General features: G+C 43.0%; 6 protein-coding genes and 1 pseudogene across 6 annotated transcripts; all 7 read right to left on the reverse strand.

Annotated features, from left to right (window-relative positions):
* Nucleotides 1-4,885: 4,885 nt before the first annotated feature.
* On the reverse strand, nucleotides 4,886-29,137 carry LOC118372121 (protocadherin beta-16-like). The gene is made up of 4 exons (XM_052487013.1): nucleotides 26,753-29,137; nucleotides 23,693-23,940; nucleotides 7,774-9,257; nucleotides 4,886-4,917 (listed from the first exon to the last, which is right to left on the reverse strand). Exons 1-4 carry the CDS (start codon nucleotides 29,135-29,137, stop codon nucleotides 4,886-4,888), a joined length of 4,149 nt encoding a protein of 1,382 aa, XP_052342973.1.
* Nucleotides 29,138-32,432: 3,295 nt separating this feature from the next.
* Nucleotides 32,433-35,634, reverse strand: LOC118372119 (protocadherin beta-15-like). The gene has a single exon (XM_052488229.1). The coding sequence runs from the start codon at nucleotides 35,546-35,548 to the stop codon at nucleotides 33,092-33,094; it is 2,457 nt and encodes an 818-aa protein (XP_052344189.1). The 5' UTR covers nucleotides 35,549-35,634; the 3' UTR covers nucleotides 32,433-33,091.
* A 7,670-nt stretch (nucleotides 35,635-43,304) lies between these two features.
* On the reverse strand, nucleotides 43,305-45,868 carry LOC127913767 (protocadherin gamma-A11-like). The gene has a single exon (XM_052487014.1). The coding sequence runs from the start codon at nucleotides 45,717-45,719 to the stop codon at nucleotides 43,305-43,307; it is 2,415 nt and encodes an 804-aa protein (XP_052342974.1). The 5' UTR covers nucleotides 45,720-45,868.
* A 4,562-nt stretch (nucleotides 45,869-50,430) lies between these two features.
* Nucleotides 50,431-52,965, reverse strand: LOC118372118 (protocadherin gamma-A11-like). The gene has a single exon (XM_052487015.1). It carries the CDS (start codon nucleotides 52,840-52,842, stop codon nucleotides 50,431-50,433), a length of 2,412 nt encoding a protein of 803 aa, XP_052342975.1. The 5' UTR covers nucleotides 52,843-52,965.
* A 2,795-nt stretch (nucleotides 52,966-55,760) lies between these two features.
* Nucleotides 55,761-58,492, reverse strand: LOC127913986 (protocadherin beta-16-like). Its single transcript, XM_052488230.1, has one exon. The coding sequence runs from the start codon at nucleotides 58,378-58,380 to the stop codon at nucleotides 55,945-55,947; it is 2,436 nt and encodes an 811-aa protein (XP_052344190.1). The 5' UTR covers nucleotides 58,381-58,492; the 3' UTR covers nucleotides 55,761-55,944.
* Nucleotides 58,493-58,506: 14 nt separating this feature from the next.
* LOC127913768 (protocadherin beta-15-like) overlaps nucleotides 58,507-72,089 on the reverse strand; it is a 23,258-nt pseudogene continuing 9,675 nt past the window's right edge.
* LOC118382394 (protocadherin beta-15-like) lies at nucleotides 60,245-65,887 on the reverse strand. Its single transcript, XM_052486938.1, has 3 exons — nucleotides 63,342-65,887; nucleotides 60,324-60,890; nucleotides 60,245-60,250 (listed from the first exon to the last, which is right to left on the reverse strand). Exons 1-3 carry the CDS (start codon nucleotides 65,739-65,741, stop codon nucleotides 60,245-60,247), a joined length of 2,973 nt encoding a protein of 990 aa, XP_052342898.1. The 5' UTR covers nucleotides 65,742-65,887.

Genomic DNA, 72,089 nt, shown 5'->3' on the forward strand with positions numbered 1-72,089 from the left:
CAATAGAGTATGTATTCATTATAGTGGAGATCAATAGAGCATGTATTCATTATAGTGGAGATCAATAGAGTATGTATTCATTATAGTGGAGATCAATAGAGCATGTATTCATTATAGTGGAGATCAATAGATAATGTATTCATTATAGTGGAGATCAATAGATAATGTATTCATTATAGTGGAGATCAATAGAGTATGTATTCATTATAGTGGAGATCAATAGAGTATGTATTCATTATAGTGGAGATCAATAGAGTATGTATTCATTATAGTGGAGATCAATGGAGCATGTATTCATTATAGTGGAGATCAATAGATAATGTATTCATTATAGTGGAGATCAATAGAGTATGTATTCATTATAGTGGAGATCAATAGAGTATGTATTCATTATAGTGGAGATCAATATGTATTCATTATATGGAGTATTCATTATAGTGGAGATCAATAGAGCATGTATTCATTATAGTGGAGATCAATAGAGTATGTATTCATTATAGTGGAGATCAATAGATAATGTATTCATTATAGTGGAGATCAATAGAGTATGTATTCATTATAGTGGAGATCAATAGAGTATGTATTCATTATAGTGGAGATCAATAGAGCATGTATTCATTATAGTGGAGATCAATGGAGCATGTATTCATTATAGTGGAGATCAATAGATAATGTATTCATTATAGTGGAGATCAATAGAGTATGTATTCATTATAGTGGAGATCAATTGAGTATGTATTCATTATAGTGGAGCTCAATAGAGTATGTATTCATTATAGTGGAGATCAATAGATAATGTATTCATTATAGTGGAGATCAATAGAGTATGTATTCATTATAGTGGAGATCAATAGAGTATGTATTCATTATAGTGGAGATCAATAGAGTATGTATTCATTATAGTGGAGCTCAATAGAGTATGTATTCATTATAGTGGAGCTCAATAGAGTATGTATTCATTATAGTGGAGATCAATAGATAATGTATTCATTATAGTGGAGATCAATAGAGTATGTATTCATTATAGTGGAGATCAATAGAGTATGTATTCATTATAGTGGAGATCAATAGAGCATGTATTCATTATAGTGGAGATCAATGGAGCATGTATTCATTATAGTGGAGATCAATAGATAATGTATTCATTATAGTGGAGATCAATAGAGTATGTATTCATTATAGTGGAGATCAATAGAGTATGTATTCATTATAGTGGAGCTCAATAGAGTATGTATTCATTATAGTGGAGATCAATAGATAATGTATTCATTATAGTGGAGATCAATAGAGTATGTATTCATTATAGTGGAGATCAATAGAGTATGTATTCATTATAGTGGAGATCAATAGAGTATGTATTCATTATAGTGGAGATCAATAGAGTATGTATTCATTATAGTGGAGCTCAATAGAGTATGTATTCATTATAGTGGAGATCAATAGATAATGTATTCATTATAGTGGAGATCAATAGAGTATGTATTCATTATAGTGGAGATCAATAGAGTATGTATTCATTATAGTGGAGATCAATAGAGTATGTATTCATTATAGTGGAGATCAATAGATAATGTATTCATTATAGTGGAGATCAATAGAGTATGTATTCATTATAGTGGAGATCAATAGAGTATGTATTCATTATAGTGGAGCTCAATAGAGTATGTATTCATTATAGTGGAGATCAATAGATAATGTATTCATTATAGTGGAGATCAATAGAGTATGTATTCATTATAGTGGAGATCAATAGAGTATATATTCATTATAGTGGAGATCAATAGAGTATGTATTCATTATAGTGGAGATCAATAGAGTATGTATTCATTATAGTGGAGCTCAATAGAGTATGTATTCATTATAGTGGAGATCAATAGATAATGTATTCATTATAGTGGAGATCAATAGAGTATGTATTCATTATAGTGGAGATCAATAGAGTATGTATTCATTATAGTGGAGATCAATAGAGTATGTATTCATTATAGTGGAGATCAATAGAGTATGTATTCATTATAGTGGAGATCAATGGAGCATGTATTCATTATAGGTGAAGTTGTCATGATACACTACAACACAAACTCAAATTTGAACATTAAATTAAAATAGCCACGGAGTTACTCTAGAGTCCTGATAGAGTTGGATTAAAATAGCCAGAGTTACTCTAGAGTCCTGATAGAGTTGGATTAAAATAGCCAGAGTTACTCTAGAGTCCTGATACAGTTGGATTAAAATAGCCAGAGTTACTCTAGAGTCCTGATACAGTTGGATTAAAATAGCCAGAGTTACTCTAGAGTTCTGATACAGTTGCCCGTCGATATAAAGTTTATCCAAAACCATGGAGACTCGTTGATTCAGGCAATGCTTTTTCTTCATGATGGGATACAGTGTTTTTCTCCTGTCATTGATCTCGTGGGGAAGTGATCATTCATTCCAAAATCAGTATTTCTGAGTTCTCTGTTCCTTCTCTTCGTCATTTCCTTTTGCTTAAATTGATCAAAACATGCAATAATATCCCGGGGCCTATTTCCAGAGGCCTTACTTATTCTATGGACTCTGGAGAAAGTGGCATTACGCACAACATCAGTGGGCAGTTTCAGTTGAGTTGACATAAAGTCTCGGACTGTGTCCTCACAGCCTCTGCTGTTGTCATTCTCCAGTATCCCTGAGAATATTAGATTGTTCCCACATTGATCGACACTGTACATCATACAAGGTTTCTTGTTCTCCCTTTGCACCACCTCCACCTTTCCATGAATAGAGTCTACAGTGCCTTTCAGCTCCGCGTTCTCTTTCCTTAGATCATCAATCTGACGTTGGCTGAATTGTAGACGGGCACATAATGCATTGACGTCCTCTCGTAATATATCCAATACATCAAGTTTGGCAAGCCTTTCATTGATGGATTTTAACAAGTCAAGTCATATCAGTAAACCTCTCCCCACTCGCCTCACGCGCCCTCTTGCTTGGGGATGGTTTGGTTCCATCGTTGATACCTATTGGCCAACGTGGTTTTGGTTTGTTTTGGTTGGTTGTCCTTAACAATGCTTGAATCCTCTGAAACCAGTGACATGTTTCTTTGAGTTTGTAAGTATCTCTCGTCAATGAATCGATCAAGCTCTTCAATGGATTCTGAATCATCAAGCGTATTTGCAAGCAGCGTAAAACAAAAATAACAAAACAACAGATGTCTATTTCCGGACCTGTACAGGCCGTCGGTAGATACACGCAAGAAAAAAATGATGATGTACTCACTCGCGGTTGGAGGAAGTGCTAGTGTTAAAGACAATAAGAGAAACCGTTGTTTGGTTGAGTTGTAGGCAGGAGTTGTTTGTGCTGCTCACACGCCAGATGACTGCAGACAGACAGGAGAGCTTGGTTTGGGTGTACTCAGGAGTAGGGTTGATTTGAGCATTCTGACCTTATAACTGCAGTCAAGCACCCAAGCTAATGATGCACATGTACAACTACAGTGTATAACAAAATATTGCCACGTTTGAAATCCATAACACACAAAAATGTGCCAATGTAGTGTACACATCACACACACACACACACACACACACACACACACACACACACACACACACACACACACACACACACACACACACACACACACACACACACACACACACACACACACACACACACACACACACACACACACACACACACATATGTGTGGTCCAGGCAAAAACCACATGTTACGTAGTAGGCACAAACCACATGTTACGTAGTAGGCACAAACCACATGTTACGTAGTAGGCACAAACCACATGTTACGTAGTAGGCACAAACCACATGTTTCAGTTGGTGGCCCCAGATCAGGAGGCAGTGGTATAAATATTAATGCCAGATGAAAGTAGGTCTAGAAGTGCATTGCACACACTGAAATTATAACACTGGTTTTAAGACCAGCACAGGGGCTGTTAATTGGAACTCTACTTTCTTTATTTTGTAATACAAAGCTACTTTCAAAAGATAGAGTTTGCATTGATGCATACTTTCTTTGGAGATTTACAAAGCAAGATACAAAATAGTTGCTGTCTGGAAGGGGGACCAATGGAGAGAAAACAATGCATTGGGAAAGAGAGAAAGAGAGAGAGGGAAAGAGGGAGTGGGTTAGAAAGAGAGAGCAGGAAAGAGAGAGAGAGACAGAGAGAGAGAGACATGGAGAGAGAGAGAGAGACAAAGAGAGAGAGAGAGAGAGAGAGAGACAGAGAGAGACAGAGGAAGCGAGAGTGAGACAGAGACGGAGAGATAGATGGCCTTAAATTGTCCCAGTGACTCTGTCGATAGAGTATTGTCTACTTGTGAGTTTATGAGACACAGTAACTGACACCTACTGCCTTAGTTACTGTTGTTGTTCCTGGTCCAGTGAAGATCATTGTGTGTGTGCTTTGCAAACAACATTTAGAAAAGTAAACATTTCTTACCTGTTATCCATGTAGAGGAGGTGAATTCAGAGGGAGAGGGATGGCGGAGAGAAAGACAATAAAAAAGAGAGGGAAAAAAACAGATTGTTAGGAAGACATTTCAATGCTTGTTTGATATGGTACACAAAAATTGGACCAGATGAATTGCACAGCAGTTTCATGGGGAATAATTCTGGTAAATTCTGTCTCCATAACAGAGCATCTGTGGTGGTGGATTAGTGAGGAGGCAACAACAGAGTACTGATAAGTACTGACCATTCCAACAATGCAGTGGGGGCTTTTTTTCACAAGTACAATTTGTCAGTACAGTGTGAGCACATTCCTCTACTCCTGATCAATGCAAAATATCAGGACTATTCAGACTAAACCAGAGCATGCAGGAAATCAAAAGTAAGTAAACAGAAGACATTTGAAATGTACCACACAACTCAACACAATGCAAACACTTAGGCCCAGGAGTGTTTCCTGATCACATGACCTGAACAGGAAAAGATTGGGCACTAGTTAAATCCACGTAACACACTGTGTTTCACAGAGGCTGGGCAATGGCTACAGGACAGCAGAGCAGACATAATGCTGTTGATTATTCCTATGTTGCTTCCTCCTATGACTGAAATGTGGAATATTACTGAGCCTGCAGCCATAACATGAGCACACATGGGTTCACATGGAAATCTAACCAATAAGACAAGCTCTCCACTCCTCTCTGTGCTGAGGACTCGCACGCACACACACACACTAACCACTGCATAACAGTTTAACCACTGTACTGAGAATAGCCAGATCACTGGCTCTATCCAAGGCCTTCATGTGAACACATAGTCCAAGCACTGACGAGGATGCAGCAACGCAGCAACACAGCAACACTGAACCTCTGACCTTTTCCTGTAACAACGTTTTCCCTGATCTTACCTTTTCAATGACAGGTAATATGATAGGTAATGAGTTGTAACATAACCACGGTATGTTCGACATAACCACTGTAGGCGCGACCTAACCACTGTAGGCGCGACCTAACCACTGTAGGCGAGACCTAACCACTGTAGGCGCGACCTAACCACCGCAGAGTACGACCCTGCCTCACACAGGAAGCGGCGCAGGTCCTAATCCAGGCACTTGTCATCTCCCGTCTTGATTACTGCAACTCGCTGTTGGCTGGGCTCCCTGCCTGTGCCATTAAACCCCTACAACTCATCCAGAACGCCGCAGCCCGTCTGGTGTTCAACCTTCCCAAGTTCTCTCACGTCACCCCGCTCCTCCGCTCTCTCCACTGGCTTCCAGTTGAAGCTCGCATCCGCTACAAGACCATGGTGCTCGCCTACGGAGCTGTGAGGGGAACGGCACCTCAGTACCTCCAGGCTCTGATCAGGCCCTACACCCAAACAAGGGCACTGCGTTCATCCACCTCTGGCCTGCTCGCCTCCCTACCACTGAGGAAGTACAGTTCCCGCTCAGCCCAGTCAAAACTGTTCGCTGCTCTGACCCCCAATGGTGGAACAAACTCCCTCACGACGCCAGGACAGCGGAGTCAATCACCACCTTCCGGAGACACCTGAAACCCCACCTCTTCAAGGAATACCTAGGATAGGGTAAGTAAGGGTAAGTAATCCTTCTCACCCCCCTTCTCCCCCCAACAAGATTTAGATGCAAGTGGCTGTTCCACTGGTTGTCATAAGGTGTATGCACCAATTTGTAAGTCGCTCTGGATAAGAGCGTCTGCTAAATGACTTAAATGTAAATGTAAATGTAGACGCGACATAACCACTGTAGGCGCGACCTAACCACTGTAGGCGAGACCTAACCACTGTAGGCGCGACCTAACCACTGTATGTGTGACATAACCACTGTAGACGCAACATAACCACTGTAGTCACGACCTAACCACTGTAGGTGCGACCTAACCACTGTAGGCACGATATAACCACTGTATGTGTTACATAACCACTGTAGACGCGACATAACCACTGTAGGCACGATATAACCACTGTAGACGCGACATAACCACTGTAGGCACGATATAACCACTGTAGACGCGACATAACCACTGTAGGCGCGACCTAACCACTGTATGTGTGACATAACCACTGTAGACGCGACATAACCACTGTAGGCGCGACCTAACCACTGTAGGCGCGACATAACCATTGTAGGTTGTAGGTGTGACATAAACACCGTATGTGTGACATAACCACTGTAGGTTGTAGGTGTGACATAACCACTGTATGTGCGACATAACCACTGTAGGTTGTAGGTGTGACATAACCACCGTATGTGTGACATAATCACTGTAGGTTGTAGGTGTGACATAATCACTGTAGGTGTGACATAACCACCGTATGTGTGACATAATCACTGTAGGTTGTAGGTGTGACATAATCACTGTAGGTGTGACATAACCACCGTATATGTGACATAATCACTGTAGGTTGTAGGTGTGACATAATCACTGTAGGTGCGACATAACCACCGTATATGTGACATAATCACTGTAGGTGTGACATAACCACCGTATGTGTGACATAATCACTGTAGGTTGTAGGTGTGACATAATCACTGTAGGTGTGACATAACCACCGTATATGTGACATAATCACTGTAGGTGTGACATAACCACCGTATATGTGACATAATCACTGTAGGTTGTAGGTGTGACATAATCACTGTAGGTGCGACATAACCACCGTATATGTGACATAATCACTGTAGGTTGTAGGTGTGACATAATCACTGTAGGTGTGACATAATCACTGTAGGTTGTTGGTGTGACATAATCACTGTAGGTGTGACATAATCACTGTAGGTGTGACATAATCACTGTAGGTTGTTGGTGTGACATAATCACTGTAGGTTGTTGGTGTGACATAATCACTGTAGGTTGTTGGTGTGGCATAATCACTGTAGGTTGTAGGTGTGACATAATCACTGTAGGTTGTTGGTGTGACATAATCACTGTAGGTTGTTGGTGTGACATAATCACTGTAGGTTTTTGGTGTGACATAATCACTGTAGGTTGTTGGTGTGACATAATCACTGTAGGTGTGACATAATCACTGTAGGTTGTTGGTGTGACATAATCACTGTAGGTGTGACATAATCACTGTAGGTTGTTGGTGTGGCATAATCACTGTAGGTTGTTGGTGTGACATAATCACTGTAGGTTGTTGGTGTGACATAATCACTGTAGGTTGTTGGTGTGGCATAATCACTGTAGGTTGTTGGTGTGACATAATCACTGTAGGTTGTTGGTGTGACATAATCACTGTAGGTTGTTGGTGTGGCATAATCACTGTAGGTTGTTGGTGTGACATAATCACTGTAGTTGTGACATAATCACTGTAGGTTGTTGGTGTGGCATAATCACTGTAGGTTGTTGGTGTGACATAATCACTGTAGGTTGTTGGTGTGACATAATCACTGTAGGTTGTTGGTGTGGCATAATCACTGTAGGTTGTTGGTGTGACATAATCACTGTAGGTTGTTGGTGTGGCATAATCACTGTAGATTGTTGGTGTGGCATAATCACTGTAGGTTGTAGGTGTGGCATAATCACTGTAGGTTGTTGGTGTGGCATAATCACTGTAGGTTGTTGGTGTGGCATAATCACTGTAGGTTGTTGGTGTGGCATAATCACTGTAGGTTGTTGGTGTAAAATGATCACTGTAGGTTGTTGGTGTGGTATAATCACTGTAGATTGTTGGTGTGGCATAATCACTGTAGGTTGTTGGTGTAACATAATCACTGTAGGTTGTTGGTGTGACATAATCACTGTAGGTTGTTGGTGTGGCATAATCACTGTAGGTTGTTGGTGTGGCATAATCACTGTAGGTTGTTGGTGTGGCATAATCACTGTAGGTTGTTGGTGTGGCATAATCACTGTAGGTTGTTGGTGTGACATAATCACTGTAGGTTGTTGGTGTGACATAATCACTGTAGGTTGTTGGTGTGACATAATCACTGTAGGTTGTTGGTGTGACATAATCACTGTAGGTTGTTGGTGTGACATAATCACTGTAGGTTGTTGGTGTGACATAATCACTGTAGGTTGTTGGTGTGACATAATCACTGTAGGTTGTTGGTGTGACATAATCACTGTAGGTTGTTGGTGTGACATAATCACTGTAGGTTGTTGGTGTGACATAATCACTGTAGGTTGTTGGTGTGACATAATCACTGTAGGTTGTTGGTGTGACATAATCACTGTAGGTTGTTGGTGTGACATAATCACTGTAGGTTGTTGGTGTGACATAATCACTGTAGGTTGTTGGTGTGACATAATCCCTGTAGGTTGTTGGTGTGACATAATCACTGTAGGTTGTTGGTGTAACATAATCACTGTAGGTTGTTGGTGTGGCATAATCCCTGTAGGTTGTTGGTGTGACATAATCACTGTAGGTTGTTGGTGTGACATAATCACTGTAGGTTGTTGGTGTAACATAATCACTGTAGGTTGTTGGTGTGACATAATCACTGTAGGTTGTTGGTGTAACATAATCACTGTAGGTTGTTGGTGTGACATAATCACTGTAGGTTGTTGGTGTGACATAATCACTGTAGGTTGTTGGTGTAACATAATCACTGTAGGTTGTTGGTGTAACATAATCACTGTAGGTTGTTGGTGTGACATAATCACTGTAGGTTGTTGGTGTAACATAATCACTGTAGGTTGTTGGTGTGGCATAATCCCTGTAGGTTGTTGGTGTGACATAATCACTGTAGGTTGTTGGTGTGACATAATCACTGTAGGTTGTTGGTGTAACATAATCACTGTAGGTTGTTGGTGTAACATAATCACTGTAGGTTGTTGGTGTAACATAATCCCTGTAGGTGTGACATAACCAATGTATATGTGAAATAACCAATGTAGGTGTAACATAATCCCTGTAGGTGTGACATAACGGGAGGTGCGACACAACCACTGTAGGTTCAAAATAACCAGTGTAGGAGTGACATAATCCCTGTAGGTGTAACATAATCCCTGTAGGTGTGACATAATCCCTGTAGGTGTGACATAACCACTGTAGGTGTGACATAATCCCTGTAGGTGTGACATAACCACTGTAGGTGTGACATAACCAATGTATATGTGAAATAACCAATGTAGGTGTAACATAATCCCTGTAGGTGTGACATAACGGGAGGTGCGACACAACCACTGTAGGTTCAAAATAACCAGTGTAGGAGTGACATAACCACTGTAGGAGTGACATAACCACTGTAGGTTGTAGGTGTGACATCAATGTAGGTGTGAAATAACCCCCGTAGGTTGCAGGCATGACAACCCCGGTAGGATGTAGGTGTGACCTAACCACCCTAGGTGTTTCATAATCACAGTAGGTGTGATATAACCACTATAGGTATTTCATAATCACTGTAGGTGTGACATAACCACTGTAAGGTATTTCATAATCACAGTAGGTGTGACATAACCACTGTAGGTATTTCATAATCACAGTAGGTGTGACATAACCACTGTAGGTGTGACATAACCACAGTAGGTGTGGCCTAATCCCTGTAGGTGTGACATAATCACAGTAGGTGTGACATAACCACTGTAGGTGTGACATAACCACTGTAGGTGTGGCCTAATCCCTGTAGGTGTTTCATAATCACAGTAAGTGCGATTCAACCACTGTAGGTGTTTCATAATTACTGTAGGTGTGACATAACCACCCTAGGTGTTTCATAATCACCGTAGGTATGACATAACCACTGTAGGTGTGACATAACCACCCTAGGTGTTTCTTAATTACCGTAGGTATGACATAACCACTGTAGGTGTGACATAACCACTGTAGGTGTGATATAACCACTGTAGGTGTGACATAACCACTGTAGGTATGACATAACCACCCTAGGTGTTTCATAATCACCGTAGGTATGACATAACCACTGTAGGTGTGACATAATCACAGTAGGTGTGACATAACCACTGTAGGTATGACATAAACACCCTAGGTGTTTCATAATCACCGTAGGTATGACATAACCACTGTAGGTGTGACATAACCACAGTAGGTGTGACATAATCACAGTAGGTGTGACATAACCACTGTAGGTGTGACATAACCACTGTAGGTGTGACATAACCACTGTAGGTGTGACATAACCACTGTAGGTGTGACATAACCACTGTAGGTGTGACATAACCACTGTAGGTGAATTTTAACCACGGTAGGTTGTAGGTGTAACAGGATTAAATTAGCAAAATATTTTGAAAATGGAGAGGAAACACTGGACACTGCTGCTCATGCTCCCAGATGATTTTATTTATAAGAATGTTTCGACCTTAGGATGCCTGATGAAGAACTAAGGGTCGAAGTGTTGTCACAAATAAATATCACCTGGGAGCATGAGCAGCAGTGTACAGCGTTTTCCTTTCTGTTTTCCATGAGTTTACTTTCAACTTCAGCAGCTGAGAAAAGTACCTGGATGTGTGTAAATTATTCAGCTTTTGTACAAAAAAATATATAGGTAATCAAATTGTTCAACTGAAGATCAACACAGAAGGGAAAGACTGTCAGAGTGTGAGTTAAAAGAGCAATCTTAATTGTGCTAGCTAGCTAAATTCGAAATTGTCAGCTAGCTTACTGGCTGGCTCCAACTGTTTACTGGTGGTAACCATAGCAACATGGCCACTGCGGCAAAGCAAGCAACACCCCCGTTTTCTAAATTTCCAGCAGAAATAAATTCAGAAAAGAAAAGAATCCATTTTAAACACAGAATGCTGAGGGAGAACCCGAAAAATGTGTTTGCCGACTGCTTACACAACAGGACTGTTACAAACCTATTATTTTACACAGACCACACTACTGCCTGGTATGCAGCTGGAAACAGGCATTTCAGCTATACAACAAAGAAAGGCATCTGCAAGGGAAGGCAAATATACATTTGATGACAGCGAAAAGGACCAGGAAAACAGGTTTCTGACGGTAACCGAGTACGAGAACAGCACTGTCATGCACCAGGACAGCACACCAACCTCACCTCAGGTACTCCAACAGCAGGAGCACAAACACAGATCCACCAACAGGTCTATACTAGCCCCCCTCCCCCTGCCCGTCTACAACCACCAGAGCCAAGACCACACCACCATCAGCCTGCTGAGAGACAGGCTGGCTCTGTTAGAGGTATGAGTTACTGAGCTAAAATAGCAGCCCCCCGCTACACCCCCTTCAGCCCAGACTCAGAGCTTCTACAGGACCCAGCTAAAGAACTTGTCCAGGAGCTGAGAGAGAGCCTTACCACAGCGCTTGAGGAGGTAAAGGCCACAATTAAATTTTTGTTTAAATTTTACCTTTAGTTAACCAGGCAAGTCAGTTAAGAACACATTCTTATTTTCAATGACGGCCTGGGAACAGTGGGTAAACTGCCTGTTCAGGGGCAGAACGACATATTTGTATCTTCCGGTTACTAGTCCAACGCTCTAACCACTAGGCTACGCTGCCGCCCCAATGAGGAGAGAGCCTTACCACAGCGCTTGAGGAGGTAAAGGCCACCATGAGGAGAGAGCCTTACCACAGCGCTTGAGGAGGTAAAGGCCACCATGAGGAGAGAGCCTTACCACAGCGCTTGAGGAGGTAAAGGCCACCATGAGGAGAGAGCCTTACCACAGCGCTTGAGGAGGTAAAGGACACCATGAGGAGAGAGCCTTACCACAGCTCTTGAGGAGGTAAAGGCCACCATGAGGAGAGAGCCTTACCACAGCTCTTGAGGAGGTAAAGGCCACAATGAGGAGAGAGCCTTACCACAGCTCTTGAGGAGGTAAAGGCCACCATGAGGAGAGAGCCTTACCACAGCGCTTGAGGAGGTAAAGGCCACAATGAGGAGGTAAAGAGGACCACAGCTTGAGGAGGTAAAGGCCACAGAGCTTGAAGAGGTAAAGGCCACCATGAGGAGAGAGCCTTACCACAGCGCTTGAAGAGGTAAAGGCCACCATGAAGAGAGCCTTACCACAGCGCTTGAGGAGGTAAAGGCCACAATGAGGAGAGAGCCTTACCACAGCGCTTGAGGAGGTAAAGGCCACAATGAGGAGAGAGCCTTACCACAGCGCTTGAGGAGGTAAAGGCCACAATGAGGAGAGAGCCTTACCACAGCGCTTGAGGAGGTAAAGGCCACCATGAGGAGAGAGCCTTACCACAGCGCTTGAGGAGGTAAAGGCCACAATGAGGAGAGAGCCTTACCACAGCGCTTGAAGAGGTAAAGGCCACCATGAGGAGAGAGCCTTACCACAGCGCTTGAAGAGGTAAAGGCCACCATGAGGAGAGATCCTTACCACAGCGCTTGAGGAGGTAAAGGCCACAATGAGGAGAGAGACTTACCACAGCGCTTGAGGAGGTAAAGGCCACAATGAGGAGAGAGCCTTACCACAGCGCTTGAGGAGGTAAAGGCCACAATGAGGAGAGAGCCTTACCACCGCGCTTGAAGAGGTAAAGGCCACAATGAGGAGAGAGCCTTACCACAGCGCTTGAAGAGGTAAAGGCCACAATGAGGAGAGAGCCTTGAGGAGGTAAAGGCCACAATGAGGAGAGACCACCAGCGCTTGAGGAGGTAAAGGCCACAATGAAAGGCCACAATGAGGAGGTAAAGGCCACAATGAGGAGAACCTTACCACAGCGCTTGAGGAGGTAAAGGCCACAATGAGGAGAGAGCCTTACCACAGCTCTTGAGGAGGTAAAGGCCACCATGAGGAGAGAGCCTTACCACAGCGCAATGAAGAGGTAAAGGCCACAATGAGGGAGAGAGCCTTACCACAGCGCTTGAGGAGGTAAAGGCCACAATGAGGAGAGAGCCTTACCACCGCGCTTGAAGTGGTAAAGGCCACAATGAGGAGAGAACCTTACCACCGCGCTTGAAGAGGTAAAGGCCACCATGATGAGAGAGCCTTACCACAGCGCTTGAGGAGGTAAAGGCCACAATGAGGAGAGAGTTTTACCACAGCTCTTGAGGAGGTAAAGGCCACCATGAGGAGAGAGCCTTACCACAGCGCTTGAGGAGGTAAAGGCCACCATGAGGAGAGAGCCTTACCACAGCGCTTGAGGAGGAAAAGGCCACAATGAGGAGAGAGCCTTACCACAGCGCTTGAGGAGGTAAAGGCCACAATGAGGAGAGAGCCTTACCACAGCTCTTGAGGAGGTAAAGGCCACCATGAGGAGAGAGCCTTACCACAGCGCTTGAAGAGGTAAAGGCCACCATGAGGAGAGAGCCTTACCACAGCGCTTGAAGAGGTAAAGGCCACAATGAGGAGAGAGCCTTACCACAGCTTGAGGAGGTAAAGGCCACAATGAGGAGAGAGCCTTACCACAGGAGGTAAAGGCCACAATGAGGAGAGAGCCTGAGGAGGTACCATGAGGAGAGCACTTGAAGAGGTAAAGGCCACAATGAGGAGAGAGCCTTACCACAGCGCTTGAAGAGGTAAAGGCCACCATGAGGAGAGAGCCTTACCACAGCGCTTGAGGAGGTAAAGGCCACAATGAGGAGAGAGCCACAGCGCTTGAGGAGGTAAAGGCCACCACAGAGAGAGCCTTACCACAGCGCTTGAGGAGGTAAAGGCCACAATGAGGAGAGAGCCTTACCACAGCGCTTGAGCCAATAATGAGAGGTAAAGGCCACAATGAGGAGAGAGCCTTACCAGAGCCTTACCACAGCGCTTGAGGAGGTAAAGGCCACAATGAGGAGAGAGCCTTACCCACTTGAGGAGGTAAAGGCAATGAGGAGAGAGCCTTTGAAGAGGTAAAGGCCACAATGAGGAGAGAGCCTTACCACAGCGCTTGAAGAGGTAAAGGCCACCATGAGGAGAGAGCCTTACCACAGCGCTTGAGGAGGTAAAGGCCACAATGAGGAGAGAGCCTTACCACAGCGCTTGAAGAGGTAAAGGCCACAATGAGGAGAGAGCCTTACCACAGCGCTTGAGGAGGTAAAGGCCACAATGAGGAGAGAGCCTTACCACAGCGCTTGAGGAGGTAAAGGCCACAATGAGGAGAGAGCCTTACCACAGCGCTTGAGGAGGTAAAGGCCACAATGAGGAGAGAGCCTTACCACAGCGCTTGAGGAGGTAAAGGCCACAATGAGGAGAGAGCCTTACCACCGCGCTTGAAGAGGTAAAGGCCACAATGAGGAGAGAACCTTACCACAGCTCTTGAGGAGGTAAAGGCCACCATGAGGAGAGAGCCTTACCACAGCGCTTGAGGAGGTAAAGGCCACAATGAGGAGAGAGTTTTACCACAGCTCTTGAGGAGGTAAAGGCCACCATGAGGAGAGAGCCTTACCACGGCGCTTGAGGAGGTAAAGGCCAACATGATGAGAGAGCCTTACCACAGCGCTTGAGGAGGTAAAGGCCACCATGAGGAGAGAGCCTTACCACAGCGCTTGATGAGGTAAAGGCCACCATGAGGAGAGAGCCTTACCACAGCGCTTGAGGAGGTAAAGGCCACCATGAGGAGAGAGCCTTACCACAGCGCTTAATGAGGTAAAGGCCACAATGAGGAGAGAGCCTTACCACAGTGCTTAATGAGGTAAAGGCCACAATGAGGAGAGAGCCTTACCACAGCGCTTGATGAGGTAAAGGCCACCATGAGGAGAGAGCCTTACCACAGCGCTTGAATAGGTAAAGGCCACCATGAGGAGAGAGCCTTACCACAGCGCTTAATGAGGTAAAGGCCACAACGAGGAGAGAGCCTTACAACAGCGCTTAATGAGGTAAAGGCCACAATGAGGAGAGAGCCTTACCACAGTGCTTAATGAGGTAAAGGCCACAATGAGGAGAGAGCCTTACCACAGCGCTTGATGAGGTAAAGGCCACCATGAGGAGAGAGCCTTACCACAGAGCTTGAATAGGTAAAGGCCACCATGAGGAGAGAGCCTTACCACAGCGCTTAATGAGGTAAAGGCCACAACGAGGAGAGAGCCTTACAACAGCGCTTAATGAGGTAAAGGCCACAACGAGGAGAGAGCCTTACAACAGCGCTTAATGAGGTAAAGGCCACAATGAGGAGAGAGCCTTACAACAGCGCTTGAGGAGGTAAAGGCCACAATGAGGAGAGAGCCCTACAACAGCTAGGAAGAAGGAAAAGAAAAGATAACTCATGTTTACTGTTATCCTGTTTCTCACTCTCAACAACTTAGTAGTTACTATAGTACTGACTGTGCTGTTTCTCACTCTGAACAACTTTGTAGTTACTATAGTACTGACTGTGCTGTTTCTCACTCTGAACAACTTTGTAGTTACTATAGTACTGACTGTGCTGTTTCTCACTCTGAACAACTTAGTAGTTACTATAGTACTGACTGTGCTGTTTCTCACTCTGAACAACTTTGTAGTTACTATAGTACTGACTGTGCTGTTTCTCACTCTGAACAACTTTGTAGTTACTATAGTACTGACTGTGCTGTTTCTCACTCTGAACAACTTTGTAGTTACTATAGTACTGACTGTGTTGTTTCTCACTCTGAACAACTTTGTAGTTACTATAGTACTGACTGTGCTGTTTCTCACTCTGAACAACTTTGTAGTTACTATAGTACTGACTGTGCTGTTTCTCACTCTGAACAACTTAGTAGTTACTATAGTACTGACTGTGCTGTTTCTCACTCTGAACAACTTTGTAGTTACTATAGTACTGACTGTGCTGTTTCTCACTCTGAACAACTTTGTAGTTACTATAGTACTGACTGTGCTGTTTCTCACTCTGAACAACTTTGTAGTTACTATAGTACTGACTGTGCTGTTTCTCACTCTGAACAACTTAGTAGTTACTATAGTACTGACTGTGCTGTTTCTCACTCTGAACAACTTAGTAGTTACTATAGTACTGACTGTGCTGTTTCTCACTCTGAACAACTTAGTAGTTACTATAGTACTGACTGAGCTGTTTCTCACTCTGAACAACTTTGTAGTTACTATAGTACTGACTGTGCTGTTTCTCACTCTGAACAACTTTGTAGTTACTATAGTACTGACTGTGCTGTTTCTCACTCTGAACAACTTTGTAGTTACTATAGTACTGACTGTGCTGTTTCTCACTCTGAACAACTTTGTAGTTACTATAGTACTGACTGTGCTGTTTCTCACTCTGAACAACTTTGTAGTTACTATAGTACTGACTGTGCTGTTTCTCACTCTGAACAACTTAGTAGTTACTATAGTACTGACTGTGCTGTTTCTCACTCTGAACAACTTTGTAGTTACTGTATTTCTGACTGTTATCCTGTTTATCTCACTCTGAACAGCTTAGTAGTACAGATGCACAATTGAAAGCAAGTACGGCAACTGCACCGCCCGAAACCGCAAGGCTCTCCAGAGGGTGGTGCGGTCTGCCCAACGCATTACCGGGGGCAAACTACCCGCCCTCCAGGATACCTACAGCACCCGATATCACAGGAAGGCCAAAAATATCATCATGAACATCAACCCCCCGAGCCACTGCTTGTTCACCCATCTATCATCCAGAAGGCGAGGTCAGTGCAGGGGCATCAAAGCAGGGACCGAGAGACTGAAAAACAGTTTCTATCTCAAAGCCATCAGACTGTTAACTTAAACAGTCATCACTAGCATATTAGAGGCTGCTTGCTGCATATAGGCATAGACTAGAAATCACTGGCCACTTAAAGGAATGGAACACCAGTCAATTTAATAATGTTTACAAATCTTGCATTACTCATCTCATATGTATATACTGTATTCTATACCATATCTTAGTCCATTCCGCTCTGACATTACTCGTCCAAATGTATATAGTCTTAATTCATTCCAACTTAGATTTGTGTGTATTGGGTATATATTGTGAAATTTGCTAGATATTACTTGTTAGATATTACTGCGCTGTCGGAGCTAGGAGCACAAGCATTTTGCAACCCCCACAATAACATCTGCTAATCACGTGTATGTGACCAATAACATTTGATTAGTACTGTATTTCTGACTGCTATTCTTTCTTTTTGCAACATGAAATCACTATCAGTTAGCATGTGGAACGTTCAGGACCTAAACTCATCAACCTTTGGATTGAAGAGTTTGGCACTGGAGTTCAACAAAAATTCTACAAGATGTTGACGTCATCATTCTGCAGGAGACATGGTGTAAAGTAGACATTGTCATTCACTGTCCCACAGGCTATAGAAAGGTAATTGTGCCATCACAGCTCAATAGAGGCAGAGCCTCTGGAGGACTGATCATTTGGTACAAATCCCAACTACAACGTCTAATTGATCCCCTCAAAATTGGGAAATATCACAATTGGATAAAACTGAAAAAATGACTTGTACTGACAGAAAACTGTGTGTTCCTTTGCGCAATATATATATATTAGTGGTAGTGGTTAGTGCCTAGTGGTTAGTGTGTTGGGCCAGTAACCAGCTGGTAGCCTAGTGGTTAGTGTGTTGGGCCAGTAACCAGCTGGTAGCCTAGTGGTTAGTGTGTTGGGCCAGAAACCAGCTGGTAGCCTAGTGGTTAGTGTGTTGGGCCAGTAACCAGCTGGTAGCCTAGTGGTTAGTGTGTTGGGCCAGTAACCAGCTGGTAGCCTAGTGGTTAGTGTGTTGGGCCAGTAACCAGCTGGTAGCCTAGTGGTTAGTGTGTTGGGCCAGTAACCAGCTGGAAGCCTAGTGGTTAGTGTGTTGGGCCAGTAACCAGCTGGTAGCCTAGTGGTTAGTGTGTTGGGCCAGTAACCAGCTGGTAGCCTAGTGGTTAGTGTGTTGGGCCAGTAACCAGCTGGTAGCCTAGTGGTTAGTGTGTTGGGCCAGTAACCAGCTGGTAGCCTAGTGGTTAGTGTGTTGGGCCAGTAACCAGCTGGTAGCCTAGTGGTTAGTGTGTTGGGCCAGTAACCAGCTGGAAGCCTAGTGGTTAGTGTGTTGGGCCAGTAACCAGCTGGTAGCCTAGTGGTTAGTGTGTTGGGCCAGTAACCAGCTGGTAGCCTAGTGGTTAGTGTGTTGGGCCAGTAACCAGCTGGTAGCCTAGTGGTTAGTGTGTTGGGCCAGTAACCAGCTGGTAGCCTAGTGGTTAGTGTGTTGGGCCAGTAACCAGCTGGTAGCCTAGTGGTTAGTGTGTTGGGCCAGTAACCAGCTGGTAGCCTAGTGGTTAGTGTGTTGGGCCAGTAACCAGCTGGTAGCCTAGTGGTTAGTGTGTTGGGCCAGTAACCAGCTGGTTAGTGGTTAGTGTGTTGGGCCAGTAACCAGCTGGTAGCCTAGTGGTTAGTGTGTTGGGCCAGTAACCAGCTGGTAGCCTAGTGGTTAGTGTGTTGGGCCAGTAACCAGCTGGTAGCCTAGTGGTTAGTGTGTTGGGCCAGTAACCAGCTGGTAGCCTAGTGGTTAGTGTGTTGGGCCAGTAACCAAAAGGTTGCTGGATCAAATCCTCAAGCTGACAAGGTACAAATCTGTTGGTCTGCCCCTGAACAAGGCAGTTAACCCATGGTTCCCAGGTAGGCCATCATTGTAAATGCAAATTTGTTTTATTTATTCAAAAAAGCTTTAAAAAGGACAATCAAAATCCATTCGACTCCCGAAGTGCTGACCAGGAGCTCAATAAGAATGTTCAGGCCCTCAAATTTGATCCTGAGTGTAGGTTATGTCCCTGACATCTGGAATCAAGGACTCATAACCCCAGAGGCATGTGTGTGAACAGTAGGTGGTGAACAGTAGTGGTGAAGGTTTTCTGTAGTATTAGAAATGAAAGAGTTCTAAACGTCCTTAATAAGCAATGTCTTGAGTAAAAGCCAAATTAGATTCATACCAAAACATTGCACGACCGATCATATTTACACCCTACACACCCTGATAAAACAAACATGTCCACCAAAATAATACCAAAATGTATGCTTGCATTATCGACTTCCAAAAATATTTGGATTCTATTTGGCATAAGCGACTGTTCAACAAAGTTATTGAAAGTGGTGTAGGGGGTAAAACAAATGACATAATTAAATCAATGTGTACAGGCAACACGTGCAGCATAAAAATTGGCAAGAAAATAACAGAATTCTTTAACCAACCAGGGGTGGGGCCTTCGCCAGGGTTGCTGTCTGAGCCCTGCACTCCTCAATATTTACATCAATGAATTGGCTACTGTTCTAGAGAAATCCTCAGCCCCTGGTATTAGTCTCCACAATTCAGAGGTTAAATGCCTGCTCTTCGCAGATGACCTGTGCCTGCTGTCACCCACAGCACATGGCCTACAGCAAAGCCTGGACCTGCTGGAGCAGTACTGCCAGACCTGGGCCCTGGCAGTAAACCCCCAAAATACTAAAATAATGATTTTCCAGAGAAGATGCAGATCTCAGGGAATTAGACCAAAGTTCTCAAATGGTACAAAATACAATGCCTTCAGAGAGTATTCATACCCTTAGACTTTTTCCACATTTTGTTAGGTTACAGACTTGTTTTTCCCCTCATCAATCTACACACGATACCCCATAATGACAAAGCAAAAACAGGTTAAGAAATTTGAGCAAATTCCTAAAATAAAAAAAGACTGAAATCTCACATTTACATAAGTATTCAGACCTTTTACTCAGTACTTTGTTGAAGCTCCTTTGGCAGTGATTACACCCTCGAGTCTTCTTGGATATGACACTACAAGCTTGGCACTCCTGTATTTGGGGAGCCCCAGTCTGAGGTCCTGAGCACTCTGGAGCAGGTTTTCATCAAGGATGTCTCTGTACTTTGCTCCGTTCAGTATTGCCTCGATCCTGACTAGTCTCCCAGTCCCTGTCACTGAAAAACATCCCCACAGCATGATGCTGCTACCACCAAACTTCACCGAAGGGATGTTGCCAGCTGTCCTCCAGATGTGATGTTTGGCATTCAAGCCAAAGAGTTCGATCTTGGTTTCATCAGACTAGAGAATCTTGTTTCTCTTGGTCTGTGAGTCTTTATGTGCCTTTTGACAAACTCAAAGCGGGGTGTCACGTGCCTTTTACTGAGGAGTGGCTTCCGACTGGCCACTCTACCATAAAGGCCTGCTTGGTGGAGTGCTGCAGAGATGGTTATCCATCTGGAAGGTTCTCCCATCTCCACAGAGGAAATCCTGGAGCTCTGTCAGTGTCACCATTAGATTCTTGGTCACCTCCCTGAGCAAAGCCCTTCTCCCCCGATTGCTCAGTTTGGCCGGATGGCCAGCTCTTAGGAAGAGACTTGGTGGTTCCAAACTCCTTCCATTTAAGAATGATGGAGGCCACTGTATTCTTAAGGATTATCAATTATGTAGAAATGTTTTGGTACCCTTCCCCAGATCTGTGCCTCGACACAATCCTGTCTCGGAGCTCTATGGACAATTCCTTCGACCTCGTTGCTTGGTTTTTGCTCCGACTTGCACTGTCAACTGTGGGACCTTATATAGAAAGGTGTGTGCCTTTCCAAATCATGTCCAATCAATTAAATTTACCACATGGGAGACTCCAGTCATCTCAAGGATGATCAATGGGAACAGGATGCACCTGAGCTCAACTTCGTGTCTCAAAGCATAGGGTATGAATACTTATGTAAATAAGGTATTTGTTTTTTTTGTTTTTAACACATTTGCAAAAATGACTAAAAACCTGTTTCCACTCTGTCATTATGGGGTATTGTGTGTGGATTGCTGAGGATTATGTTTTATTTCATCAATTTTCAAACAAGGCTGTAACTTAACAAAATGTGGAAAAAGACAAGGGGTCTGAATACTTTCCCGCCATTAAAAAAACAACAAATTAATATACTAACAACAATGTGGCTAAAATAAATTGTATGTGTTATTGAACAAATTGAACTTGATGGCGGCGAGGTGTGGGGTCCACTTACAGAACAAGATTTCATCCAATGGGACAAACACCTCATTGAAACCCTGCATGTAGAGTTCTGTAAGATTCTCCTACATGTCCAGAGGAAAACTACAAGCAATGCATGCAGGGCAGAATTAGGCTAATATTCACTAATAATAAAGGCTACAAAAATAGCAAATAAGTTTTGGAAACATCTAAAATACAGTGACCCCCTCTCATAACATTACCAAGTCCTGCAATGCCAAGAACTGAGCAAAGAAAAGAGTCCCCTCATCCAGCTGGTCCTGGGGCTGAGTTCACAAACCTGTTCTACTAACACACTGAAGCCTCAGGACCAGAACATCCAATCAATCAGAATGAACCGAACTACAACGCAGTCAAAACAAAACGTATTACTTATTGGAAAACAAGCACAAAGCCAAAGGCAGTGCTGTCTGGCCCTAAATGGACAGTACACTGTGGAAAAGTATTTGACCACGGTTAGTGATGAAAACCTTAGAAAAACCTTGACAAAGTACAGGTTCAGTGAGCACAGCCTTCCCATTGAGAAGGGTAGACACATGAAAACCTGGCTCCCTGTAGAGGAAAGGCTGTGCAACCACTGCACCACAGCATAACCTGAGACGGAGCTGCATTTCCTGACAACATGTAAAAAAAACTAAAAAACAATTAGTGTCATTTTCCCAAATTTGAAACCCTTATTCAAGGTTTCAAAGACCTCTCTGATGAGAATAGGTTACCCGTCCTGTTGGGGGAGGACACAGAGAGCTGTGGGTTGGCAGCGCACTACATTGCTGCCTGCCATAAGTTGAGGGACAGTGTCTGACAGACCAACCAACCTGCATGTTTCTTCTAAGCCATTGTTATTGTCCATTGTATGGTTATTTTGACCCTTGATTATTGTTGTTACTATTGTCCCGTTGACTATATTGATAATTATTATTTAAATTATGTTAATATTGTACATCTCCAAAGTATTCTTTGGCAATATTTACATTGTTACGTCACACCAATAAAGCAAATTGAATTGAGAGAGAGAGAGAGAGAGAGAGAGAGAGAGAGAGAGAGAGAGAGAGACACAACACCAGGTTAACTCCTCAGAAATCTGAATCAATAACATAAAAATAATACAAGTTGACTTATGAGATACTGACGAGACACATTAGATGTGGACTATGTTGGACAAACAGCACGAATGTCTGAGGCTATTGACTAACTTTTCATCATTTTAAATGATCAATGAGTAATTGACCCACGCCATGTGCTTTGCAATAGTTGATACTTAATTAGATACATCATCAGAAGTTCATTGCCCAAGGCTCACCTTGAGACTAGCTGTGTCTTGCACGTGGGACTGTGTCTTTCTGATAGGCCATGCTGTTTTCCTCAACGTGTCTGTGTCTATGGAACACCCAAAACGTAAGTGTCCCTTCCACGAGCCAGTGGTCAGAAAACAGTTGAAACTGTCATCTTTAAGGAGAGTCCCACGCCTGTGGGGAAAACAGGGAGGCTGGACACGAAGTACATGAACCCACGTCTACACATCTTGAAGTACACGACTGCACTGATCATAAGGAGTAGGAGAGAAGACATGGTCACCAGGGCAATTATCAAATAAAGCATGAAGTTACAGCTTGCCTGTGAGGGAATTAATCTGTGAATTCAAAGAGCTTGTTCAAAACAGGCCAAAACTACATTGACTGTTGCAGTGGCTGAGAGGAACTCAAGCCCGTTGTCCCTTGCCATGATCACATGGGTTTGTTTAGGCTAGTCCTGCTCTTCAAAACAGCCTCACAGTCCTGATTTCTCCACTGTGTATGCCAATAGTGAAGGGGTTGGGCTGCGGTGCTTAGGAGAGCCACACGTTATGGCCGGAGTCGGCGTCCACAGCAACCACTTTGGTAACCAGGTAACTTTTAGGTGCCTCCAGCAGCAGCAGGTCCTCTGTGATGAAGCCAGATGATTGGACAGGTTACAGAACAACGGGTATGTTGTCATTATGGTCACCGATGAACACCCTTCACAGTGCAGGTACTGGAGAGAGGAAGGGTACCATCGTCTTGAGCTGTGACTCCCACCTTTTAGTGACTGGCCTGCTGGTAATCAAAGGGGCGCGAAGTGAATAGCTCTCCGGTCTGCATTAATAGAGAAGGAAAAGGGTGTTTCTGGGTTTATGCCCTATGATGAAGAGTATAATATTTTAGCATTGGATCCCGTGTTTAGATCCTCGGCTCTCATCCTTATCACTAATGTGCCTCTACGTTGGTTTTCCCAAACTTTAGCAGTGTACTCGCTCTGAGGAAAAGTATGGGGATTGTCATTCACGTCGTCCACTATGATGGATATTCATTTTCTACTGGACAGTGAGGGAGAATCAGAGTCACCGACTGTCACCGTGATGTTATAGTGTGGGTTCATCTCTCTGTCCAATATACCCTCAGTCACCAACAAAGTATTTCTTAACCTCTGATATCAATTTAAAAAGGAATACTGTCTGAGATGGCACACTTGACCCGGCCGCCATTTCCAGTGTCCAGGTCATGCATGTTTAGCAAAGCAACCATGGTACCAGGTTGAGAATCCTCGGCCACCATAGCGGAGGCAGATTTCACAGCTATCACAGGCTCAATGTCATTCACATCAATCACTTCAATTATGAGTTTACAGGGTGACGCCTGACCCCCGCCATCTTTAGCTTGGACATCTACCTCAGGCGCACTCGCCTCCTCATAGTCCACTTGACCCACTACCCTCACCTCACCGCGGGGACATTGTCATTGGTATCCAGAACATGGATGTGAATAGACACGGTGCCTGACCTGGCAGAATTACCCCCGACAACACCACTGATGGTCAGAGTTATTCTGCCTGGGTCTCCTGGTCCAAGGCTTTTTTCAGAACCAGTTCTGGGTTATGGTATTTCATTAATTGGGGTGATCATTTTTAGGGCAAAATGATTAGTGTGGCTCAGTTTATAACCACGAACTGAGTTGGTTCCCAAATCAGGGTCATGCACACTCTCTAGAGGGAAGCGTCTATCCCAGCACCGTTGACTCGACCAGGTCAAGACCAATTTCCCCAGGAGCAAAAGCAGGGCTGTTGTCCTTCATATCCTGAATATCTAAAACAAGACTGTACAGTGTACACTTTGAGAGGATCCTCCAGCAGCAATTGATACTGTAGAACGCATACATTCTCTTGTACGCACAACCCCTCTCTATTTATTTGCTCGCTGACCTACAGAGAGCTGAAACCAGAGTCAAGAGTCACAGAGCTGCAGAGTGCCCTCCGCCACGATGCGGGCTCGACGTGCCCCAAGTTCAGGCAATTTCTTCCTCAGATCTTTTGCCACATTCCCAATGACTGAACAGCGCACATCTCCAAGCAACGGTACAAAGAGAAAGATATTCACCCGAAACTGCATCCCTTAACTTTGTTTTAAGTATTGTTGTTCTATGGTACATCCTTTGTTGACATAAAAAAAAATAAGTATATATATATTCACACACAGTGGGGAGAACAAGTATTTGATATTTTGATGCAAAATAATTACAAAAAAAAATATCATACAATGTGATTTTCTGGATTCTTGTTTTAGATTCCATCTCTCACAGTTGAAGTGTACCTATGATAAAACATTACAGACCTCTACATGCTTTGTAAGTAGGAAAACCTGCAAAATCGACAGTGTATCAAATACTTGTTCTCCCCACTGTATATATATATATATATATATATATATATATATATATATATATATACATACACAGTACCAGTCAAAGGTTTGGACACACCTACTCATTCAAGGGTTTTTCTTTATTTTTACTATTTTCTACATTGTAGAATAACAGTGAAGACATTAAAACTATGAAATAACACATCCGGAATCATGTAGTAACCCAAAAAAACGTAACAAAATCAAATATATTTTAAATTCTAGATTTCTTCAAAGTAGCCACCCTTTGCCTTGATGACAGCTTTGCAAACTCATGGCATTCTCTTAATCAGTTTCAACTGGAATGCTTTTTCAAGTCTTGAAGGAGTTCACACATATGCTGAGCACTTGTTGGCTGTCTTTCCATCACTCTGCGGTCCAACTCATCACAAACCATCTCAATTGGTTTGAGGTCGGGTGAATGCAAAGGCCAGGTCATCTGATGCAGCATTCCATCACTCCCCTTCTTGGTCAAATAGCCCTTACACAGCCGGAAGGTGTGTTGGGTCACTGTCCTGTTGAAAAACAAATGATAGTCCCACTAAGCGCAAACCAGAGGGGATGGCGTATCTCTGCAGAATTCTGTGGTAGCCATGCTGGTTAAGTGTGCCTTAAATTCTAAATAAATCACTGAGTGTCATCAGCATAGCACCCCCTAACCATCACACCTCCTCCTCCATGCTTCACGATGGGAACCACACATGCAGAGATTTACATTTACATTTAACATTACATTTAAGTCATTTAGCAGACGCTCTTATCCAGAGCGACTTACAAATTGGTGCATTCACCTTATGACATCCAGAGATCATCCGTTCACCTACTCTGCGTCTCACAAAGACACGGAGGTTGGAACCAACTATATCAAATTTGGACCCATCAGACCAAAGAGCAGATTTCCACCTGTCTAATGTCCATTGCTCGTGTTTCTTGGCCCAAGCAAGTCTCTTCTTATTATGAAGCTGGTTGAGAGAATGCAAAGAGTGTGCAAAGATGTCATCAAGGCAAATATTGGCTACTTTAAAGAATCTAAAATAAATTTTGATTTGTTGAACACTTTTTTGGTTACTACATGATTCCATATGTGTTCTTTCATAAGACATCCTCATGATCTTTGGAGTCCCGGCTTTCGTTGTGAATTAACATATACCGTGTTTATTTAATTTATGCTTCACAGCGCTAACCGGAATGAAGGTAGCAGCAACCTTGAAATGAGCTCATACGCTTGGCCTGCTCTTATACATCGTATTCCTAAATATGGTAGTAAGTCACACCAAATAATTGAAGGCACATATCAGTAGCCAAGATATTCAGCTTTCCGCAGACATCCTGCTTTTGCAGATAGGGGCTACCGTTCTCATACCAGACAGAATTGAATAAAACAAATCCAATAAGGTCTCCAAATATGGGGACTTTACATTTAAAGAGGTTTTAAGAATAAAGGTTGTCAACAAGTGATTGGAAAAGTCTATAAGGTCACTTCAACAACAGACATGTTCACATAAATATTAGCAAGACAACTGTACACACTAACTCGCGCAGTACAGCTAAACACTTTCTACACATGTGTGAGCACGTGATGTGACATACATAAATCATTACAAGGAACAAAGGAAAATAATGATTATGTCGTGTCTCACATGTATAAGGGGTGTTCAGTGACATGGAAAGTGGCGGCCAACTGCAGCAAGGAGGCAAACACTATCAAAACAGGCTTCTCATCTCATCCTTCTGTCTAAATTGCTCCACCCTTCCAAAAACGTTCCATCTGTTTTACATTGTGATTAGAAATGGTGGCCTAAGTACCTAGAATACACATCAAACGCGTAACACAATTGAATAGAGAGGCCTACCTCTGGGGACCCCTGGGAGTCATCAAATGCTTCAGCAAAGATTGTTGGTGTTGTTCTCAGAGTCTGGTCCACAAGCAGCGTGTTGTCATTGGAAGATCTGACGAACTTGAAGTCACTTGTGCGCGAGCCTGTCGTCAGGTATGCGTCATAATTGTATGTGCTGCGGAGAGTTCCAGCGCCATCCAGCTCTGGGTAGTTGGGAGGGAGATACGTGCTGGGGATGGCGACCGTTCCGTCAAACAACAGTCTGGGCTTTCTCCTGCGGCAAAACTTCACGGTTAGGATGACAATGATGAAGGTGAAGTAAAAGGTGGAAACGGACACCAGCGCGATGATCAGATAAGAGGTGAGTTTGGAATTGTTTTCATCATAAGAGATGTCTTTCAGTTTTGGCACTTCAGCCAAGTTATCAGAAATCACTAAATACATGGTACAGGTGGCAGAGAGAGAGGGCTGTCCGTTATCTTTCACTGACACAATGAGGTTCTGTTTCATGCTGTCAGATTCAGAAATGTCCCGCTGTGTCCTGATCTCTCCGCTGTGGAGACCAATAGTGAAAAGTCCTGGATCAGTGGATTTGACTATATGATAGGACAGCCAGGCGTTCTGGCCGGAGTCCGAGTCCACCGCTATCACCTTGGAAACCAGAGAGCCCTCGTGCGCAGCTTTGGGGACCAGTTCAGTCATGAAGGATTTTCCCTCCGGGGCGGGGTATAGTATCTGAGGAGAGTTGTCATTCACATCCGTTATGAACACACTGACCGTGACGTTGCTGTTGAGTGGAGGAGAACCGTTGTCTCTTGCCACCACGTGGACTTTAAAACTCCTGAATTGCTCATAATCAAACGACTTCACAGCGTGGATCACCCCCGTGTCTCCGTTAATGGATAAAAACGAGGACACTTGGACACCGTTCACCTCACCGGGAAAGAGAGAATACATCACTGTGCCGTTCTGTCTCCAGTCTGGGTCGCGTGCAGTAACGGAACACACGGAGGAACCGGGTTTGTTATTTTCAGTCACGTGGGCTTTATAGGACTGTTCCTCAAACACAGGTGGGTTGTCGTTAACGTCAGCTACAGATAACTGAACACTTTTAGAGGAGGACAGAGGTGGAGAGCCCTCGTCGGTGGCAGTGATTGTAATGTTGTAATCAGACACCAGTTCTCGGTCCAGTTCGCCCGTGGTCACCAGAGAATAGTAGTTTTTGATGGATGGCACCAGCTTAAAGGGGAGGTTTTGCTGAATGGAGCAGCGGACCTGTCGGTTATTTTCAGAGTCTCTATCCTGCACGTTAATGATGCCCACCTCTGTACCAGGTGACGCGTTCTCGGGTATGGGGTTAGTCAGAGATTGTAGATATATCACAGGAGCGTTGTCATTAACATCTGTGATGTCTATTATGACTTTAGAATATGATGCTAACCCTAAACCATCCTTAGCTTTGATTCGCAATTCAAATGATGAAAATTCTTCAAAATCTATAGTGCCAATAACTCGTATGTCTCCTGTTTTACGGTCGATAGAAAATATGTTCTTTACGTCTTCTGAAACATGAACGAAGTCATACGTGATCTCCCCATTTGCTCCGTCATCTGCATCCGCAGCACTCACTGTAACCACTACAGTATCTAAAGGAGAGTTTTCAGGCAGACTGGCTTTATAGACGGCCTGGCTAAACACTGGGGCGTTATCGTTAGCATCCAGTACAGTGACGTGTATGAGTACAGTACCTGATCTCTGCGGAGAGCCTCCGTCTACAGCTGTAAGCAATAATTTAACATCCTGCTTTTGTTCTCGATCAAGCTCCTTCTCTAGAACAAGATCCACAGTATGACTATCTACAATCAAAACGAAATTGACATTCCTTTCAAGTGTGTATCTTTGAACCGAGTTCTGTCCTATATCCGCGTCATGAGCCTCCTCCAATGAGAATCGAGTGCCTTTAGCTGCAGATTCCCATATTTCCATATCTATCATCTCCTCGTTAAATTGTGGATAGTTGTCATTAATATCTTGAACATGAAGGCTAATACGTTGCAGCTCCAAAGGATTTTCCAATACAAGTTCCTGTTTTAAAACGCACAAAGCCTTATTGCCACAAAGCCCCTCTCTGTCAATCCTTTCAGCAACAATCAAATCTCCGGTACTCAGATTAATGTCACAATACCGTTTTTGGTTTCCTTCGGTATCAATACGGGCCTTACGAGCGGACAGTCTGCTCGCCTCCAGCCCGAGATCCTTGGCTATATTTCCAATAACAGATCCTCGTTTCATCTCCTCCGGAAAAGAATAGCTCACGTCTCCATAGGCGGAGTGCAGCGGTAGAAGAAAGAAAACAAAGCCACAGACCAGGCCTGTCACTGTGAATATTTTGTGCTCCATCCTTAGATAAGAACGGTGGAGAAATAAGGCTGCAGTTATGTGCGTCACTATATGCAAATATCCAAAGTGAAGATATAGTTTTCAATCGAATATAATTCCAATCAAGCCGAGAAAACACTAACAAAAGTCAGGTCCCCACGACTTTCTGCAGCGCAGTGAACAACCCAGAGCGTTGTATTCGTCAACATGAAGTTGCTCACCAGGTGAACAGCGACACTTTCAGTGCACTTCATAAATTGCATGTTTTAAATGACAACACACGGACGAACCCATTATTGATTTGATCAAATGCAAAGCACACTATCGGGCCAAGCTCATGAAATAGACATAGAAGATCAAGACAGCCAGAATAAACGAGGATGAAGGCAATCCGCACATAACAGAACATAACACCTGGACAGCTATACCCGTAAAAGAGGAAATCTCACTTTTCTTCTCATTCTCCATTTACATTTCAGCTGATAAAGACAATATGTTTGTCCAGGGGCGCAACTTTCCCTGGGGATGGGGGACATGTCCCCCCCATATTCTGAAATTGCATCTTTGTTCCCCCCAGTTATCTCATTGAAATGTGATGGGAAAAATTGCAATGGTGTGCTTTAGGACCATGCGGATGACTTAGCGCAGTAGGGTAGGCTGTTTGGAGTGTTAAAATAAAATATGTATACACTATCGAACAGTAATGGTGGAATGTCGTTTCTCTTTGCTCATTTTAGCTGTTCTTGCCATAATATGGACTTGGTCTTTTATCAAATAAGGATATCTTCTGTATACATCCCCTACCTTGTCACAACACAACTGATTGGCTCAAATGCATTAACTTCTTATGGCTGGGGGCAGTATTGAGTAGCTTGGCTGAATAAGGTGCCCAGAGTAAACTGCCTGCTACTCATTCCCAGTTGCTAATATATGCATATTATTATATGTTGATGTAAAACACTATGAAGTTTCTAATACTGTTTGAATGATGTCTGTGAGTATAACAGAACTCATATGGCAGGCAAAAATCTGAGAAAAAATCCAACCAGGAAGTGGGAAATCTGAGGTTGGTCATTTTTCAACTCATTCCCTATTGAAGATACAGTGGGATATTGGTCATGTTGCACTTCCTAAGGCTTCCACTGGATGTCAACAGTCTTTAGAACCTAGTTTGATGCTTCTAATGTAAAGTGGTGGTGAATGAGAGGGGAATGAGTCAGAGGTCTGGCAGAATGCTTTGAGCTAGTGCGCTCGTTCACGTGAGAGGTAGCTCGCATTCCATTGCTTTTCTACAGACAAAGGAATTCTCCGGTTGGAACATTATTGAAGATTTATGTTAAAAACATCCTGAAGATTGATTCTATACATCGTTTGACATGTTTGTACGGACTGTAACAGAACGTCTTGACATTTAGTCTGCTCTTGGCCTGAGTAGCAGGCAGTTTGCTTTGGGCACGCTTTTCATACGGACGTGCCCCCCCCCCCCTACTGCTCTCCAGGTCGCTGAGGCACTATTCCAGCAGGTCTTCCGGCATTATGGCATTTCAGAGGACATCGACTCTAACCGTGGCCCCCAATTCACATCACGGGTATGGAGGGCCTTTATGGAGATGGTCGGTGTCACGGTCAGCCTCACTTCCAGGTATAGGCCTCAGTCCAACAGGTAGGTGGAGAGGATGAACCAGGAGCTGGGGAGATTTCTGAGGAGTCCCTGTCAGGACCGGCAGGGAGAGTGAGCTCGCTTCCTTCCATGGGTGGAGTACACACAGAACTCGTTACGTCACTCCTCCACTGGGTTGACCCCCTTCCAGTGTGTTCTGGGTTTTCAGCCGGCCCTGGCTCCATGGACCCCGGGCCAGACCAAAGCTCCTGCGGTTGATGAGTGGTTCAGATGCGCAGAAGTGTGGAGCGCGGCTCACGTGAGACTCCAGCGCACCGTCCTCCGTCAAAAGGAGCAGGCAGACCGCCACCGCTGTGAGACCCCAGTGTACCACCCTGGGGTTCATGTCCGTCTTTCTACCAGGAACCTCCCACTCCGTCTGGAGGTGACGTATAGGTTACAGCTTCCCAGCGACTACCGTATCTCACCTTCTTTTCATGTCTCCCTTTTCAGGCCGGTGGTTCCTGGTCCCCTAGCTGATGCTGTCCCCCATGACACCCCTCCACCTCCCCTGGATATCAGGGCGGTCTGGCTTATGCCGTCAGATCTCTACTGGACTCCTGGATGTCATGGGGTTCGGCTCCAGTATCTGTTGGGCTGGGAGGGTTATGACCCAGAGGAGCAGTGTTGGGTTCCCGTGGAGGACATTCTGGATCCCAACTTCATCTGTGAATTCCACCTTCGCCGCCCGGACTGCGTCGTCCTGCAGCTGGAAGCCACGTGTCGGGGGGGCGACGACGACGACGACGACTCCTTCACTCCGGCATTTGACGTTGCCAGTATACTAACCACCGATCCTGGGATCCATCATTACGCACACTTGGCATCAATCATTACGCACACCTGCACGTCACCATCAGGCACACCTGGACTCACTTAGGTCCTTTCCCCAGTCAGTATTGTTTGTGTTTCATGTCTAGACGCTACTCTTGTTTGTTATATTGTTCGATGTTCCATTTTTTATTAAACTCACCACCTGCACTTGCTTTCCGACTCCCAGCATTTACGGTACAGCCCGTGTTAGGCTACAAACTATCCAAATTATCCACACATAATTTCAACCACCGTAGTCCTATAACATTCCAAAATATGAAATCCCGAACACACACAATATGCTCCATCCAAACTCAAATATGACATTAAAAATACATTTCAAAGCCACAGACAAGGCCTGTCATTTAGAATAATTTGTGCACCATTCTGGCATAAAAATCGACAAAAACACCCAATAATTATATAGATTAGCAAAAGAAAACGGTATTCCACAAAAACATGATAAACTCTCTATCTACAAAATGTAGGTGCAATCCAACCATCCACACTCATTTCTGCAGTGAAATGGCACCAGAGCTTTCTGAATGAAATCAGCAGGGGTGGAGTACTGTATATTACCTTCCTTTGCTGGTGAACAGCGACATTTTGAGTATCCCTACAAAACTATTATCTGATAGTGTGCTAAACACATTTTAATCAAAGTTGCTGGTCGACTGTATGCTTGCTTGATCAAAAAATTGGAGACAGGTATGCCACCCAGCATGAGCGAAAAAACAACTAAAAAACCATGGAAATATAAAACAACACATTTTATTTTAAACAATCGTAAACTCTGCACAGGTTAGGCCTACACTTATGTGAAAAACAATGCATTAGGTAGATTTAACTTCTAAATGATTTTTTCCCTAAAATGCACATGGAAGTTGCACTGTCATTTTGTCATCTGGAACTCATCAGTACAATCCACAACAACAGTGAGTAGAACTGACAACAGGAAAGTCATAGCCTCGTGACAAACAAGCACTCAGAAGAAGCCCTAACTCCTTTACAACAGAAACCGGACATACCTGCACCACAGACAGCGACATCCGCTACTGCTCAAACAAAAACTCCCTACTTTTCTCATCATAGTATAGTCCTACAGAGCTTTGTCAATTTTTCTATTTTGCAATGCCATCCAAGTAGGCCAGCAAACTGATTCCAAATAGAACCAGCGTATCAAATATGTTTTGTAACGTAAAAATTGTGCAGTAGGCAAATCGTTAAAAAAAAAGTTAATTTATCAATCCTACAAAATGTTTTGAACCACAATTCAAACAACATGTAATCTGCAAAATGTCAGCATTGCAATGAAGGTGTTGAATTGATAACATAATCGATTACACCATCATATTTGGAGCTACGTTTAGTTCTTTAAACAGTGGCAGAGGAAACAGACGTTATGACAGTCCCGTGGGAATAGTCGTTTTTATCCTGAACAAAATTGCTTTGTAAAAAAAACTACCTGCAGTTGTAAAACATCTGCCACAGAGCCTATAGAGTTATAACGCACGTCTGTTCAAATAAAGGCCTACCTCTGGGGATCCCTCGGAATCGCGAAAGTCTTCAGCAAATTCAGTTGTAGTTTTTCTCAGTGTCTGGTCCAAGGACAGCGTGTTGTCATTGTAAGATCTGAGGAACTTGAAGTCACTTGTGCGCGAACCTGTCGTTAAGTATGCGTCATAATTGTAGGTGCTGTGGAGAGTTCCCACTCCACCCCCCTCTGCGTAGTTGGGAGGGAGATACGCGCTGGGGATGGCGACCGCTCCGTCAAACAACAGTCTGGGCTTTCTCCTGCGGCAAAACCTCACGGCCAGGATGACAATAATGAAGGTGAGGAAAAATGTGGAGACGGACACCAGCGCGATGATCAGATAAGAGGTGAGTTTGGAATTGTTCTCATCATACGAGATATCTTTCAGTTCTGGCACCTCAGCCAAGTTATCAGAAATCACTAAATACATACTACAGGTGGCAGAGAGAGAGGGCTGTCCGTTATCTTTCACTGACACAATGAGGTTCTGTTTCATGCTGTCAGACTCAGAAATGTCCCGCTTTGTTCTGATCTCTCCACTGTGGAGACCAATAGTGAAAAGTTCCGGATCAGTGGATTTGACAATTTGATATGACAGCCAGGCGTTCTGCCCGGAGTCCGCGTCCACCGCAATCACCTTGGAAACCAGAGAGCCCCGGTGTGCAGCTTTGGGGACAAGTTCGGTCATGAATGAGTTCCCCTCTGGGGCGGGGTACAGTATCTGAGGAGAGTTGTCATTCACATCCGTTATGAACACACTAACTGTGACGTTGCTGCTGAGCGGAGGAGAACCGTTGTCTCTGGCCACCAGGTGGACTTTAAAACTCCTGAACTGCTCATAATCAAACGACCTCACAGCGTGGATCACCCCCGTGTCTCCGTTAACGGATAAAAACGAGGACACCGGGACACCGTTCACCTCACCAGGTAAGAGAGAATAAATCACTGTACCGTTCTGTCTCCAGTCTGGGTCTCGAGCAGTAACGGAACACACGGAGGAACCGGGTTTGTTATTTTCAGTCACGTGGGCTTTATAGGACTGTTCCTCAAACACAGGTGGGTTGTCGTTGACGTCAGCTACAGATAACTGAACACTTTTAGAGGAGGACAGAGGTGGAGAGCCCTCGTCGGTGGCAGTGATTGTAATGTTGTAATCAGACACCAGTTCTCGGTCCAGTTCGCCCGTGGTCACCAGAGAATAGTAGTTTTTGATGGATGGCACCAGCTTAAAGGGAAGGTTTTGCTGAATGGAGCAGCGGACCTGTCGGTTATTCTCAGAGTCTCTATCCTGCACGTTAATGATGCCCACCTCTGTACCAGGAGACGCGTTCTCAGGTATGGAGTGAGTCAGGGATTTTAGATATAGCTCAGGGGCATTGTCATTTATGTCTGTAATGTCTATAATAACTTTACTGTCCGAAGAAAGACCAAAGCCATCTTTCCCTTCAATAAAAAGTTCAAATTGCGTCTCTTCTTCATAATCTATTTCTCCTGTCACTCTAATTTCTCCTGTGTTCTGGTCCATAGTAAATACATTCCTTGCTGTTTCAGATACTCGACTAAATTCATACGTCACCTCTCCATTCAACCCCTCATCTGCATCCGCAGCACTCACTGTAACTGCTACAGTACCCAAAGGAGAGTTTTCTGGCAGACTGGCTTTATAGACGGCCTGGCTAAACACTGGGGCGTTATCGTTAGCATCCAGTACAGTGACGTGTATGACTACAGTACCTGATCTCTGCGGAGTGCCCCCATCTACAGCTGTCATCAACAGTTTCAACTCCTGCTGCTCCTCGCGGTCTAATTCTTTGTCCAGAACTAACTCACCGTATTTAATACCAGCATTATTCGTTTGCAAACCCAAAACAAAATTATTATTCCTTTGTAGTACGTAGCTTTGCACTGCGTTTTGTCCAGTATCTGTGTCGTGAGCTGCGTTTACACGATAGCGAGCTCCTTTCACAGCGGATTCTCTGATTTCTACCTTAATTAAATCCTTGGGAAATATGGGTGAATTATCGTTGATATCTTGGATTTGAAGTGATATATGATGCAACTCAAGTGGACTCTCTAGGACCAATTCGACTTTTAGTATGCATAAAACCTTTTCTCCACAAAGCCCCTCTCTGTCAATCCTCTCCGCAACAATCAGCTCTCCGGTACTCAGATTAATGTCACAATAACGTTTTCGGTTTCCTTCAGTATCAACACGGGCCCTACGAGCGGACAGCCTGCTCGCCTCCAGCCCGAGATCATTGGCTATATTTCCAATAACAGATCCTCGTTTCATCTCCTCCGGAAAAGAATAGCTCACGTCTCCATAGGCGGAGTGCAGCGGTAGAAGAAAGAAAGACAAGCAGAAGACCAGGCCTGACATTGAGAATCCTTTGTTCAGCATCCTTAGACTTCCAACGACATCCATATATATAGTTAAACAGATCGATGTAAGGAGAAAGTATTCCACAAAAAGATCATTCACTAGATTATCAAAACAAAATATGTGCGCAGTCTGACGGTTTACCCCTATTATTTTATGTAGTGAAACGAAACCAGAGCTTTGTTAATGACAACACCAATGGGTGGAGAGCTGTGTCTATTCTACCTCCGCTGGTGAACAGCGACCCTATGAGCACCATTCAGAAATTACACGCTGACATTGGGCTAATAACATTTCAATAAAAGTCTCAGATAGATATTATTCATGATCAAACATTGGAGATACATGATGTATGCCCCCAGCATATGGGGATAACCTAATAAGCACAGTCAGTAGCTTGACTTCAGTTTTAGAAGTTAGAAGCTGACAACCTGTCGGGGTATCTGGGGGTCCTCCCCCAGAATTGTTTTTGGCATCTAAAGCAAATTTTCTGCATTTCTACACAATTTAATATGACCCACGGCCCTTCTCGCTGTCTCTATTTATAACAACAAAAAGTAAACAAAAATGCCCACAGTCATCAAGCTATAGGTAAGAGATAGTTATTTAATATGTATAAGTGATTGATAAAACTGAACTGACAGCTCTTTGGTCTTGGCCATAGTGGGGTTTGGAGTGTGACTGTTTGAGGTTGTGGACAGGTGTCTTTTATACTGATAACAAGTTCAAACAGGTGCCATTAATACAGTTAAGAGTGGAGGACAGAGGAGCCTCTTAAAGAAGAAGTTACAGGTCTGTGAGAGCCAGAAATCTTGCTTGTTTGTAGGTGACCAAATACTTATTTTCCACCATAATTTGCAAATAAATTCATAAAAAATCCTACAATGTGATTTTCTGGATTGTTTTTTTTCTCATTTTGTCTGTCATAGTTGAAGAGAACTTGCACAATTGGTGGCTGACTAAATACTTTTTTGCCCCACTGTATATACATATATAAAACACATCCACCTACACATATACTGTACATTAACACACAGAAACAACACATCCTCCATATAATTCATCTCATAGCCCTAATAGTACTGCAGAGTTCATTTTACTAGCACACAATATAGCTGGGTCGCCTCGTCCTGCCCCTAGTGGTCAACCACCCTGCAGCTCCCAACCCAACACACTCCACTCAGCCTTAGGATCTTAGTGAAACATTCATTATTGGTTTCAGGTGTGTTAGGCCAAGGCCAGAGAGACAACCAACAGGACGGCAGATCCCCAGGGCCAGGACTGAGAAGCCCATCAGCTAGGGATAGCCAAAATAATTATCTCCCCTGACGTGGGCATGTTTTCAATACAGACTCCTTTTGTCATACAGTATTCCATAGAAGTCATTCAGACCTTGTAAAAGTTGCCCAGTATACCCTTAATCTTGTAATAAATCTAATCTAATGATACATAACGTGATATTTATGTGATCTATTGTGACATTGAACTAGCCAACATTGTATTACCACATGTTTCCTTTGCTAAACTAGCCAACATTGTGGTCCTTCTGTAGCTCAGTTGGTAGAGCATGGCGCTTGTAACGCCAGGGTAGTGGGTTCGATCCCCGGGACCACCCATACGTAGAATGTATGCACACATGACTGTAAGTCGCTTTGGATAAAAGCGTCTGCTAAATGGCATATATTATTATTATTATATATTACCACATGTTTCCTTAGCTAAACTAGCCAACATTGTATTACCACATGTTTCCTTAGCTAAACTAGCCAACATTGTATTACCACGTTTCCTTTGCTAAACTAGCCAACATTGTATTACCACATGTTTCCTTAGCTAAACTAGCCAACATTGTATTACCACATGTTTCCTTAGCTAAACTAGCCAACATTGTATTACCACATGTTTCCTTAGCTAAACTAGCCAACATTGTATTACCACATGTTTCCTTAGCTAAACTAGCCAACATTGTATTACCACATGTTTCCTTTGCTAAACTAGCCAACATTGTATTACCACATGTTTCCTGAGCTAAACTAGCCAACATTGTATTACCACATGTTTCCTTTGCTAAACTAGCCAACATTGTATTACCACATGTTTCCTGAGCTAAACTAGCCAACATTGTATTACCACATGTTTCCTTAGCTAAACTAGCCAACATTGTATTACCACATGTTTCCTTAGCTAAACTAGCCAACATTGTATTACCACATGTTTTCTTAGCTAAACTAGCCAACATTGTATTACCACATGTTTCCTTAGCTAAACTAGCCAACATTGTATTACCACATGTTTCCTTAGCTAAACTAGCCAACATTGTATTACCACATGTTTCCTTTGCTAAACTAGCTGGCTAACGTTTGCTAGCTGGCTAGCTAGCTCAAGTTGACAAAATACATTTTGGTCTGCTCTAAATTGCTTGTAAATATCTGGCAGTGTGACCAAGAAAAACATCACCCAGGGAATAGTGATTGTGATTATAGGCTGTGTGCCTGCAGTGCCATACAGAATAGACTGAGATTCATGACTGCTATGTTTCCACTGTTACTACAGAGATAATAGTTTGTTTCTAGCAGTTTCAAAAATGACCCATATTTTTTCAGATAGACAGGCCACATTATACACATAAAACATGTTGTTTCTACCTAAGGTGCAGTACCACTGGTCAGCTGTAGCCTAACACAGTGTTGGTGGTGGAACCTAGTCACGTGGCAAATTCTTTCCCCTTCCAGGATTATACAGCATTTCAAGTAGGATAGCAGCCTACACAAGAATAACTAATATTGGTAGCCATCTAGATGTTACTGTGGTATATTTTAGTCAATGGGGAGAGCATAAATGTCAATACCAACGGGACAGTGTCCTCCTTAGCTGTCACAACACTGTGGGATTCGGTTCACTTGGCTCTCATCTGTGCAACATAAATCATCATTTTTCATGCCTGGACTGTCTGTATAGCCTCTTTCGCCAACCATTTGTTTAATTAAAAAAACATTGTTCCATAATGGTACAGTATTAGCTAAACTTGTTCACTTTACCAGTAGTATGCAAACATTTGGTTACACAGCTAGAAAGGGACATGTGAGTCTGATAAAATAATATGTGATATTGCGTAACCTATAGCAATGTTGTATTAGTTAGCTAGGGTTTGAAGTAGGTATATCTATCTTTCTTATTTGTGTTTGTTCAATGCCTCAAATGATTTTATAAACTATGTAGGATATGTGCTGTAGGTTTGAATCAACCCAAGATGATGAACCCTGAAGACGGGACAAAGTGCATGACAAGGTGGCCCAGAGGAAGCCAGCTGTTTGTTGTCAACCCCTACCGTGCCCCATTCTCCCAAGAGCTCACGGAGTTTGACTGAAGACCTCTAGTGAGGTAAGTACCCATTCACACAACACCAGCTTGATATGTCCCTTGTCCCTGTCTTTTTACCCACAGAGTAACAGCCCTGGTGCTCTCTGTCTCTCATTCTATTCTTTCTTTTTCTATGCTTGTCCTAGGGGTGAGATGAGCTGACAAATCAGAACTGAGGAGGATTGTTACGGAGCCCGATGAGGAACACTGGATGCTGTGCTGTCTTCTCTCTCCTGGATGCTATACTGCCCTAACTGTCCTGCTGTGTCTTTTAACACCTCTGAACCCCCTTACCCCAAACAGGGTTGACCCTGATCATAGATTGAGCTGCATCATAACCTGGTACGGCAACTGTACCACCGCAGACAGAAAGGAGTTTCAGAGGGTGATACGTGCAGCCGAACGCACAATTGGATGGACACTGCCTGTCTTCCAGGACACCTACAACACCAGGTGTCGCAGGAAGGCCAAGAAGATCATCAGGGACCCCCCACCCGAGCCATGGCCTGTTCAACCCGTTTCCATTACTCAGCGCGGGCAGCACTGGAGCACTACGGCAAAAACTGGAAAACTGGCAAATAATTTATAACCCCAGACCATCAAGGCACAGATCTGTGGAAGGGTACAAAAAAAATGTCTGCATTATTGAAGGTCCCCAAGAACACAGTGGCCTTCAGCATTCTTAAATGGAAGAAGTTTGGAACCACCAATGCTATTCCGAGAGCTGGCCGCCCGGCCAAACTGAGCAATTGAGGGAGAAGGGCCTTGGTCAGGGAGGTGACCAAGAACCAAATGGTCACTCTGACAGAGATCCAGAGTTTCTCTGTTGAGATGGGGGGCAAGGACTGGGACTGGGGGCAAGGACTGGGAGGGAAAGATGAACGGAACAAAGCACAGAGAGATCCTTGATGAAAACCTGCTCCAAAGCACTCAGAACATCAGACTGGGGCGATGGTTCACCTTCCAACAGGACAATGGCTTCGGGACAAGTCTCTGAATGTCCTTTAGTGGCCCAGCCAGAACACAGATTGAACCTAACCGAACATCTCTGGAGAGACCTTAAAATAGCTGTGCAGCAACGCTCCACATCCAACCTGACAGAGCTTGAAAGGATCTGCAGAGAGGAATGGGAGAAACTCCTCAAATACAGGTGTTCCAAGCTTGTAGCATCATACCCAAGAAGACCCGAAACTGTAATCACTGTCAAAGGTTCTTCAACAAAGTACTGAGTAAATGGTCTGAATACATTTGAAATATAATTATTCTTATTTATTTTTTTAAATTTGCAAACATTTCTGAAAACCTGTTTTGCTTAGTCATTATGGGGTATTGTGTGTAGATTGATGAGGGGAAAAATGATTTAATCACTTATAGAATAAGGCTGCAACGTAACAAAATGTAGAAAGATTCAAGGGATCTGAACACTTTCCGAATGCACTTCAGATATACTGTACCAGTCCAAATTTGGACACACCAACTCATTCAAGGGTTTTTCTTTATTTTTTTACTGTTTTCTACAATGTAGAATAATGAAATAACCCATGTGGAATCATGTTGAAACCAAAATAGTGTTAAGCAAATATAAATATATTTTAGATTTTAGATTCTTCAAAGTAACCACCCTTTGCGTTGCTGGCAGCTTTGTACACTCTTGGCATTCTCTCTACCAGCTTCATGGGGAATGCTTTTCTAACATTCTTGAAGGAGTTCCCACACATGCTGAGCACTTGTTGGCTGCTTTTCCTTCACTCTGCGGTCCAACTCATCCCAAACCATCTCAATTGGGTTGAGGTCGGGTGATTGTGGAGGCCAGGTCATCTGATGAAGCAGTCAATCACTCTACCTTCTTGTTCAAATAGCCCTTACACAGCCTGGAAGCGTATTGGGTCATTGTCCTGTTGAAAAACAAAGTATAGTCCCACTAAGCACAAACCAGATGGGATGGCGTAATGTTGCAGAATGTTGTGGTAGCCATGCTGGTTAAGTGTGCCTTGAATTCTAAATAAATCACTGACAGTATCACCAGCAAAGCACCCCCACACCATCACACCTCTTCCTCCATGCTTCACGGCGGGAACCACACACGCGGAGATCATCCGTTCACCTACTCTGCATCTCTCACAAAGACATGGTGGTTGGAACCAACAATCTCAAATTTGGACTCATCAGACCAAAGGACAGATTTCCACCTGCCCAATGTCCATTGCTCGTGTTTCTTGGCCGAAGTAAGTCTCTTCTTACTATTGGTGTCCTTTAGTAGTGGTGTCTTTGTAGCAATTCGACCATGAAGTCCTGATTCACACAGTGTCCTCTGGACAGTTGATGTTGAGATGTGTCTGTTACTTGAACTATGTGAAGCATTTATTTGGGATGCAATCTGAGGTGCAGTTAACTCTAATAAATGTATCATTTCCAGCATAGGTAACTCTGGGTCTTCCTTTCCTGATGAGAGCCAGTTTCATTATAGTTCTTGAAATGCTCCTCATTAATTAACCTTCATATTTTAAAGTAATGATGGACTGTCATTTCTCTTTGCTTATTTGAACTATTCTTGCCATAATCTGTACTTGGTATTTTACCAAATAGGGCTATCTTCTGTATATCACCCCTACCTTGTCACAATACAACTGATTGGCTCAAACGCATTAAGAAGGAAATACATTCCACAAATTAACTTTTAACAAGGCACACCTGTTAATTTAAATGCATTACAGGTGACTACCTCATGAAGCTGGTTGAGAGAAGGCCAAGAGTGTGCAAAGCTGTCATCAAGGCAAATGGTGGCTACTTTAAAGAATCTAAAATATATAATATATTTTGATTTGTTTAACACTCTTTTGTTTACTACATGATTCCTTATGTGCTATTTCATAGTTTTGATGTCTTCACTATTATTCTACAATGTAGAAAATAGTAAAAATAAAGAAAAACCCTGGAATGAGTAGGTGACTCCAATGTTTACTGGTACTGTATATACAATATATTTAACCCCAATATTTCTCGCTTCAACTGAAGAGGTCAAAACAATAATCTAAGAGGCTACATGACCAATTACATCAAATATGGAACCTATCAACTTGCCTGTACAGTGTCAAATATTTCCCTGTAAATTTACATATTTATACTGTCAGCAGTGTTGTCAGGCAAATACTGAAATTTTAAATGCTTTACAGTATACAATATACAATACAGAAGTATACTGTAAATGAGCCTACTGTAATCATTACAGCAACACAGCTAATATTTAATTACAGTAATTGACTCTGTTGCCAGTATAATGCTGTACATTTACAGCATATTACTGTAATCTGTTTTACAGTACAATACTCATACTAATATTTTTACGGTAATTGTAATGAATGAATGGATGGATTGTTGAATAAATTAATTCAATTGAATGAGGAGAGGCAGCTTTGAATCTTACAGTATTTTAGTGTAATTGCATGGGATTGGTACAAGCAGGTTGGCTGCTATGTAATGTGTTTTCATATTACAGGGTATCAAATGTATATGAATAATTGGTCTTCAAAATCACTTGCATTTAACAAAGACTTCCAAATATTCAGTGACTACAGGGAAAAACAGACCAAGGACATAACAAATACTTTGAGGCTTGCTGCCACTCCAATCTGCCCCCTCTACATATTTCATTGTTGTGGCACTACCACCACATATATGTTAATTTAGTACACCACTCTCACTCACGGGTGCAACAAATGTCGTGTCTTACAAGGCACGCCTCAAAATGTGTTCATGAGCCAGAATCAACCATACCCACTATTAGTAACAATGTTTTTAACGATGCAAAAATATGGTAGGGTAATATATTCTTTGTGGTGGAATTATAGTTCCATTTTAAATACAGTACTTCTTTACAGTAACGTACTGTTACACCATTGGAATTGACGGTATCATTTACCAGTTTACGCCTAAATTCAACCAGATTGCATTGCGATTCATGACTTTTTGCTGTAAATAATGAACATGGTACATTGCTGTTTGTTTTATTGTACAATATTGTTAAAACAACAATGCTTGTATCCAAAGAAACGTTTCATTACCACACTGATTCAAAACTCAGTGTATTGAGTTACTGTGTGTGTGAGATGGGTGTTGGGGAAGAGAGAGACAAAGACAGAGAGGGAGATCGATTTAAAAATGGGATTGGGCACCACCTTAGATATATGATCAGGGGCAAATGTATTCGGAGTAAGAGGTTGGCACCTGAAACTGAAAATAGTCATCTACAGTTGGCATGAACCATTATTTATAAGAAATATGTTTTACAGGACACTTCCAATTAAAAATTAATAAGATCTTGTGTTGATTTTCTGTTGAAATTATAGAAAGGACTAAGAGTGTATAAACATGGGATAATGATGCACTGCCATGAAACAGGTGATTGTCTATGGGGGAAAAAATTGTACAACGCATCGTAGGACTAATTTTGTTTACAATAAAGGCCTACCTCTGGGGGGGACCCGTTGGAATCGCCAAGTTCTTCAGCAAAGTCTGTTGGAGTTTTTCTCGGAGTCTGGTCCGCAGGCAGCGTGTTGTCACTGTAAGATGTGACGAACTTGAAGTCACTTGTGCGCGAACCTGTCGTCAGGTATGCGTCATAATTGTAAGTGCTGCGGAGGGTTCCCACTCCATCCCCCTCTGCGTAGTTGGGAGGGAGATACGCGCTGGGAATGGCGACCGCTCCATCAAACAACAGTCTGGGCTTTCTCCTGCGGCAAAACCTCACGGCCAGGATGACAATAATGAAGGTGAGGAAAAAGGTGGAGACGGACACCAGCCCGATGATCAGATAAGAGGTGAGTTTGGAATTGCTCTCATCATACGAGACATCTTTCAGTTCGGGCACTTCAGCCATGTTATCAGAAATCACTAAATACATGGTACAGGTGGCAGAGAGAGAGGGCTGTCCGTTATCTTTCACTGACACAATGAGGTTCTGTTTCATGCTGTCAGATTCAGAAATGTCCCGCTGTGTCCTGATCTCTCCGCTGTGGAGACCAATAGTGAAAAGTCCCGTATCAGTGGATTTGACTATATGATAGGACATCCAGGCGTTCTGGCCAGAGTCCGCGTCCACCGCAATCACCTTGGAAACCAGAGAGCCCCCGTGTGCAACTTTGGGGACCAGCTCGGTCATGAAGGAGTTCCCCTCCGGGGCGGGATATAGTATTTGAGGAAAGTTGTCATTCACATCCGTTATGAACACACTGACCGTGACGTTGCTGCTGAGCGGAGGAGAACCGTTGTCTCTGGCCACCACGTGGACTTTAAAACTCCTGAACTGCTCATAATCAAACGACCTCACAGCGTGGATCACCCCCGTGTCTCCGTTAACGGATAAAAACGAGGACACCGGAACACCGTTCACCTCACCAGGTAAGAGAGAATAAATCACTGTTCCGTTCTGTCTCCAGTCTGGGTCCCGTGCAGTAACGGAACACACGGAGTTACCGGGTTTGTTATTTTCAGTCACGTGGGCTTTATAGAACTGTTCCTCAAACACAGGTGGGTTGTCGTTGACGTCAGCTACAGATAACTGAACACTTTTAGAGGAGGACAGAGGTGGAGAGCCCTCGTCGGTGGCAGTGATAGTAATGTTGTAATCAGACACCAGTTCTCGGTCCAGTTCGCCCGTGGTCACCAGAGAATAGTAGTTTTTGATGGATGGCACCAGCTTAAAGGGAAGGTTTTGCTGAATGGAGCAGCGGACCAGCCGGTTATTCTCAGAGTCTCTATCCTGCACGTTAATGATGCCCACCTCTGTACCAGGTGACGCGTTCTCAGGTATGGGGTTAGTCAGAGATTGTAGATATATCACAGGAGCGTTGTCATTAACATCTGTGATGTCTATTATGACGTTGACATATGATGCTAACCCTAAACCATCCTTTGCTTTGATGCGCAGTTCAAAATATGACATTTCTTCAAAATCAATTGTGCCGATCACTCTAATTTCTCCAGTCTTCCGGTCGATAGAAAATAATTTGTCATCTTCCTCTGACACGTGAGCGAAGTCATAGGTAACTTCCCCATTCACTCCGTCATCTGCATCTGTAGCACTCACGGTAACCACTACAGTATCTAAAGGAGAGTTTTCAGGCAGACTGGCTTTATAGACGGCCTGGCTAAACACTGGGGCGTTATCGTTAGCATCCAGTACAGTGACGTGTATGACTACAGTACCTGATCTCTGCGGAGAACCTCCGTCTACAGCTGTAAGCAATACTTTGATTTCATTGCTTTGTTCACGATCAAGCTCTTTCTCTAGAACAAGCTCAACAGTATGACTATCAACGGTCAATAGGAAATGGTCATTTTTTTGTAAAGTGTACCTTTGCACTGCATTCTGTCCTAAATCTGCATCGTGTGCCTGATCAAGTAAAAAACGAGCGCCTTTATCTGCTGATTCGCTCATTTCAATTGTAATCACTCCGTCCTTAAATTGCGGAGAATTATCATTTATATCTTGAACATGAAGACTAATATGTTGCACCTCCAAAGGACTCTCCAATACAAGTTCTTGTTTTAAAACACACGAAGCCTTCTTGCCACAAAGCCCCTCTCTGTCAATTCTCTCCGCAACAATCAGATCTCCGGTACTCAGATTAATGTCACAGTAACGTTTACGGTTCCCATCGGGATCAACACGGGCCTTACGAGCGGAAAGTCTGCTCGCCACAAGCCCGAGATCTTTGGCTATATTTCCAATAACAGATCCACGTTTCATCTCCTCCGGAAAAGAATAGCTCACGTCTCCATAGGCGGAGTGCAGCGGTAGAAGAAAGAAAGACAAGCAGAAGACCAGGCCTGTCACCGAGATTCCTTTGTGCCCCATCCTGGGATTAAAAACGTCAAAACACAATATGGCCTTGATAATACAATGTGAACAAATAGTATTCCACAAAAATATTCAGCTTGATGAAAATAATATCCTCAAAATGTTCAAGCAATCTGACCGTCTCCAGTCTTTTCCGCAGCTTAATGGCACCCGAACACCCGAGTCTTGTTACAACACCAGTGGGTGGAGAACTGGATCTATCCAAACACAGCTGGTGAACAGCGACACAGTCAGTACTCTTCAGAAATTACACATGTCAACATACATTCTTCTATATCTGTATTTCAGGTCAAGTCGTAATAGGAAGCTATATTTGTAGCCGGCATGATTGAATAATGTGCAGCCTACTAATATAGGTCTACATCTTTCAAACCATAAATAAATGTAATTCCTTGTTGCAAAATAGCCTAATAGAAATACACAGAAAACAACATTAAAAAGCCTAAAACATAAACCATAGCATTGAAATCATGCTCACAGCATTGAGTTAAGTTTGGTCTAGCTGGAAGGAACACATTAGAAAAGGTTATGACACATCGGGGAGAACGTTTATGGGCTACCTACATAGCAAATGACATGTTATGTTGCTATTTTAGTCGACACTATCTTCAGAATGCACAAACACAAAAACAGAGAGTAGCCTATGGGAAAGAAAGAAGGTGAGGACAGTCAAGTAGCGATGACTCGTAGTAAACCCCGCTGGCCTTATGTAGGATTTTCTGCATGTTCAGCACCATGGACAGCAACACTGAGGCTCAAGCTGCAAATCAGATACTGTCACACCACTTCTCCACAGACAGTACTTTTTATTTTCTAACCTTTTTCCAAATAAGCCTATTCCAACAGAGCAAAACTCCTATATCAACCCATTTTCAGTGAACTCAAAACGCTGCACTGTGTATGTGAAAAATCCAACCAATCAATTCATCAAAAAATAACAGAATCATAAATCCCATCACAACTAAAAATATCCATCAGCAACTATACATCAGCGCCTAAGTAGTTCTCACTTCAGCTGAGGGGTTCTAAATGAGGATCTAAAATGCTTATTTACAAGTCAGACATGGATCACTAACACATTACGTCAAACCTGGATCACTAACACACTACGTCAAACCTGGATCACTAACACACTACGTCAAAGCTGGATCACTAACACACTACGTCAAACCTGGATCACTAACACATTACGTCAAACCTGGATCACTAACACACTACGTCAAAGCTGGATCACTAACACACTACGTCAAACCTGGATCACTAACACATTACGTCAAACCTGGATCACTAACACACTACGTCAAACCTGGATCACTAACACACTACGTCAAACCTGGATCACTAACACACTACGTCAAACCTGGATCACTAACACATTACGTCACACCTGGATCACTAACACACTACGTCAAACCTGGATCACTAACACATTACGTCAAACCTGGATCACTAACACATTACGTCAAACCTGGATCACTAACACATTACGTCAAACCTGGATCACTAACACACTACGTCAAACCTGGATCACTAACACACTACGTCAAACCTGGATTACTAACACATTACGTCAAACCTGGATCACTAACACACTATGTCAAACCTGGATCACTAACACACTACGTCAAACCTGGATCACTAACACATTACGTCAAACCTGGATCACTAACACACTATGTCAAACCTGGATCACTAACACACTACGTCAAACCTGGATCACTAACACATTACGTCAAACCTGGATCACTAACACACTACGTCAAACCTGGATCACTAACACACTACGTCAAACCTGGATCACTAACACATTACCTATAGACAAGTTGTGATATTGAAGTACTGCTGTAAAAAACAAATCATCAGGAAAAAATGTATTTTACATAGCATCATTACTCTAATTTTAAATGTATTTTACATAGCATCATTACTCTAATTTTAAATGTATTTTACATAGCATAATTACTCTAATTTTAAATGTATTTTACATAGCATCATTACTCTAATTTTAAATGTATTTTACATAGCATAATTACTCTAATATTAAATGTATTTTACATAGCATAATTACTCTAATTTTAAATGTATTTTACATAGCATCATTACTCTAATTTTAAATGTATTTTACATAGCATCATTACTCTAATTTTAAATGTATTTTACATAGCATCATTACTCTAATTTTAGCTCAAATTGTTTTAAAACGTGTCTAAACCGAAAATGTGTAACACACAACAAGATACTATTTTTTATTTACGAAGAAGGCCTACCTCTGGAGGGACCCATCGGAGTTGTCAAATTCTTCAGCAAAGTCTGTTGGAGTTTTTCTCAGAGTCTGATCCGCGGGCAGTGTGTTGTCACTGTAAGATGTGACTAACTTGAAGTCACTTGTGCGCGAACCTGTCGTCAGGTATGCATCAAAATTGTAGGTGCTGCGGAGAGTTCCCACTCCGTCCCCCTCTGCGTAGTTGGGAGGGAGATAGGCGCTGGGGATGGCGACCGCTCCGTCAAACAACAGTCTGGGCTTTCTCATGCGGCAAAACCTCACAGCCAGGATGACAATGATGAAGGCGAGAAAAAAGGTGGAGACGGACACCAGCGCGATGATCAGATAAGAGGTGAGTTTGGAATTGCTCTCATCATAAGAGACATCTTTCAGTTTTGTCACTTCAGCCAAGTTATCAGAAATCACTAAATACATGGGACAGGTGGCAGAGAGAGAGGGCTGTCCGTTATCTTTCACTGACACTATGAGGTTCTCCAACGGATTTTCAAGCACAAGTTCCTGTTTTAATACGCACGAAGCCTTCTTGCCACAAAGCCCATCTCTGTCAATCCTTTCAGCTATAGTCTAATCTCCCATACTTAGATTTATGTCACAATACCATTCGTGGTTCCCTTCGGTAACAATTCGGGCCTTACGAGCAGGCAGTCTGCTCGTTTCCAGCCCGAGATCCTTAGCTATATTTCCAATAACAGATCCGCGTTTCATCTCCTCTGGAAAAGAAAAGCTCACTTCTCCATTGGCAGAGTGCAGCATAACAATAAAGAAAGCAAAGCCGCATAGCAGGACTGTCATCGACATTCCTTTGTGCCCCATCCTGGAATTAAAACGCCAAAACACAATATAGCATTGATAATAAAATGTAAACAAATAGTATTCCACACAAAGGTTCAGCTTGATGAAAATATTATCCTCAAAATGTTCAAGCAATCTAACCGCGTCCAATATTTTCTGCAGAATGACACCCGAGCACCCGCGTCTTGTTACAACAGCAGTGGGTGGAGAACTGGATCAATCCAAACACACCTGGTGAACAGCGACACTGTGCGTACTCAACAGAATGTACATTATTTGCTTACAGATTTCTTAATGTTTCACAGAGAAGTGGTTAGAAATACCCCTCAGTAATTTTAATTTGTTAATTTACTATTAGAAAACGAAAGAGAAACACGGAAAACTAAAGGATATTAAACAATACAAACATAAATTGTCAAAATCAACCTCACACTTTTTTCATCAGTTAAGATCAGGTATACTATGAATATAAAATACAACACATCTGCAAGAGAGACAACAAAGCAATATATCCGTTGCTGGTACTCAGCCAGAGCAAACTCATAAATGCTTTAGAAAAAAACAGAGCAGGGGAAGGAATAAGAATATGAAGGTCAAACAGCGATCAATATTAAAGCCAACTGGTTTAAATAGGATTTTCGACATTTCAGCACCATGGACAGTGACAGATCGAGGACTCTCGTTGCTCTTCAGACGGTCTCACGACGCTTCTCCCATCACTCTGTTACTAATAAATACAAATGCCCAACTGGCTGGAATCATTTACTTATAGAAATCAGGGCATTACAATCACACAGTGAAGTTAAGATAGCCCTTGTTCCAATGTTAAGAACAAACTGTTTGTGTTTTTAACTAGTAGAAACGTCAACATGCGACAATATTTGTAATTATGTATATATTATAGGCAGCCAACTTAGTGTTATTAGTTGCATATTTATTTGTATTTGTTGGAGGCCCATTAGTAGGTGTATAACAACTTTTTTATGCTCAGAATTTACCTTTTATCATCATTATTATTATTTGATTTCTTTATTATTATTATTATTATTATTTGACAGTAGTTGAAATATTATTCTTGTTAATAAGTACTGTTTGTTTTTTGAGGGGTTGTTTTTTCATTTCATTTTGGACATTCTTTAAACCGAGAAGGTGCATCTCAAGAGATTTCATCCTGTAAAATGTTTAAAAAATAAACATCTCTCCAAACACAGCATTTCTCTTTTCTTGCCTCTTTCCAAACAGGCTTTCACTCCTCCAGTGCCAAAACATAATTGCATCTCATTGTTACTGTGCCCCTAATCACAAAACTGTGAAGGCCAGGCTATCGTGAAAAATCCCCAGATTCTATCAATCACAAAAATAATTTCCCACATTACAACTCAAGCAAATCACACATAATAGACCATCGGGATTTCTCAAGTAAAAACAGATAGGATTGGAATAGTCTTTTAAAACATTTCAAATATCATGAAACCAAAGCATACATAACTTGCTGTTGTAGTAAAGCTGGGCTAATGAGGAAAAGCTGTTTCTCCAGAATGTGATTATACAAAGTATGTTAGCTACAGTTAATTTAGCCTCAATACTATCATATTGGCCTATAAACAAATATACTGTATGATTAATATAGAATTAAAGCCCTACCTCTGGTGACCCTTCGGGGTCGTCATGATCCTCAGAAAAGTCATTTGGAGTTTTTCTCAGAGTCTGGTCTTCAGGCAGCGTGTTGTCATTGTAAGATGTGAGGAACTTGAAGTCACTTGTGCGCGAACCCGTCGTCAGGTATGCATCATAATTGTAAGTACTGCGGAGAGTTCCGGCGCCATCCACCTCTGCGGAGTTGTAAGGGAGATACGCACTGGGGATGGCTACCGCTCCGTCAAACAACAGTCTGGGCTTTCTCCTGCGGCAAAACCTCACGGCCAGGATGACAATAATGAAGGTGAGGAAAAATGTGGAGACGGACACCAGCGCGATGATCAGATAAGAGGTGAGTTTGGAATTGCTCTCATCATAAGAGACATCTTTCAGTTCTGGCACTTCAGCCAAGTTATCAGAAATCACTAAATAGATGGTACAGGTGGCAGAGAGAGAGGGCTGTCCGTTATCTTTCACTGACACAATGAGGTTCTGTTTCATGCTGTCAGATTCAGAAATGTCCCGCTGTGTCCTGATCTCTCCGCTGTGGAGACCAATAGTGAAAAGTCCCGTATCAGTGGATTTGACTATATGATATGACAGCCAGGCGTTCTGGCCGGAGTCTGCGTCCACCGCTATCACCTTGGAAACCAGAGAGCCCCCGTGCGCAGCTTTGGGGACCAGTTCGGTCATGAAGGATTTCCCCTCCGGGGCGGGATATAGTATCTGAGGAGAGTTGTCATTCACATCCATTATGAACACACTGACAGTGACGTTGCTGCTGAGTGGAGGAGAACCGTTGTCTCTGGCCACCAGGTGGACTTTAAAACTCCTGAACTGTTCATAATCAAACGACTTCACAGCGTGGATCACCCCCGTTTCTCCATTAACTGATAAAAACGAGGACACAGGAACACCGTTCACCTCACCAGGTAAGAGAGAATAAATCACTGTTCCGTTCTGTCTCCAGTCTGGGTCCCGTGCAGTAACGGAACACACAGAGGAACCGGGTTTGTTATTTTCAGTCACGTGGGCTTTATAGGACTGTTCCTCGAACACAGGTGGGTTGTCGTTGACGTCAGCTACAGATAACTGAACACTTTTAGAGGAGGACAGAGGTGGAGAGCCCTCGTCGGTGGCAGTGATTGTAATGTTGTAATCAGACACCAGTTCTCGGTCCAGTTCGCCCGTGGTCACCAGAGAATAGTAGTTTTTGATGGATGGCACCAGCTTAAAGGGAAGGTTTTGCTGAATGGAGCAGCGGACCTGTCGGTTATTCTCAGAGTCTCTATCCTGCACGTTAATGATGCCCACCTCTGTACCAGGTGACGCGTTCTCAGGTATGGGGTTAGTTAGAGATTGTAGATAAATCACAGGAGCGTTGTCATTAACATCAGTGATTTCAATAATTAAAAAAGAATATGATGTTAAACCTGCCCTATCCTTAGCCCTTATTTGTAATTCATAAGATGACGCCTCCTCATAGTCAACTTTCCCAATAATTCTTACTTCACCTGTTTTGTGATCTAGAGAGAATAAATGTACATATTCATCTGAAACATGGTCAAAGTTGTATGTTACTTCGCCATTTGCTCCGTCATCTGCATCTGTAGCACTCACTGTAACCACTACAGTATCCAAAGCAGAGTTTTCAGGCAGACTGGCTTTATAGACGGCCTGGTTAAACACTGGGGCGTTATCGTTAGCATCCAGTACAGTGACGTGTATGAGTACAGCACCTGATCTCTGCGGAGAGCCTCCATCTACAGCTGTAAGCAATAATTTCAACTCGTGTTGTTGTTCACGATCTAGCTCTTTGTCTAATACTAATTCGGCGTATTTGCGTCCCCCTGTTTTAGTGTTAACATTTAAAATGAAATTTTCGTTTATTTCTAGTGTATAACTCTGAACCATATTCTGTCCTATATCTGCGTCGTGGGCCTCGTCTAGAGAAAAACGAGCCCCCTTGTCTGCGGATTCTCCTATTTCAAATTGAATCAAATCCTCTGTGAATTGTGGAGAATTATCATTTATATCTTGACCATGAAGACTAATACGGTGAAGCTCCAAAGGATTCTCCAACACAAGTTCCTGTTTTAAAACGCACGAAGCCTTTTGGCCACAAAGCCCCTCTCTGTCAATTCTCTCCGCAACAATCAATTCTCCGGTACTCAGATTAATGTCACAGTAACGTTTACTGTTCCCTTCGGTATCAATACGGGCCTTACGAGCGGAAAGCCTGCTCGCCTCCAGCCCGAGATCCGTGGCTATATTTCCAAACACAGATCCGCGTTTCATCTCCTCCGGAAAAGAATAGCTCACGTCTCCATAGGTGGAGTGCAGTGGTAGAAGAAAGAAAGCAACGCTGCAGACCAGACCTGTCACCGAGATTCCTTTGTGACCCATCCTGAGATTAAAAACGTCGATAGACCCTTAATCCTAAATAATATAATGTAGATAAATTGTATTCCACAAAAGCAGGAAGTTTGATGAAAATAACATGCATAAAATCTGCAGTTTGACCGTGTCCAATAATTTCAAATGCGGAATGAAAACCGAATACCCGAGCCTTGTAACCACAGCAGTGGCTGGAGAACTGGATCTATCCAAACACAGCTGGTGAACAGCGACACTGTCAGTAATCTTTAAAAAGTACACATAGTGACAGTAATAATTCGGAATATATATTTCAGGAAAAGCCGTCATAAGAAAGTCAATAAGTGGTCTGCATGATTGATTACTGAACAATTGAATATAAAATCCCCCGTAGTTTATGAAAATAACCAAATAGAACCAGGAAACGATAAAAAGCCACACAGGAACAGAAAGGATATGTAAACCGATCCCACGCTTTTTTTCACGAGATATATATTATGTGGAAGAAATACGTTGCAAATTTCAGATTTATAGTGCTGTTTTTTTTGTTGTCAACACACATTCATCAGCGCAATACGCAAAAACAGAGACTATGGCAATGAGTGGAAATGATGATGGTCAAACAACGATGAATAAATAGTAAACCCTTCTGGTTTATAATTGGACTATAGTACCATGGACAGCGGCACAGCAAGGCCGCTGCATTTCAGACGTTCTCACCCCAAACGCCACTTCTCTCATCACTCTGCTTAGATATGCTAGCTCTCCACATACAGGATTTCTCTTTTGTAACCCCTGTCCAAATAAACCTTCATGTCAACAGGCCACAATCCTAAGAGCAACCACATTTTAACTTAAAGACGTGCCAACATTTTTTCTATCGAACTCCTGCTTGCCTATATGCTTGATCAACTGGATAGATTTAGTCCCCGATCAGGATTAACTACATAAAACACAAGAAGTAGTTGTACAAAAAAAAAAACAGAACAAATAACTAATCAAATGAAAACCATCGACAATCTTTGAATCAGCTCAAATCATACGGACAAAACAGACGGAGTGCAGCATTACAAGAAAGAAAGCAAAGCCGCAGACCAGACCTGTCACCGAGATTCCTTTGTGCCCCATCCTGGGTTCAAAAACGTCGATACACCCTTAATCCAAAATAATATAATGTAGATAAATAGTATTCCACAAAAAAAAAAAAAATCAACACTCCATTCAGTCAGAGCAATGCCCTGAAAAGTATGTATTTAAGTTGGGGTAGGAATGTGATTATGCCAAAAATATACCAAATAAAAATATAAACCCAACATGAAACAATTTCAATGATTTTTCTGAGTAACAGTTCATATAAGGAAATCAGTCAAATGAAATACATTCATTAGGGCCTATTCTATGGATTTGAAATGACTGGGCAGGGGTGCAGCCAGGTCCACTTACTGGGGAGCCAGGCCCAGCCAATCAGAACGAGTGTTTTCCCCTACAAAATTCCTTTATTACAGTCAGAAATATGCCTTAGCCCCCCCAATGCTCACTAACAGGGATGTAAACACATTTTTGCAAAACATTTGGGAGAAATAATATTTTTGTGCATATGGAACATTTCTGGAATATTTTATTACAGTTCATGAAACATGGAACCAGCACTTTACATGTTGTGTTTATATTTTTGTTCTGTGTAGTTTTGGATTTTTCATAAAACTGAGTTTACATTTTCAGCACCATGGACACTAACGCTGCAAAATCCCTCTGCACTTCAGATACAGAGCCGATAGAAGGTCTACACCCCCTATGGATTTCTTCACATTGTTTTATGTTACAAAGTTGGATTCAAATTGATTTAATTATATACATATAAATATATATATATAAAAAAATGTCAACGATCTACTCAAAATAATCTGTAATGTCAAAGTGGAAGAAAAATGATATATTTGTTGAAGGTTAACGTCAAATTAACCACTAATATACCTTGATTAGATAAGTATTCATCCCCTGGGTCAAAACATGTTAAAAACACCTTGTCACTGATTACAGCTGTGACTCTTCTTGGGTAAGTCTCATAAGAGCTTTGCACACCTGTATTGTGAAATATTTGTCCATTATTCTTTTCAAAATTACTCAAGATCAGTCTAGGTGTTGGGGATCATGGCTAGACAGCCATTTTCATGTATTGCTATAGAGTCAAAACCGTAACTTGGCCACGCCTGAACATTTGCTGTGTTCTTGATAAATAAGCAACTCCAGGGTAGATTTGACTTTGTGTTGTAGGTTATTGTCCTGCTGGAACGTGGATTCCTTTCCCAGTGTCTGGTGTAAAGCACACTGAAGCAGATTTTCCTCTCGGATTTGTTTTCTTTGCAGTGTTTCTTTTGCAGTTTTACTTTAATGCCTTATTACATATGTATGTTTTGGAATATTCTGTATATTTGCATTCTTCTTTTCACTCTGTCATTAAGGTCATTATTGTGGAGTCACTTCAATGTTGTTGATTCATCCTCACTTTTCTTCCATCACAGAAATTGAACTCTGTAGATGTTTTGAAATCACCAATGGCCCTAAGCACTGTCCTTCCTGTCCTGCAGCTCAGTTCAGAAGCACGACATTTTGATGTGTCTGGGTGATTTATTACATCATCCACAGTAACATGTTTTAACTTGACCATTATTAAAGATATATTCAACGTCTGATTGGTTATTGTTACCCATCCACCAATCACCGCCTGTCTTTGTGAGGCTTTCGAAAAGCTCCCTGGTCTTTGTACTTGAATCTGTTCGTGAAATTCAATTCTTGACTGAGGGACCTTACAGATGTTGTATGTATGGGGGACATAGGAAGGGGTAGTCATTCAAAAATCACGTCAACACATTATTTCAGGCTATATAACTTAATAGGTTCTTACGTTAAGCCACATTTGGCTTAACGTAAGGGGGTTATTTTATTACATTATCTTTTCACTTCCACATTATGCAGCTTTTTGTCTAGATCAATCTATTTATGACTTTTTGCAAATCCAATCAGTTTTCCACGTTGATTCAACGTCAGCACAATTATTTTTTTTAGGTTTGAAATTATGTGGAAAAAACGTTGATCAACCAGTTGTTTTCCACAGTGGGATAGCATAATTTTTTAAAATCCAGCCTTTAAATTATCGTAAAGCCCTACCTCTGGGGACCCCTCAGAATCGTCAAGATCTTCAGCAAAGTCAAGGGAAGTTTTTCTCAGAGTCTGGTCTGCAGGCAACGTGTTGTCATTGTAAGATGTGACGAACTTAAAGTCACTTGTGCGCGAGCCCGTCGTCAGGTATGCGTCATAATTGTAAACGCTGCGGAGAGTTCCCGCGCCATCCACCTCTGCGTAGTTGGAAGGGAGATACGCGCTGGGGATGGTGACCGCTCCGTCAAACAACAGTCTGGGCTTTCTCCTGCGGCAGAATTTCACGGACACGTTGACAATAATGAAGGTGAGGAAAAAGGTGGAGACGGACACCAGCGCGATGATCAGATAAGAGGTGAGTTTGGAATTGCTCTCATCATAAGATACATCTTTCAGTTCTGGTACTTCAGCCAAGTTATCAGAAATCACTAAATAAATTGTACAGGTGGCAGAGAGAGAGGGCTGTCCGTTATCTTTCACTGACACAATGAGGTTCTGTTTCATGGCGTGAGATTCAGAAATGTCCCGCTGTGTCCTGATCTCTCCGCTGTGGAGAGCAATAGTGAAAAGTCCCGGATCAGTGGATTTGACTATATGATAGGACAGCCAGGCGTTCTGGCCGGAGTCCGCGTCCACCGCTATCACCTTGGAAACCAGAGAGCCCCCGTGCGCAGCTTTGGGGACCAGCTCGGTCATGGAGGATTTCCCCTCCGGAGCGGGGTACAGTATCTGAGGAGAGTTGTCATTCACATCCGTTATGAACACACTGACAGTGACGTTGCTGCTGAGTGGAGGAGAACCGTTGTCTCTGGCCACCACGTGGACTTTAAAACTCCTGAACTGCTCATAATCAAACGACCTCACAGCGTGGATCACCCCCGTGTCTCCGTTAACGGATAATAACGAGGTCACTGGGACACCATTCACCTCACCGGGTAAGAGAGAATAAATCACTGTTCCGTTCTGTCTCCAGTCTGGGTCCCGTGCAGTAACAGAACACACGGAGGAACCGGGTTTGTTATTTTCAGTCACGTGGGCTTTATAAGACTGTTCCTCAAACACAGGTGGGTTGTCGTTGACGTCAGCTACAGATAACTGAACACTTTTAGAGGAGGACAGAGGTGGAGAGCCCTCGTCGGTGGCAGTGATTGTAATGTTGTAATCAGACACTAGTTCTCGGTCCAGTTCGCCCGTGGTCACCAGAGAATAGTAGTTTTTGATGGATGGCACCAGCTTAAAGGGAAGGTTTTGCTGAATGGAGCAGCGGACCTGTCGGTTATTCTCAGAGTCTCTATCCTGCACGTTAATGATGCCCACCTCTGTACCAGGAGACGCGTTCTCAGGTATGGGGCTCGTCAGAGATTTGAGATATATCACAGGGGCGTTGTCATTAACATCAGTTATTTCAATAATCACTTTTGAATCAGATGAAAGTCCATAGCCATCTTTACCCTCTATGCGCATTTCATATTTTGGATCGTCTTCGAAATCTATTGGACCTATCACCTTAATTTCTCCAGTACTGTGACCCAAAGAAAATATCTTTCTTGCTTTGTCTGATATGCGACTGAATTCATACGTCACCTCCCCATTCAATCCCTCATCTGCATCCGCAGCACTCACTGTAACCACTACAGTATCTAACGGAGAGTTTTCAGGCAGACTGGCTTTATAGACGGCCTGGCTAAACACTGGGGCGTTATCGTTAGCATCCAGTACAGTGACGTGTACGAGTACAGCACCTGATTTCTGCGGAGAGCCTCCGTCTACAGCTGTAATAAGTAAACTCATCTCTTGCTTTTCCTCACGATCTAGTTCTTTATCTAAAACCAACTCGACGTTCTTTCCTCCATCTGTGTAATCGTGAATAGCCAGCACAAAATGTTCATTCCTTTCTAATGTATACCTTTGCACTGCGTTCTGTCCTATATCTGCGTCATGTGCCTCGTTAATTCGATAGCGAGCCCCTTTGTCTGCCGATTCTGTAATTTCCAATTTGATTGTATCTTTCGTGAAAATGGGTGAATTATCATTGACATCCTCAACAAGCAGAGATATCTGATGCAACTCCAATGGACCTTCTAGAACCAACTCGAATTTAATCATACACGAAACCTTCTCTCCACATAGCTCCTCCCTGTCAATCCTGTCCGCAACAATCAAATCCCCGGTACTCAGATTAATGTCACAATAACGTTGGTTTTTCCCTTCGGTATCAATTCGGGCCTTACGAGTGGACAGTCTGCTCGCCTCCAGCCCGAGATCCTTGGCTATATTTCCAATAACAGATCCTCGTTTCATCTCCTCCGGAAAAGAATAGCTCACGTCTCCATAGGCGGAGTGCAGCGGTAGAAGAAAGAAAGCAAAACCCCAGACGAGGCCTGTCACCGAGATTCCTTTGTGCCCCATCCTGGGATTAAAACTAGACGACCGTATAGATATTCTAAAGAAAATCTCCAGAAAAAGATACCGTTTCCTGAAAAGAACATCCACCGAATGTACAAGTGATCTGACCACCTCCAATCTTTTCTGCAGTTAAATGACATCCGAACACGGTGCATTATGACAGCAGCGCTGGGTGGAGAACTGTAAACTATCCAAACACAGCTGGTGAACAGCGACACAGTGAGTACTTAACAGAAATTACACGTTAACTGATATTATTCAAAATCTCTATTTCGAGAAAAGTTGAAATATGAATATATTCTCCTATAAGAAGAGTGCATGATTGATTACTGTAACTATTGGGGGGGAATCACCCGAAACTTATGGCCACAATTAGAAACTCAGAAAACGCCAGTAAAAATAGAAAAACAAATGATGACATTAAAATACATCTCAGACTATTTTCACGAGTTAAGATATAGATTAGGAGGAATAAATATGTTCCACAGGGAACACATCTGCAAGAAAATGTACAGGTCTACGTTGTAAGTATGAGATTTATAGTTCTGGTATTTCACTTTACACAAACTCATCAAGTGTAATACACAAAAACAGAGATTATGCCAATGAATGTAGGTGATGACAGTCAAACAGCAATGAAAAGTAAACAACAATGCCAAAAAAAAAGGATTTCAGCACCATGGACAGCGACACACCACAGCCGCCGCATTTCAGACACTCAAAACGCTTCTCCCATCACTCTGTCTTGGTAGCTCTCCACATACTGCAGTTTTATTTTGTCACACTTTTCCAACTAGAACTCCACGAGAACAGGCCAAACTATTAACCCATTGTTTACCTCAAACGTGCAGCATATAGGCCTATGTCAACAATCCAAATCAACCACAAACAGAAATATCACAACTCAAAACCAACTACAAGCATCAACCTTGTTTCACCTCAATTGTGAGGGGACATGAATTACCATAAATACATTACAAATAGCATTACATCTAAAGCAAAAACAAGTTGCCAAATAGACAAGCTTGGGTATTGAGGTCGGTCACCTCGTGTGCGAATACTGATTTACGCCAGGGGTCAAAAGCGTATTGTACAGGGCAACTAAGCTGTGATTGTAGAAACATAATAGGTTCTACTCTATGATAGCCTATACAAATCAAAACTATCATTTAACAGTTTGAGCTTACCTCTGAGGACCCATTAGAATCGTTCAAAGTTTCAGCAAAGTCAATTGGAGTTTTTCTCAGAGTGCAGCGTGTTGTCATTGTATGAACGAATGAACTTGAAGTCACTGGTGTGCGAACCCGTTGTCAGGTATGCATCATCATTGTAAGTGCTTTGGAGAGTTCCAGTGCCATCCACCTCTGCGTAGTTGGGAGGGAGATACGCGCTGGGGATTGCGACCGCTCCGTCAAACAACAGTCTGGGCTTTCTCCTGCGGCAAAACCTCACGGCCAGTATGACAATGATGAAGGCGAGGAAAAAGGTGGAGACAGACACCAGTGTGATGATCAGATAAGAGGTGAGTTTGGAATTGCTCTCATCATAAGATACATCTTTCAGTTCTGTCACTTCAGCCAAGTTATCAGAAATATCAGAAATACTAAATACATGGTACAGGTGGCAGAGAGGGAGGGCTGTCCGTTATCTTTCACTGACACAATGAGGTTCTGTTTCATGCTGTCAGATTCAGAAATGTCCCGTTGTGTCCTGATCTCTCCACTGTGGAGACCAATAGTGAAAAGTCCCATATCAGTGGATTTGACTATATGATAGGACAGCCAGGCGTTCTGGCCGGAGTCCGCGTCCACCGCTATCACCTTGGAAACAAGAGAACCCCCGTGCACAGCTTTGGGGACCAGCTCCGTCATGACTGTGGTCCCCTCCGGGGCGGGGTATAGTATCTGAGGGGAGTTGTCATTCACATCCGTTATGAACACACTGACAGTGACGTTACTGCTGAGCGGAGGAGAACCGTTGTCTCTGGCCACCAGGTGGACTTTAAAACTCCTGAACTGCTCATAATCAAACGACCTCACAGCGTGGATCACCCCCGTGTCTCCGTTAACGGCTAAAAATGAGGACACCGGAACACCGTTCACCTCACCAGTCAAGAGAGAATAAATCACTGTTCCGTTCTGTCTCCAGTCTGGGTCCCGTGCAGTAACGGAACACACAGAGGAACCGGGTTTGTTATTTTCAGTCACGTGGGCTTTATAGGACTGTTCCTCGAACACAGGTGGGTTGTCGTTGACGTCAGCTACAGATAACTGAACACTTTTAGAGGAGGACAGAGGTGGAGAGCCCTCGTCGGTGGCAGTGATTGTAATGTTGTAATCAGACACCAGTTCTCGGTCCAGTTCGCCCGTGGTCACCAGAGAATAGTAGTTTTTGATGGATGGCACCAGCTTAAAGGGAAGGTTTTGCTGAATGGAGCAGCGGACCTGTCGGTTATTCTCAGAGTCTCTATCCTGCACGTTAATGATGCCCAACTCTGTACCAGGTGACGCGTTCTCAGGTATGGAGTTAGTCAGAGATTGTAGATAAATCACAGGGGCGTTGTCATTAACATCAGTTATTTCTACTATCAACGTTGCATATGACGCGAACCCTAAGCCATCCTTCACACTGACTTGCATTTCATATGAGGATTCTTCTTCATAATCTAGTGACCCAACAACTGTAATTTCTCCTGTTTTATAGTTTATAGAAAACACATTACTTTTTTCATCTGAAACATGATCAAAGTCATATATGACTTCGCCATTGGGTCCCTCATCTGCATCCGTAGCACTCACTGTAACCACTACAGTATCTAAAGGAGAGTTTTCAGGCAGACTGGCTTTATAGACGGCCTGGCTAAACACTGGGGCGTTATCGTTAGCATCCAGTACAGTGACGTGTATAACTACAGTACCTGATCTCTGCGGAGAGCCTCCATCAGATGCAACTAGTATTAGATGTATCTCTTGCTCCTTTTCACGATCTAGCAACTTGTCTAACACTAATTCACCATACTTGCGTCCCCCATTTTTTGTATTAACATTCAAAATGAAGTGATAATTTATTTCTAAACTATAGCCTTGAACAGTATTCTGTCCTATATCAGTATCATTTGACTGCAGACTCTCTTATTTCCATTCTGATAATCTCTTCCTTAAATTGCGGTGTGTTATCATTTATATCTTGAACATGAAGAGTAATACGGTGAAGCTCCAAAGGATTCTCCAACACAAGTTCCTGGTTTAAAACACACGAAGCCTTTTGGCCACAAAGTCCCTCTCTGTCAATTCTCTCAGCAACAATCAGATCTCCGGTACTCAGATTAATGTCACAGTAACATTTACGGTTCCCATCTGGATCAACACGGGCCTTACGAGCGGAAAGTCTGCTCGCCTCCAGCCCGAGATCCTTGGCTATGTTTCCAATCACAGATCCGCATTTCATCTCCTCCGGAAAAGAATACCCCAGGTCTGCATTGGCGGAGTGCAGCGGCAGAAGAAAGAAAACAAAGACGCAGATCAGGCCTGTTATCGAGATTCCTTTGTGACTCATCCTAGGTTTAAAAACGTCAAAATAACGTATAGTCTCAATACTGCAGTGTAAACGAATAATATTCCACAAAAAGATGCCGTTTGATCAAAATGATATCCTCAAAATGTGCATGCTGTATATGTCCGTGTCCACTCTTTCCGCAGCTAAATGGTACACGAACACCCGATCCTTATAACAACACCAGTAGGTGGAGAACGGTATCTATAAAAACGTAGCTGTTGAACAGCGACAGAGTGAGTATACTTCAGATATTATACATATTACCTGACATTCTTTTTAATGTTCCACGAAAAGTCGTTCTAGGCCTATAAATAACCTAGGCTGAATTGATTTATAAACTAATAAACTAACTAACCAAAAAGAAGACCAAAAAACGACATGATAAAAATCACAAAAACATTAATTATTGCCAATCATCCTGTGTTGATATGAGTTAAGATCAGGTGGATTAAAGACAGTATACAATAGAACACATGCGAGAGGGGGTGCAGTAGGCTACAATTCAAATATCAAATGTATGCAATTGATGGTGCTGGTCATTCAGCCACAACAACTCATCAGTGCTATAAACAAAAACAGAGTACGGCAAGGAATGAAAGTTACGACAGTCAACAACCATTATTAGTAAACCCTACTGCCAGGGAAGGGAATTGTGTGCATTTTCAGCTGCATGGACAGCAACAAGGCGAGGCGCTGCCAGTCAGACACTTTAAAAAAAATGCATTTTTACTTAACTAGGCATGTCAGTTAGGAACAAATTCTTATTTTCAATGACGCCCTACCCCTAACCTGAAAGACGCTGGGCCAATTGTGCGCTGCCCTATGGGACTCCCAATCACAGCCAGTTGTGATTCAGCCTGGAATCAAACCAGGGTCTGTAGCAACGCCACTAGCACTGAGATGCAGTGCCTTAGACCACGGCGCCACTGGGAAGATGCATTCTCTCATCACTGACTGTAAATAGCTCTCCATATTAGGAAAGTTTTTATCTCATTCCCAAAACAAGCTAAATATCCCCTCACTCCAACAGAGCCAAATATCAACCCATTCCCTTAAACTCAAAACTGTGCAGAGTATATGTGAAAAATCCAATCACAAACAGTAGGCTACATATCCCACATCACAAACCACACCACATAATGTTAACATCCGTGTATTTCTCACCTTAATTTAGGGGGGATTGAAAGAAATCATACAATGAGTTGCAAAGTACATCACAACTTGACAACTAACAAGTTTCCTAAATAGTCAAGCTGCAGTACACATTCCTGTGTACCCATGGGGAGAACGATTTTCTCCAGGTTATTTTAAAAAGAAAACCCTCTTAGCTGTAATTGGATGAAAATATACCATATTCCACAAAATATCAAACCAAAAGTAGATGATTTTATTTACAGTAACGGGCCTACCTCTGGGAAACCATCAGAGCCATCAAGTTCTTCGGTAAAGTCTGTTAGAGTTTTTCTCAGAGTCTGGTCCACGGGCAGTGTGTTGTCACTGTAAGATGTGACGAACTTGAAGTCACTTGTGTGCGAACCAGTTGTCATGAATGCATCATAATTGTAAGTGCTGCGGAGAGTTCCCACTCCGTCCCCCTCTGCGTAGTTGGGAGGGAGATAGGCGCTGGGGATTGCGACCGCTCCGTCAAACAACAGTCTAGGCTTTCTCCTGTGGCAAAACCTCACCGCCAGGATGACAATAATGAAGGTGAGGAAAAATGTGGAGACAGACACCAGCGCGATGATCAGATAAGATGTGAGTTTGGAATTGCTCTCATCATACGATATATCTTTCAGTTCTGGCACTTCAGCCAAGTTATCCGAAATCACTAAATACATGGTACAGGTGGCAGAGAGAGAGGGCTGTCCGTTATCTTTCACTGACACAATGAGGTTCTGTTTCATGCTGTGAGATTCAGAAATGTCCCGCTGTGTCCTGATCTCTCCGCTGTGGAGACCAATAGTGAAAAGTCCCGGATCAGTGGATTTGACTATATGATAGGACAGCCAGGCGTTCTGGCCAGAGTCTGCATCCACAGCTATCACCTTGGAAACCAGAGAGCCCCCGTGCGCAGCTTTGGGGACCAGCTCCGTCATGAAGGAGTTCCCCTCCGGGGCGGGGTACAGTATCTGAGGAGAGTTGTCATTGACATCCGTTATGAACACACTGACCGTGACGTTGCTGCTGAGCGGAGGAGAACCGTTGTCTCTGGCCACCAGGTGGACTTTAAAACTCCTGAACTGCTCATAATCAAACGACTTCACAGCGTGGATCACCCCCGTTTCTCCATTAACTGATAAAAACGAGGACACAGGAACACTGTTCACCTCACCAGGTAAGAGAGAATAAATCACTGTTCCGTTCTGTCTCCAGTCTGGGTCCCGTGCAGTAACGGAACACACGGAGGAACCGGGTTTGTTATTTTCAGTCACGTGGGCTTTATAGGACTGTTCCTCAAACACAGGTGGGTTGTCGTTGACGTCAGCTACAGATAACTGAACACTTTTAGAGGAGGACAGAGGTGGAGAGCCCTCGTCGGTGGCAGTGATTGTAATGTTGTAATCAGACACCAGTTCTCGGTCCAGTTCGCCCGTGGTCACCAGAGAATAGTAGTTTTTGATGGATGGCACCAGCTTAAAGGGAAGGTTTTGCTGAATGGAGCAGCGGACCTGTCGGTTATTCTCAGAGTCTCTATCCTGCACGTTAATGATGCCCACCTCTGTACCAGGTGACGCGTTCTCAGGTATGGGGTTAGTCAGAGATTGTAGATAAATCACAGGAGCGTTGTCATTAACATCAGTGATGTCTATTATGACTTTAGTGTCTGAGGAAAGTCCATAACCATCTTTTCCTTCTATGAACATTTCATATTTGGATTCATCTTCGTAATCTAACGCTCCTGCTACTGTCATTTCTCCTGTTACGTGATTCAAAGTAAACACTTTCCTTGTCTTATCAGACATTCGACTAAATTCATACGTCACTTCTCCATTCATTCCTTCATCTGCATCAGTACTGCTGACAGTAAGAACTAGTGTACCTAAAGGAGAGTTTTCAGGCAGACTGGCTTTATACACGGCCTGGTTAAACACTGGGGCATTATCGTTAGCATCCAGTACAGTGACGTGTATGACTACAGTACCTGATCTTTGCGGAGTGCCCCCATCTACAGCTGTAAGCAATAATTTCAACTCTTGTTGTTGTTCACGATCTAACTCTTTATCTAAAACCAACTCTCCATATTTACTACCGGCAGCAGTCGTTTGAACACTTAAAGCAAAATGATCATTTCTCTGCAGAGTGTAGCTTTGAACAGCATTCTGTCCTATATCCGCGTCGTGAGCTGCGTTCACACGAAAGCGAGCGCCTTTGAATGCGGATTCCGCTATTTCCAGTTTGATTGTATCCTTTGGAAAGATAGGTGTATTGTCGTTGATATCTTGGATTTGAAGTGATATACGATGCAACTCCAGAGGACTCTCTAAGACCAACTCAAACCTAAGAATACAGGACATCTTTTCTCCACATAGCTCCTCTCTGTCAACCCTTTCGGCAACAATAAAATCCCCGGTACTCAGATTAATGTCACAATAACGTTTTCGGTTCCCTTCGGTATCAACTCGGGCATTACGAGCGGACAGTCTGCTCGCCTCCAGCCCGAGATCATTGGCTATATTTCCAATAACAGATCCTCGTTTCATCTCCTCCGGAAAAGAATAGCTCACGTCTCCATAGGCGGAGTGCAGCGGTAGAAGAAAGAAAGCAACGCTGCAGACGAGGCCTGTCACCGAGATTCTTTTGTGACCCATCCTGAGATTAAAAGCGCAGATACACCATATAGCCAAGATAGTACACTGTAAACAAATAGTATTCCACGAAAAGATTCAGTGTAATCAAAATGATATCCACAAAATGTGCACGCTATCTGACCGTGTCCAGTCTTTTCTGCAGCTTAATGGCACCCGAACACCCGAGCCTTGTAACAACAGCAGTGGGTGGAGAACTGGATATATCCAAACACAGCTGGTGAACAGCGACACTGTGAGTACTCAACAGAAATGACACATGTTCACACATAATTCTAAATCCATATTTTAGGAGAATTCGTCATATGGAGTTATAGAAGTAGGATGATTGATTGACTACTATTTGAAATCCCTTTCTCCCTATTGGAAAACACAGGAAACGACAGTAGCTCACGTAAACTCCACACACCATAAATGATGACATGAAAACCATCCTCATACTACATGAGTTAATACATTACAAAGGGAACCAATTTGCGTGAAAATATCGGCCTACATTGCAAATGTCCGATTTTAGTGTTGATCTATGAGTCAGCACACTCATCAATGCAATACACAAAAAACAGAAAGTATGGTAATCAATGCAAGTGATGACAGTCTAAAAGTGATGAATACCTCTGCCTACTGCCTTCAAATTGAAATTTACACATTTCAGCACCATGGATAGTGATCTCGCGACGATTCCCGACGCACTTCAAATACTCTCACTCCGCTTCTCTGATAACCAAATAGCTCTCCGTAGACAGTATTTCTCTTGTAAATTAAAAACTAATGCCAAATAGGCTTTCATTCCTACAGTGATACATTCATGACATCGAACCATTGTCTGTAATCTCAAAACTGTGCAGCCAGCGTGAATGTGACCATTCACATCAATCAATCACAAACAGTAAATAGCCCATCACAAATAAAACCCTATCATTATATCATCTCTGGACTTCTCACAAAACTGTCAGGGGATTCAAATAATCATCCAAAACCTTACATCCGAACTGGAGACCTACTCCCGTGGACCCGTGGGAAAAGGGCATTTCTCCAGGGAAAATATAATATTTGTTTTAGCTGTATAAAAAGATATCTAGTCCCTATTCCATAATGTATCCAAATCTAGGTTATTTATATTAACAGTAAAGCCATACCTCTGGGGACCCTTCAGAATCGTCAAGATCTTCAGTAAAGTCATTTGGAGTTTTTCTCAGAGTCTGGTCCGCAGGCAGCGTGTTGTCACTGTAAGATGTGAGGAACTTGAAATCACTTGTTCGTGAACCCGTCGTCAGGTATGAATCATAATTGTAAGTGCTGCGGAGAGTTCCTGCCACATCCACCTCTGCGTGGTTGGGAGGGAGATAGGCGCTGGGGATGGCGACCGCTCCGTCAAACAACAGTCTGGGCTTTCTCCTGCGGCAAAACCTCACGGACAGGATGACAATAATGAAGGTGAGGAAAAAGGTGGTAACAGACACCAGCGCGATAATCAGATAAGAGGTGAGTTTGGAATTGTTTTCATCATAAGATACATATTTCAGATCTGGTACTTCAGCCAAGTTATCAGAAATCACTAAATACATGGTACAGGTGGCAGAGAGAGAGGGCTGTCCGTTATCTTTCACTGACACAATGAGGTTCTGTTTCATGCTGTCAGATTCAGAAATGTCCCGCTGTGTCTTGATCTCTCCGCTGTGGAGACCAATAGTGAAAAGTCCCAAATCAGTGGATTTGACGATATGATAAGAAAGAAAGGCATTCTGGCCTGAGTCCGCGTCCACGGCTATCACCTTGGAAACCAGAGAGCCCCCATGCGCAGCTTTGGGGACCAGCTCGGTCATGAAGGAGTTCCCCTCCGGGGCGGGGTATAGTATTTGAGGAAAGTTGTCATTCACATCCGTTACTAACACACTGACCGTGACGTTGCTGCTGAGTGGAGGAGAACCGTTGTCTCTGGCCACCACGTGGACTTTAATGCTCCTGAACTGCTCATAATCAAACGACCTCACAGCGTGGATCACCCCCGTGTCTCCGTTAACGGCTAAAAACGAGGACACTTGGACACCGTTCACCTCACCGGGTAAGAGAGAATAAATCACTGTTCCGTTCTGTCTCCAGTCTGGGTCCCGTGCAGTAACAGAACACACGGAGGAACCGGGTTTGTTATTTTCAGTCACGTGGGCTTTATAGGACTGTTCCTCAAACACAGGTGGGTTGTCGTTGACGTCAGCTACAGATAACTGAACACTTTTAGAGGAGGACAGAGGTGGAGAGCCCTCGTCGGTGGCAGTGATTGTAATGTTGTAATCAGACACTAGTTCACGGTCCAGTTCGCCCGTCGTCACCAGAGAATAGTAGTTTTTGATGGATGGCACCAGCTTAAAGGGAAGGTTTTGCTGAATGGAGCAGCGGACCAGCCGGTTATTCTCAGAGTCTCTATCCTGCACGTTAATGATGCCCACCTCTGTACCAGGTGACGCGTTCTCGGGTATGGGGTTAGTCAGAGATTGTAGATAAATCACAGGAGAGTTGTCATTAACATCAGTGATTTCTATTATAACTTTGGCATATGATGCTAACCCTAAACCATCTTTCGCTTTGATACGCAATTCAAATGACGAAACCGCTTCAAAATCAATTGTGCCTATTACACCAATTTCTCCTGTTTTACGGTCGATAGAAAATATTTTCTTTACTTCTTCTGAAACACGGCCAAAGTCATACGTGACCTCCCCATTCACTCCCTCGTCTGCATCTGTAGCACTCACTGTAACCACTACAGTATCTAAAGGAGAGTTTTCAGGCAGACTGGCTTTATAGACGGCCTGGCTAAACACTGGGGCGTTATCGTTAGCATCCAGTACAGTGACGTGTATGACTACAGTACCTGATCTCTGCGGAGAGCCTCCGTCTACAGCTGTAAGCAACAGCTTCAAATCATATCTTTGTTCACGATCAAGCTCTTTATCTAGAACAAGCTGGACAGTATTACTATCTACAGCCAATACAAAATTCTCATTTCGTTCTAGTGTGTATTTTTGGACAGAGTTCTGTCCTATGTCCGCATCATGAGCTTCCTCTAATAGGAAACGAGTGCCTTTAGCTGCCGATTCTCCTATTTCCATATCTATCATATCCTCGTTAAAAAGTGGTCCGTTATCGTTAATATCCTGGATGTGGAGGTTGATACGATGAAGCTCCAAAGGATTCTCTAATACAAGTTCCTGTTTTAAAACGCATGAAGACTTTTCGCCACAAAGCCCCTCTCTGTCAATCCTCTCGGCAACAATCAAATCTCCGGTACTCAAATTAACGTCACAGTACCGATTGTCGTTCCCTTCGGTGTCAGTACGGGCCTTACGAATAGAAAGTCTACTCGCCTGCAGCCCGAGATCCTTGGCTATATTTCCAATAACTGAACCGCGTTTCATCTCCTCCGGAAAAGAATAGCTCACGTCTCCATAGGCGGAGTGCAGCGGTAGAAGAAAGAAAGAAATGCCGCAGACCAGGCCTGTCACCGAGAATCCTTTGTGTCCCATCCTGGGATTAAAACGTCGAACAACTTGGTTAGATTTTGAAATGGAAACAAACAGTATTCCACAATAAAATATTTCGCTTGATGAAACTAGTCAGAACACAATGTGCACGTCTCCAATCTTTTCTCCAGCTCAGTGGCACCGGAGCACCCGAGCGTTGTGACAACACCAGTTGTTGGGGAACTGGGTTTATCCAAGCATAGCTGGTGAACAGCGACACTTTGAGAATACCTTTAGAAATTACACAAAGCAACGATTTTTCTAAATATTTCATAAAAAGTTAAGTATGCTTACAAGTAAGCTGCTTTATAACTATGGGGAATAACTTTTACCTCCAGTGTCTTGAAATCAGCATAACCAACTAGACAGATAGGAGCGGGCATTATATTAAATCACAACAGATAAATAATTGTATGAAAACCGTCTACATACTCCGTTGAAGGAGATATAACAAAATAGTTTAGGCCTACATAGCTGGTTCGAATACGGAGCTACTTGGTGAAAATGTTTCAATTAGCCCCGAGCAAAGCCCTAGTAGCTCTGGATAAGAGCGTGACAAGACAGTCAAACTGTATGCGGGCTTCCATCGACCCAGGTTTATTCGACAAAAGCAATGTCACAAAACAATTAATTGCGACACATGTAATGGAAACTGCAGCCATATGATACATTTTCTAAAGATAAAACCTGGTCTCAGAGCATTTTAAATGTTTTTTTACGTAAATCCAAGACACTCCATTTAGCATGATATGTTACGTTTCAAATTGTATGTATTAAGGGTAGGGTTAGTTGAAGGGAAGGGTTAGCTAACATGCTAAGTAGTTGCAAAGTAGCTTACAAGCAGTAAGTAGTTGAAAAGTTGCTAATTAGATATCATGCAAAATAAGTCCATGATGAGATTGAAACTCGCAACCTTTGGGTTGCTGGAAGTTTGCGTTATACGCGCACACATGAGTTGCTGGACGTTTGAGTTATACGCCCACCAATCCACCACGACCAAACCACTCTACTTTCGTTTTTGGCTTTAGTAACCATCTGTCTTATTTAACAATACTAAACATATTATACATACTAAATGAAAAGTCTAGGATTTACGTACAGAATAATAGGAAATTATCTGAGGCCAGGTTGAAAAATCGACAACACTTTTATCCATTTAACGGGTGGATTTTTCATTTTTTTCAAACTTTCTTGATTTTGACAAATGATGATGGAAAGAAACATCAAAATGATTGAGAAATACTTTTGAATTTCGTGGGGCACGTGATGTAATTACGTAACTATAAGCTCCACTCCACATTTAATTCTAAATGATTACTGCTTGCAAAATAAAAATGTAGACTATAAAAAAGTACGTTTCTTTGCAGGTCAAGAATTGTCCTGACTTTGAAGAATGTCCGAATTGCTTCGCCTTGCGTTTCTGGTTGGCTGGTAATTTTCACCATTCAATTATTTCAGATCTACAGGAATGCAATTTTCACCATAGCATGGACTTTGGCTATACTGTCACATGACAATTATTATAATATGGCAAATGTTTATCAATGATTGCATTCTATCTACGCTGGCTTTCGCAGGCTACCAGATAAATGAAACAGTTAGGTGGAAGCGCATACAGACTCTCGATCATTTGTTAATGAGCAATTTCACTAAATGTGTCATGGAAACACGTCAACCACTGGCTCTTTATTCCACGCTGTAGGTTCTTTAGAAAACGTGTTGTTGTTTTAGGTGTGACGTCATTACGTCCAGCTGTTTTTATCGACACACGATAGTTCAATAGAAACGCACCCTAGCAAGCAGTTGCCGCGTATATTTTCTATGCAAACTTTTTTAATGTCGCCCTAAAAAAATCACTGGGCAAGTTACTGGAAAGAGGTAATGATGAATGAGCGTTAGCCGACAGAGATTTTCTGAATTTCAGCACCATGGAGAGCTACACTGCAATAAGCTCTCCACAGACTGTATTAACTCATTTTCTTTTAACCTCAAAACTGTGAAGCATGTAGGCTATGTGAAAACTCCACCTCATACAACAATCACAAACACACCCCATCAAAAAAGGACATTAGCATCTGAAGACTGAGGCTATCAGTTAAATAGAGAGGAGATGGAAATAATCATCTAACAAAATGACATATTTCCTGAAACCTGAAACATGTGTAAACTGACTAAATAGCCCAGCTAGAGAATTGAGTAAGTCCTTGGGACTAGTGAATTCTACAGGGGGGAAGTGACTGTAAAAAAATATTTAGATGAAATCTAAAAGAAGTATAGCCTCTATGCCATCATGAAGATCTTAAAGCAAATCTAGATTATATATATTTGCAGGCCTACCTCTGGGGACACATCAGAGTCATCAAGAGCCTCAGCAAAGTCGATGGGAGTTTTTCTCAGAGTCTGGTCCGCGGGCAGTGTGTTGTCATTGTAAGATGTGACGAACTTGAAGTCACTTGTGTGCGAGCCTGTCGTCAGGTATGCGTCATAATTGTAAGTGCTGCGAAGAGTTCCTGCGCCATCCACCTCTGCGTAGTTGGGAGGGTGATACGCGCTGGGGATGGCGACCGCTCCGTCAAACAACAGTCTGGGCTTTCTCCTGCGGCAAAACCTCACCGCCAGGATGACAATAATGAAGGTGAAGAAAAAGGTGGAAACGGACACCAGCGCGATGATCAGATAAGAGGTGAGTTTGGAATTGCTCTCATCATACGATATATCTTTCAGTTCTGTCACTTCAGCCAAGTTATCAGAAATCACTAAATACATGGTACAGGTGGCAGAGAGAGAGGGCTGTCCGTTATCTTTCACTGACACAATGAGGTTCTGTTTC

The sequence above is a fragment of the Oncorhynchus keta genome, chromosome 30, assembly GCF_023373465.1.
Source record: "Oncorhynchus keta strain PuntledgeMale-10-30-2019 chromosome 30, Oket_V2, whole genome shotgun sequence".
In the NCBI taxonomy this organism is placed as follows: Eukaryota; Metazoa; Chordata; class Actinopteri; order Salmoniformes; family Salmonidae; genus Oncorhynchus; species Oncorhynchus keta.

Excerpts from the sequence above, each read along its gene's own strand:
- LOC118372121 (XM_052487013.1), bottom strand. The coding sequence starts at position 29,137 with ATGGAGCACAAAATATTCACAGTGACAGGCCTGGTCTGTGGCTTTGTT. Across the intron at positions 23,941-26,752 it reads ACTCCCAGGGGTCCCCAGAG|GTGAGGGTAGTGGGTCAAGT; the intron begins GTAGGCCTCTCT and ends CCCCGCGGTGAG. Across the intron at positions 9,258-23,692 it reads GGAAATGGCGGCCGGGTCAA|GGATTATGTTACACCAACAA; the intron begins GTGTGCCATCTC and ends TCACACCTACAG.
- LOC118372119 (XM_052488229.1), bottom strand. The coding sequence starts at position 35,548 with ATGGATGTCGTTGGAAGTCTAAGGATGCTGAACAAAGGATTCTCAATG.
- LOC127913767 (XM_052487014.1), bottom strand. The coding sequence starts at position 45,719 with ATGGGGCACAAAGGAATCTCGGTGACAGGCCTGGTCTTCTGCTTGTCT.
- LOC118372118 (XM_052487015.1), bottom strand. The coding sequence starts at position 52,842 with ATGGGTCACAAAGGAATCTCGGTGACAGGTCTGGTCTGCAGCGTTGCT.
- LOC127913986 (XM_052488230.1), bottom strand. The coding sequence starts at position 58,380 with ATGGGGCACAAAGGAATCTCGGTGACAGGCCTCGTCTGGGGTTTTGCT.
- LOC118382394 (XM_052486938.1), bottom strand. The coding sequence starts at position 65,741 with ATGGGTCACAAAAGAATCTCGGTGACAGGCCTCGTCTGCAGCGTTGCT. Across the intron at positions 60,891-63,341 it reads GCTCTGATGGTTTCCCAGAG|AACGCGTCACCTGGTACAGA; the intron begins GTAGGCCCGTTA and ends TCCATACCTGAG.